At 40.7% G+C, this 60,948-nt stretch overlaps 1 long non-coding RNA gene and 1 other non-coding gene across 2 annotated transcripts; one reads left to right on the top strand and one right to left on the bottom strand.

The window, feature by feature from the left end:
- Positions 1-502: 502 nt before the first annotated feature.
- LOC100344325 (uncharacterized) lies at positions 503-28,417 on the bottom strand. Its single transcript, XR_016220111.1, has 4 exons — positions 27,722-28,417; positions 17,964-18,102; positions 6,144-6,245; positions 503-672 (listed from the first exon to the last, which is right to left on the bottom strand). It is a non-coding gene; the product is annotated as an uncharacterized LOC100344325 (transcript).
- Positions 26,936-37,104, top strand: LOC149122316 (uncharacterized). Its single transcript, XR_016220112.1, has 3 exons — positions 26,936-27,545; positions 36,193-36,373; positions 36,766-37,104. It is a non-coding gene; the product is annotated as an uncharacterized LOC149122316 (long non-coding RNA).
- Positions 37,105-60,948: the final 23,844 nt, after the last annotated feature.

The raw sequence follows: 60,948 nt of genomic DNA, 5'->3' as shown, positions 1-60,948 counted from the left end.
ACTCTGTGGTGTCACTGCAAGTCATGTGGATGTGTAGTGAGTTACTCCTACTCTTCCCAGCCAGGGAGATATCAATGGAGATCTACTGGGTAGCTAGAACTCTACCAAAACTCAGTAGCAACTAAAAGCCCAACACCCAACATAAAAGATGTGGAATTACCTAAGCATTTTAAAGCAATCTTCTCAAATATGCTTCAGTGAGCAATTTACAAGCACATTTAAAAGAAATGAAAAAGTGAAAGTCTCAACACGCAGGTAATATATGTAAAAAAGAAGAAACAAGTGGGAATTTTAGAACAGAGAAATATAACCAGTACAAATCACAGTGGATGAGTTCAACAGCAGAACAAAGGGGCAGAGAAACTACCTGTGAACTCAAAGACAAAGCAATACAAGTCACGAAATCTGAAAAGAAAGAGAGAAAACTTATTAAAAAAATAATAAGCATCTCAGGTTAGGCATTTGACTTAGTGATAAAAATGCCTGCATCCTACCTCAGAGTGCCTGGGTTCAATTCCCAGCTCCAGCTCCCAATTCCAGCCTCCTGCTAAGGAGAACCATGAGAGGCAGCAGTGACAGCTTATGTAGCAGAGTTCTTCCAACCACATGTGGAACTGGGTTGTGTTCCCAGCTCCTGACTTCAGCCACCCCAGTAAAGATTTTTGCAGTTACCTGCAAGGATTTGGGGAGTGAATTTAGATAGGATCTCAACCTCCTCCTACCCTCTCCCTCTGCCTCTCAAATATATTTTTAAAAAAAGAGTTTTAAGACTATGAATCTGCGTAACAAAAGATTTAAAATTCATGATAACTGACTGGTCAAACAGTAAAATCTGAGATCCAAATGCAGTTTTCTGCTACTGCTTTTTTGTTTTCCCCCGTCCTTGGACTCAAAGAAAGATGAATTACATGCTTCTGGGTCTCCTAAATACATCAGTCTCAAAGCAAATAAAGAGAATTTTCTATTCATGGCTTTATTTGAAAGTTGAGGACATGTCTTTCCCAAAAGCTACAAATAAGCTTTCTTTCACATTTCACTAGGCCGAGTTTCTCTGAATGCCTAGAGAATGCCTTGTGAAGACTGACATCAGTCTGGGTTTTCTAAACCAATCTTTATTTCAAAGCGGGAGAATTATTTCAGTACCAGCCTGGCACTCTGGTGAAGCAAATCTCACCCAGTGTTATGGGACTCAGCGTGGCCTCTGCCAATCAAATGTCAGTGAAGTCCTGCCCTTACGGTAACAAATGAGGGCTAAGTTAATCGTTACTGTCTTGAGGTCATCCTCCTCTTTTCTGGGCAACATGTGCGAATGGGTTGTTTGTTCCCAGCCTCTGATTTCTGAGAATTTCAAGCCAGGTGGGAAGGAAGGGCAGCACTGAACACTTTGGTGACAAACTCAGCATTCCTTCTTTTGTCTTCTTCCTATACTTTAAGAGTATATATTTCAATAAAGTTCTCCAATTAAACAGACTTTGCCATGCACACTACCTGCAAGTTTAGTTTAGCCATAAAATGCTTGCAACATCTCATTACAGTCTGTGCAGAAGAAAGCTCCCATTAGACTGCAAGCTACTGAGAGGCTGAGTGGGCAGCTCAGGGGCCCTTGTCTCACATGTGCATGCCCTGGTCACAGTCACAGCTTCTGACTCCACAGCAAAGAGCATTCTGTATATTAAAAATCATGCTTGACTCCCCAAGGAAAAACTTCTAAGAAGTATGACTAACCTAATCACATATAATTGGTATGTTTTGGATTCATAAAATTAGACTAACTTTCAAATTAATAGTATGTTTACCATACATCCAAAATTTTTGATTAGCTGATAGCATCATTCATGAAGATGATTTTAATTCAAAATTGTTATAAACATGTTATTAAAATTATAGTTAAAATGTAGCTACTCTATTTTAATCCTTTAAACAGAAGTACTTTAATAGAGGTGCTTCCTGTAAGGATGCCATCGTCACTTTTTGATACATGGCAGAAGAAAAATTTTCCTGTTGTTATATAACATAGCAATTCATGAAATAACCATCAGAGGGTCCCGAAATATGAACTTCTGAGACAACGTAATTAACACTCATTAATAGGAAATTTTATGACTTCTCCCTGCAAATCCTTAGAGTACAAGGAGATTATTAGGAATTATTCTGTCTGAAACTCAGGCAACTTGTAACTTGCAGACTTCATAGAGCGTCAAGGTCCTCTATGAATAATAATAATAATAATCTCTGCCATAAGGAAACTCTTGGAAGTCATCAGGTAATGCTATGGTATCAGTAGTCTGACGCCAAATGCAGGATCAATTCTAGTAATCCTTCTGCCATTGAATCACTGTGTTGCTCTGACCATCTTTCTCTTTGTGGGCTTAACATATTAAGCAGCTAGTCATAGATACTTTCCACCACAGTGACACTGCAGGGGAACCAGCAGCCTGGGAATCCAGTACCCATCTAATCCAAAAGTCTCATGCCGGGAGCACTAGCAATGACAAGAGAAAATTTTCTGAAATGTTTGCTTATGGACAACTAATATGCCAATGAAAGCTGCATAAGGAAAATATTCAATTATTAATGAAATGCAATTCAAACCAGTGGATTAATTTTACACAGCATACAGAGAAATAACATCACACCACTGAGTGTTGTCATAAAAATGTATACACAGACACCAACAGTACATCTAAATTTCCCATCAGATCTAAAAAGATATCTGGATCTATCTTAAGCTGCACAGACACTGATGACATCCAAAGAGGAATTCAATAGAGCTTTGTGTTGAGCTGTGTAACCCTCTGGCAAAATACTTTACCTGGATTCAAAGTGACAAATTATCTGTCTCACAGCCGCCCATAATGTGTCTGAAAGAAAATATAGCTTCCAAAGCAGCCATGTTGTTATAATTGATAAGTGGATAGGTTCATACATTCAGCAAATATTACCTGTTATGGGAAATGTAGCTGGCTTTTGACCAATCTAAAAGTGGTTCTGGTGGTCATTACTCAACAATTATTTATTGAGCACTTGCTGTGTACAATGTTTCTGACACTGAAGATACAGAGATAGAACAGAGAGCACAGCTATCCAGAGGAAATTTATACCTTCATCACTATAATATACACACCAGGCTAATATACACAGAAACTAATTAAAGCAATTGATCACTTTAGACATTAGTAAGAGTTATGCATAAGGATAATTTATACAGAGACATGGCAAAAGAGAAGTCCTCCCTGAGGGGTGACACCTGTTTGCTAAAGCAGAGGGGATAGTTTTGATGGGGACCTAACTGGCCAACATCCCAAAGGAGAATAAGTTACAAAGCAGGTCCCAAAACTAGAATAAGCTTCTAAGTAAGCCTCATATAAAAACCTCATCTGTTATGTGAACTGCTTTCAACTATGGGACTTAACTGGTTCCCACGACTACCTGAGGCAAGCACATTATCATCACTATTCAATCTGGGAGAAAGTTGAAGCTAACAGGCAAGTTTCTCAAGACCACATATAAATATCTAACGTAGCCTAACTGTAAAATGGGCCTTCTCATCTCAAACCCTGCACCACATGTTAGTTTTCACAGATGCCCAGGCTGTAGTTGGTTAAGAAAAAACCCAAAACATGTGTATAGCTTTCTTGAGTCATTCTTGTTATTGTAAATTCTACAGGAACACAGGTATTTCCTTCAAATCTCCATCCAAGAAAGAAATAATAATCATTTGGGTTCTTCAAGACACCATCCAAATCCTTGAGGTGAGGGACGGCCGCTGGGCTATAAAGAGCCCCCTGGGGCCAACGCCATGGCTCACTTGGTTAATCCTCTGCCTGCGGAGCTGTCATCCCATATGGAAGCCAGGTTCTAGTCCCGGTTGCTCCTCTTCCAGTCCAGCCTTCTGCTGTGGCCCGGGAGGGCAACTGGCTCCTGGCTTTGGATCAGTGCAGTGCTGGCCGTAGCAGCCTTTGGGGGAGTGAACCAACAGAAGACCTTTCTCTCTGTCTCTCTCTCTCACTGTCTATAACTCTACCTGTCAAATAAAAAAAAGAGCCCCCTGAGAGAACTGGTATATCATTGAATTTATTGCCTATTAAAGGATAGCCATTATTCTGCCTGTGGAAAAAGGGGGATAATAATTGAGAAATGAGAGGAAGAAATTTTGAGGCTTAAATTCCCAGATGGCAAGACAGATATCACAGACCCAAAGAAAATGGCCACTACTGGAATCCTTCCAAGTTATTCTTAGGTGATAATTAGCCCTGGACGCAGCAGAATTGTTGAGCACAGATTTTTGGTTTACATTCACTTGTCTGGGAATCCATCTTGATGAAAATGTTCAGAAAAAAAAAAACATTAATAGAGAGAGAAAAGAAACAAAATAAATGCAAAATTGTCATTCTTATAATAAGGCACTTAACTGGTACTGGGAAGTAAATAGCATTCTTTGCTTTTTTGGTTCTATGAAAAAATTTGCTTTTCTAATTTGCATTTTGGACATGAATTGAGGTAAGTACAAAGAGATATACCCTCTCTTGTCAACCAGCTACTTCCGAAGGAAACCTACATGTAAGGCTGTGTCATCCTAAAACATCATGACTTTCATGTGGGAGTATATTTGAAGGTGAAATAGTAGTGCCAAAGAGGGATTATACCCTTTAGAATCTAAAAGGATTATTTAAGTTTAAATTCATGGAAAAGAAGTTTAAAATTCATATTCCCAGTCATTCAAGATGTGTTTCCAGGACTCAGTAGCCACAGGTGCCCCATGACTCCTGCATTGGAAGGCACAGAAAAAAAAACATTTCTATCATCTCAGAATGCCCCGTGGGACACTATGGGAGCACACGGCACTTGCCCAGTGCCAGAAACCCTACATCCTCTTTCCCCATGGACTCTCATATGCTTCATGTTTCTCACTTCCCAAATCTTCTTGTGCCAACCTTCATCCTGCTCTAATTTTGACTTCCTATCTTCAGTCTCTTCGCCATGCTGGTCATAGCTTAGAAATTTAGTTATAGAGTTGAATTTAGTTAACATTTGTTCCAACAGCAGTATGTTGCAAATGAGGAAATGCTGGCCTGTTGTGATAAAATACACTCATTCAGTCAACAAATATTTAGTTAGTGCCTGTGTATTCTAAGCAACAAAGACCACGTGACAACCTTTGTGAGGCTTAAAATCTAGTTCAGAGATAGACAATAAACAGTAAACAAGCAACTCATAAGGCCAGGAAGGAAAAACATTGCAGGTCAGAAGGACACAGGGAGGAGTCAGGCAAAAAAAGAGGAAGGTGGGAGTTGTAGGTCTAGCTCCTTCTTGGAGGGAGACCAGGAAAACTTCTATGGGGAAGTGAGAATTAAAACAAGGCCAGAAAATGAGAAACAGCCAAGTGAAGGTCGCAGGTAAGAACATTCCAAGCACATTCCAAATGGCAAGCATAATGTCCATAGAGCCAGAACATGATGGTGTATCCAAGAAAGAGAAGAGCAGAGTTTCTAGAGAAACACAGGAAGGGGAGGGAAGAAGTGAAGGGAGATGAGGTCTGAGAATTCTCCAAGGACCAGATCCTTTAGAGTCATGGATTGGTTATCCAGGTTCAGCTGGACTGTCTGTTTCAGAGACTCTCAGACAGTGAATCTACTGCCTGTGGTCTCCTCTTTCCTCCACCTACTGCCTCCCTCTGTCCCAGAAGTCAAGATGATGCCAGTGCTAGAATCATTTAAAGGCTCAACACAGCTATAGAAGATCCACTTCAAAGCTCCTTCTGTGGTTATTACCAAGATTCAAGTTCTTTGTGGTTGTGGAACTGAGGGCTTCAGTTCCTTACTGACTGTTAGTCAGAAGTCACCCTCAGTTCCTTGTCTTGTTGACCTCTCCAACATGACATCTTCCTTAAAGCACACAATTGTAAAGTAAAAAGTCCTTGAGCAAGACGGAAGTCATGGCCTCATGTAACCTAGTCACAGAAGTGAAATACCATATCTCTTCCTTATTCTGTACAGAACAGCAAATGTCAAAGTCTAGCTCACACACCAGTTGTGGGGGTTACACAGAAGCATGAATAAAAGAAGGTAGTGATCATTGGCAGTCATCATAGGCATCTACCTAACATAATTCACACCACTCATGATAAGGAATTGGAACTTTACCTTCAAGGTGGTTGGAAGACCTTGAGAATTGTCAGTCAGGGAAATTATATAAATTGATCTTCAATTCAGGATCTGACTTTTACGATGAGATACCATGGACCACTGTGGAAATAGTGAAATGATTAAAAAAAAAACTATTACAGTTGCTCCTGTGAAAAGTGATAGCACTTTGAAGCCATTGAAATGTCCGATGTGAGATTTATTTTAAAGATAGAACCTACAGGATTTGCTGATGAGTTGGATATGATGAATGAGAGAAAACAACCAAAACTCTAACCAAAAAAGTATAAAATTAGTAGATCAATCTCCTCCAAAAGATTTCTCTGGACAATCTGCCAAGCGTATGCTTCCACTTTTTCTTTCTTCTCAAATCTTTTTTGACACTTCTCTGATGATCTTCACAGTCAAAACATTCTATTGATGCCTAGAAAAATCTAGAATTTCCAGGAAGTCAGAGTGCTAAAAGCTATAGGGAAGATGAGGTGTAAAATATAGTTGTCATTATTTATTACCAAAATATATAATACTCTTTGGAGGTGAGCATTTAGCTTAGTGGTTAAGATGCCTACATCCCGTATCAGAGTAGTTGAGTTTGCTACCTGGCTCCAACACCTGACTGCAGCTTCCTGCTAAGGCAGATTCTGAGTGGTAGCAGATGATAATTCAAGCAGTAGGGTAACTGTCACCCTCTTGGGAGACCTATATCAAGTTCCCACTTCTGGCTTTGTTCTGGCTCAGTTCCAGAATGAGACAGCTGGTGGGAAAATGTCCTCTCTCTCTCTCCCGCCTCTCTGCCCACCCCCCCTCCATCTCTCCCTCCCTCCCTTTCCTCAGTAAACACTTTGTCTTTCAAATAAATAACGTCTTTTCAATGTAATGCTGTCTTTTAAAGATTATGTCCCAGTTTGCAATATCCCTCAGCAGATTTATCCTGTCCTCATCATTCCTATTTTTATGTGAAAATGAAAATATTTTTCATTTTTTAATTAAGCACAAAATGATAATAAAGATAAAGAAGAAATTTACTTCTGAAGACTGTTGGAGACTGGCTTTACATTTTTAATATTTGGACTTCAGTTATAAAATACTGTACAGTGAAATCAAAGAGCAGATATTAGCTGTGATTTAGGTAGTTGTGCCTGACTTACAACAGATACTGCCTCTGAAACTTCAGAGGATCAACAGGGCAGGGTACATATTTTTATGGGCCTTCTTGATTCATTTTAGATATTATCTTCAGCTTAATCTGTGGGCAGACAAATATCCAACAAAAAAACTCAAGTACACCATGGTTAATACTGAGCAATGGAGCAGTGTTTTATTTTTTTTGGGGGGGGGGGTTAATAATTAACCCAGATTGCTTGATGACTAAAGCAAGTGATGCCATCTTTGCCCTCAGCAAATTGATAAGATTTCACTTTGGAACTGGCTTACTTCTACTTCATGCCTCTCATGTATGCCTCTCACCCACTCCCTAACACAAGGGTCTTTCTTCCAAGTACATTTCTTATTGGTAATAGGATCTCCCAGAGAAACTCAGCTTTGAAACACAGAAATCATTCATTCTTGCTGTTAGCCGAAAAGGCATCCTATACCTTCCATTGCATAAGAATCACAGGTCTGGCCGGCGCCGCGGCTCACTAGACTACTCCTCCGCCTTGCGGTGCCTGCACACCGGGTTCTAGTCCCGGTCAGGGCGCCAGATTCTGTCCCGGTTGCCCCTCTTCCAGGCCAGCTCTCTGCTGTGGCCTGGGGAGTGCAGTGGAGGATGGCCCAAGTACTTGGGCCCTGCACCCCATGGGAGACCAGGATAAGTACCTGGCTCCTGCCTTCGGATCAGCGCGGTGCTCCGGCCGCAGCGCACTGGCCGTGGCGGCCATTGGAGGGTGAAACAATGGCAAAAAGAAGACCTTTCTTTCTGTCTCTCTCTCACTGTCCACTCTGCCTGTCAAAAAAAAAAAAAAAAAAAAAAGAATCACAGGTCATGGAAAGCCAAGACATTGTGGGGAAAAAAAAATGACCTAAATGAAAGATCTCTGTGAGTGAGATCCCAGAGGAAAGAACGGGCCATCAAAGAAGGAGGTACCTTTCTCTGAAGGGAGGAGAGAACTTCCACTTAGAATATGGCCTTGTCTAAATAAGATCAGAGTTGGTGAACTGAAGAGGCTACCACAGCCTTGGGAGCTCATGACAAGAACCTCAGGTGATTACTGATGTCATAAATAAGAGTGTCAATTATTAAATCAACAATGGGAGTCACTGTACACCTGCTCTCCATGTAGGATCTCTGTCCTTAATGTGTTGTACTAGGAGAATTAATGGTAAAACTACTATTCAAACAGTACTTTATATTTTGTGTGTCTTTGTGGGTGCAGTCTGTTGAAATACTAAGTTGATCTTCTGTATATAAAGATAATTGAAAATGAATCATGATGAAGAATGGGATGAAAGAGGGAGCGGGAGATGGGATGGTTGCAGGTGGGAGGGAGGTTAAGGGGGAAAAGCTGCTATAATTCAAAAGTTGTACTTTGGAAATTTATATCTACTAAATAAAATTTGAAAAGAAAAGAAAAAAAATCACATGTCAGGGCCAGTGTTGTGGCACAGTGGGTAAATCCACCTCCTGCAGTGCTGGCATCCCATATGGGCGCTGATTCAAGTCCCAGCTGTTCCACTTCTTATCCAGCTCTCTATTATGGCCTGGGAAAGCAGTGCAAGATGGCCCAAGTCCTTAGGCCCCTGCACCCGTGTGGAAGACCCGGAAGAGGCTCCTGGCTTCAGATCGGCGCAGCTCCAGCCATTGCAGCCGATTGGGGAGTGAAGCAGCAGATGGAAGACCTGTCTCTCTTTCTGCCTCTCCTTCTCTCTGTGTGTAACACTGACTTTCAAATAAATAAATAAATCTTTAAAAAAAACACACAGAATAATATGTCATATTTCAACCTCTGGGACCATGGCCATGTTTATTCTACAAAAAATCAAACTCAGCCCCATAACAAGACAGCGCATTTTTTTTAACTCTCATATCGCTCCAGAAAAAGATGTCAAACCCCTCCCATAATCCCTTCTGGAAGTCTCAAAAAGATGTCAGCATCTTTCCTAGGATAAAGAGAATAGGAAGAGCAAAGTGGGAGCCACGCAGTAAAGAGGGAAATGTGCAGTAAAGAGGGAAACAGTGATTTCAGATTTTGCCTTCAAGTGCCTATCTTGAGCTCTGTCCACTCAGCTGAAATGTTGCCAGTTCTGAACTGTCTTCCAGCCCAGGGTGCACTTATGGACAAGAAGTTCAAACACAGATTATGTGATGTCCCCAAAGCCACACAGGGGAAAATCTGAACAGTGACACAGACCTCCTGCCAGCCAGGCTTGGGTTTCTCGTGGAGACTGAGGACTACTGTATAGGGGCCCTCTGTATATGGACAGTCCCCCTGGAGCGAGTATTTGACATAGCAGTTAAGATGCCACTTGGGGCAGGCACAGTGGCTCACTTGGTTAATCCTCTGCCTGTGGCGCCAGCACCTAGGGTTCTAGTCCTGGTTTGGGTGCTAGTTACTAGTCCCGGTTGTTCCTCTTCCAGTCCAGCTCTCTGCTGTGGCCCAGGAGGGCAGCAGAGGATAGCCCAAGTGCTTGGGTCCCTGCACCCACATGGGGGACCAGGAGGAAGTACCCAGCTCCTGGCTTCAGATTGGCGCAACGCCAGCCATAGCGGCCATTTGGGGAGTGAATCAACAGAAGGAAGACCTTTCTTCTCTCTCTCACTGTTTATAACTCTCTCTCTGTCTCTCTCTCACTGTCTAACTCTGCCTGACAAAAAAATAAAAAAAAAAAAAAAAAGATGCCACTTGGAACGCTGACGTCCCACATGGGAGTGAGTGGGTTCCAGTCCTGGCTCTGCTTCCAATTCCAGCTTTCTGCTAATGTGCAACTTGGGAGGCAACAGTAATGGCTTGAGTAGTTCAGTTCCTGCCATCCACATGGCTGTTTCAGACATTTGGTGATCTCTCTCTCTCTCTCTCTCTCTCTTTCTCTCTGTGTGTGTGTGCATGTGTGTGTGTGTGTTTGTCTTTCAAATAAATAAGTCATTAACAAAAAGAACAAATACAATCACCTTCAAACGAACACCAGAAAAAGTGCCTAAATTACACACAAACTAATTTTATATTGGATTCCCTTAAAACAAATCAAATGTGTTTCTCCTGTGAGTCATATCATACTAAATACCTATCATAAAGTTTCATCCTGGACCTAGTGCTTGATATGGCCAAGGAGAAGATTCCAGTACTACTTATTGCATTGCTCAAAAACCATTGACAACATGCACAAGTGCTAAATTAGAATCAATGTCAAGAAAATACCTCAATCTATTTCCTGTCCACTGAGCAATCACTTTTCCCAGAACTGTCATAACTGTCAAAATACTTGCTGCATGCCAGTCTCCAGGTCAAGCTCACTGGGAACTGAAGCCCACCTGTCAAAAAGCAAAGTGAGCATAAAAGCATATATCAGCAGCATTGCAAACTATCCCCCCTTGTTTGGTTTAGTTTGGTTGGGGAAGGTGTGGCCACTGGTGGTATCTGTACAAGATTTTAAGATCTCTGAGCACAAGAGAAAGCCATAATATATTTTTTGTATACCATTCATTGTACTCATCTCAAGATTAGTGCTCACTGCATAATTTTTGAATGAATCTGTCCTACTCCTCAGTTTCTATAGCAGTGCTACCGTTAACATTGCGTGATTTCCAGCACTGTAGCCACTGCATCTGTCTCCCAATGTCTTAAATTCACAGACTCAGGAAGGCCCACCTGGCTGAAATCCTTGACATTGTGTTCTTGATATCAAGTCCTTGCCTGTCTTCTGGTGAACCCAAGTTACCACTGTGTTCAAGAATCTCTACATCAACTGCCTGGCTGCCTGTCAGCAATTACAAATTTAGTTCCTGATCTGATCAGATCAAACTGTAGTACATCTAGTTCTTCCTTATATTGCCCCAGTCTCCTTGATCACTCAACCTTGCTCTCTGTCTGTCATTTTTGTTCTTGTTCTACCAACTTGATTTAAAACCCATTCTCTCATGATGCTTAGTCTTCTTACTTGGCTTTTGTTATCACTCCAGGCATGACATTTTCATAATCACCTTCACAGCCAGGATCTCTTATCTCAGGCTGGGTCCTCCCCTCCTGACAGGGCTCTCTGAGATTAGCTCACCATCCATCAGTTCTGGGAGACAAAGGAACCCATATTCTTTCTGCAGCCTCTGCCCCTCAGGAGGGGTTGGTCTCCCACCTGCTACTTTCCTCCTCAATGTCATTTCTCTGTGCTTCACAACCCTCCATGAGTCTGACTTTCTTCCAAGGTCTTTTTAAACCAACTTCTGCTACTTCTTGTCTGAATTTTAACCAAGGAAAATTGTATCAAAAATTTTAACCAAAAAAATTTAAAAGTCAAATAGCCCCATTCACTGGATATTTAAGAAAACCAGTGGCTCAATTTGCACAATTAATAGTAAAAAAAAAAAATCTCATGGTCTTCTGCCAGTCACTGTTTACCTACAGGGAAAAGAAAAAAATGGCAGTCTATTTTTTATTCTATAAATGTTTTTCTGTAAAGAGTACATATACAATGCATTTAATGACTCATGATGTGTAGAATTTTTCACTGACTTACCTGTACACTAAGAAAGGTCTCTAAGAATTTCAAATTTTATATTCATTATAGAGCAGAAACATTAACCTGAATATAGTCTTTCAAGATACTAATGTATTTATTTATTTGCTTATTTATTTTTACATGTAGCACAGTCCACAACAGATAAGAATGAAATTATTCTCAGTTAATTTTCAGATCACGCCATAAAATGTCATGTATGGGTATTGTGTTTCTCTGTGCATTGTTCAAAAGCTGCTCTAGTGGTCTGGAAGAGGCAAAAGATATCTCCCAGTGAACAATCTCATTCCTCATGGGGAAAGCTCTACCCATCTAATAGCTACTTCAAGATGCTGAAGATACATTACCACAGACTGCAATTACTCTGCGACTCCCAATTTGAATTGAAGTATCATCTCTCAGGGGTGTAATCCTAGGGTTACATTTCCCTTTCCAGGAGCACTAACCATCTTTTTTGACTATTAAGGCTGCTTCAGGCAATCTCAGACAATCAAAGTTCCTCTTCATCTTTAAGTAAATAAAATTGTCTTTAAAAATGTGCTATTTGAAATCACAAACAGTAACCCACAGTGATAATAAGAGGAAATCAGCCACACAAAAAATAATAATTATGGTCAAATGTTGAATAAAGATCTCCTTAATTAACTTGTAGAAGCCCTTAAAATATCATACCTTTATGGCACTAAAATAAGTATTATAGGAATATATCTGTGATTCTTTAAAAACTTTGAATACACTTTTATAAACCAACAATGCTGTCTTCATGCAATATGTCTAACATACTGTCTGAAATTAATGTCCCAAATGTGTTCACGCCTTTTTAAATCCAGAGGACAAAAGTTCCAGGCCTCAATCGTCCTGCTGGATTTTCTGACTTGATCCATGCTCATCGTTCCCTGCAAAAAAGACCATGGAAGATTCTGACCCTACATGGGGTGTGTACAACACCATGATATTTGGAGTCTCAGAGCTGGACACGTACATTAAATGCAACTTGGCATCTTTCTTTTGCTCCTAAGTCAAATATCAAATTTACAGGGTAGAAGATAAATATCTCCTCTATTTTAAAGTCTCTCCTTTATTTCTTCTATCTCCCCACCTACAATAAAGTTTAATCAATTCTGTTAAAAGGAAAAAAATAACTAATAGCTCTCAAAACTGCATTACTGGAAATGATCACCTTTTCCAAGATAGACCATCTATCATAGGGGCAGGTGTTCTACTTGTGTTTGTTATGGTGAAGATTTGGATAATTTCATGTGTTCCCAGTCCCTTGTAACTAAGAGTTTACTTGAATAATGCTATTTTTCTCTGATCACACTGACAGTTCTTGAGGCTGGGTGACCATGCTCTTTCACCTGGCTTCCTACACCATCTTAACCACTTTCCTAGGCTCTAGTTTTGCCCCCAAGTCAAACCAAGACACTCATTCTCTATACTTCAGGAAAGATGAACACTTCAAAATCATTAGTAAACTTATTGGGCCTTTCAGATCCTAATCCCTACTCACACTAGCATCCTCATCACTCCACATTCCCTTAATTCAAGCCCTAGAAATGTTGCATTTATTTATTTATTTATTTTGACAGGCAGAGTGGACAGTGAGAAAGAGAGACAGAGAGAAAGGTCTTCTTTTACCGTTGGTTCACCCTCCAATGGCTGCTGCGGCTGTCGCATCGCGCTGATCCAAAGCCAGGAGCCAGGTACTTTTCCTGGTCTCCCATGAGGGTGCAGGGCTCAAGGACTTGGGCCATACTCCACTGCATTTCCAGGCCATAGCAGAGAGCTGGACTGGAAGAGGGCCAACTGGGACAGAATCCGGCGCCCCCACCAGGACTAGAACCCGGTGTGCTGGTGCCGCAGGCGGAGGATTAGCCTATTGAGCCGTGGCGCCGGCCAGAAATGTTGCATTTAAATATTGTATTTGAATTCAAAAATATTTCTGATTTGTCACATATTCCATCATATACTTTTGAGAAGACCACATTTTGAGAAGCACATCCATGTGAGAACAGCAAAATAAAAGTTGAGAGGGCAGATCTGATCCTGAAGCCTGGACAAATGACATGACGTGGATAAGAGATAAGAGCAGACCCTTGCCTCCATAAATGCTCTTAGGAGGGCTGAGCAAACATTGCACCATGCTGCATTCCCAGGGAGATGTGAACCCCATCATAATCAACATGGAAACTTGGATCTATGATGAATGGATGGTGCTTTGCAATGGTGAGAGGGAAGCTTGGTTTTCCAGACAAACACATCAAATGGTTCTGCCATGGGAAACACTAGAGAATCCATGCAGAGCGAAAAATGCAGATGTATGTGATAACTTATTCATTCAACAGTGACATGATCTGAATCAGATAATGACCTCCAAACCACTAGAAGCATCTCACAGGGAAAGCAGGCCATTTCAGTCTTGCACAAAATGAGGCTGTAGCAGAAGTGGGAACAACTAGGAGAAACAACACATTCGTGTATCTTCATTTTGTCCAATGATAACATGAGAGAGTTTGTGAATGTTATCTTCCTCTTGGTCTATGGAAGAACATAGTGTATAAGAAAGAAGAGGAATCAGAATTCTACTGGTATATGAAGGTAATTGAAAATGAAACGTGATGAAGGGCGGGATGGGAGAGGGAGTGGGAGAGGGGAGGGCCACGGGAGGGAGGGAGGTTGTGGGGGGAAGCCACAACAATACAAAAGTTGCATTTTATATTCTACTTAAAACTAGTGGTTGAACTCTGTAATTAATACACAATTACTCTTGGTGTTTAATTAATGCTATAACTAGTAGTCAAATAGTATTTTACACTTTGTGTTTCTGTGTGGGAGCAAAATGTGGAAATCTTTACTTAATATATGCTAAATTGATCTTCTGTATATAAAGATAATTGAAAATCTTGATGTGAAGGGAAGGAGAGAGGGAGTGGGAGAGGGGAGCGTTGTGGGTGGGAGGGAAGTTATGGGGGGGAAGGAAGCTATTGTAATCCATAAGCTGTACTTTGGAAATTTATGCTCATTAAATTAAAAAAAAAAAAAAGAATTCTACTGGTGAGCTCAGCTCAGCCTTCCCTTTACTATTCCTCCCTACCCCCTTTACTCTATCCTTTCTGATTTGTGAAGTGCCTCTCCACAAGTTCATACCATAAATGTGCAAACTTCTGTATTAGCTCTGCTTCATCTGGTGGCATGTTTTCTGGGAGAATACGCATCATGTATATATACACAAAATTTATAATGTTACAGATGCAAAAGGGATATATAGCACACAAATTACATAAATTATAAAACATGCAATATTCCTTTTACATCACATAACCAATTGATTCTCAGAGAATACTTACTTTGTTTTTTGCTGAACTCAACTATTCTTAGCTAGACTATGTCTGTAAGTCAATCATGATTTCATAAAATTAGCCTGAATCAACGTCGCGTTATTGTCTAATACAGAAGTTACTCATATCACTGACAAACTAATATAATCTGAAATAAGCATTAGTTAATATTCTCATTGACATTGGGTAAGAATGAAGATGTATGTGATAACTTCGTTCATTCAACAGTGACATGAGCTGAATCAGATGATGACTTCCAAATATTGGAAGAACATTTTGGGTTCTATTCAAATGTGATGGTTACAGAAATGGCACATGTTTAAGTTTGATCTGTTTTATTAACATTTTCTCCATCATGTTCTTAAGTCTACCTATTCAACTAACCAAAAAAATAAAACCTTGCCAAAGTGAGGGGAGGGAGGGAAAATTAATCAATTTCTGTGGTGTAATCACTCCCACCATGAACATTTTCAAGCCCCCACTGCAATATCACTGTGTACACAGGTTAAAAGGTAAGCACAGTACACACACCGTGGTACATTATTTCTATTAGAGAGACACAATAAAGAACCTAAGGAAGATAAATAATAGTAAAATGATTAGGAGATGATGAATTTTGAGTATGTATTAACCTTATTTTCAATATAGTTTATCATTGGTAAGTTTATATAATTTGATTTTTAATAAAACCCATGTTTAGTAATAAGGTGGCAAAATTTCTTAATTATTTATCATTCTTTGAAATACAAAGATGGGGGCAGCGCTGTGACATAGTGGGTAAAGCCACCACCTGCAGGGCCAGCATCCCGTATAGGTTCTGGTTCAAGTCCTGGCTGCTCCACTTCCAATCCAGCTCTCTGCTGTGCCCTGGGAAAGCAGTAGAAGATGGCCTAAGTCCTTGGGCCCCTGTACCTGCATGAAAGACCCGGAGGAAGCTCCTGATTACTGGCTTCAGATCAACACACCTCCAGCCATTGCGGCCAATTTGGGAGTGAACCAGCAAATGGAAGACCCCCCCCCTCTCTCTCTCACCCCCACCCCCACTCCTTCTCTCTCTTTATAACTCTTTCAAAAAATAACTCTGTAATTAACACACAATTATTCTTAGGTGTTTAAATTTTAACTGAAAAGTGATCCCTGTTAGGAATTTGGAAAACATTATGCTGAGTGAAATAAGCCAATCCCAAAGGGACAAATACCACTTGTTCTCCTTGATAGGCGACAACTGAGCACCAAAAAGGAAACCTCTTAAAGTGAAATGAACACTATGAGAAACGGTGACTTTATCAGCCCTCACCCTGACTGTTGATGAGCAGCTTAATATGTTATCCCTCTTAGTACTTTTTTTGTTTGTTCTACTTAATACTTGTGGTTGAATACTGTAATCAATACACAATTCTTCTTAAGTGCTGAAACTTAACTGAAAAGTGATCTCTGTTAAATATAAGAGTGGGAATAAGAGAGGGAGGAGATGTACAATTTGGGACATGCTCAATTGGACTTGCCCCAAATGGTAGAGTTAGAAACGTGCCAGGGGATTCCAATTCAATCCCATCAAGGTGGCATGTACCAATGCCATCTCACTAGTCCCAGTGATCAATTTCTGTTCACAATTGACCATAATGATAGGACTAAGAACCAAAGGGAGCACATAAACAAGACTAGTGTCTGCAAATACTAGCTGATAGAATAAAAAAGGGAGAGAATGATCCAACATGGGAAGTGAGATACACAGCAGACCCATAGAATGGCAGATGTCCTAAACAGCACTCTGGCCTCAGAATCAGCCCTTAAGGCATGTGGATCCGGCTGAAATGCCCATGAGACTATTTCAGGCATGGAAAGCCAAGACACTCTGGGGGGAAAAAAAAAAAACTAAATGAAAGCTCTCCGTGAGTGAGATCCCAGTGGAAAGAACAGGTCATCAAAGAAGGAGGTACCTTTCTCTGAAGGGAGGAGAGAACTTCCACTTTGACCATGGCCTTGTCTAAATATGATCAGAGTCAGTGAACTCAGGGGGCTTCCATAGCCTTGGCAGCTCATGACAAGAGCCTAGGGTGATTACTGATGCCGTAAACAAGAGTGTCAATTTGTTAAGTCAACAAAAGGAGTCACTGTGCACTTACTCCTCCTGTAGGATCTTTGTCCTTAGTGTGCTGTACATTGAGATTTATTGCTATAACTAGTACTCAAACGGTATTTTTCACTTTATGTTTCTGTGTGGGAGCAAACTGTTGAAATCTTTACTTAATGTATGCTAAACTGATCTTCTGTATATAAAGAGAATTGAAAATGAATCTTGATGTGAATGGAAGGGGAGAGGGAGTGGGAAAGGGGAGGGTTGCGGGTGGGAGGGACATTATGGGGGGGAAGCCTTTGTAATCCATAAGCTGTACTTTGGAAATTTATATTCATTAAATAAAAGTTTAAAATAAATAAATAAATAAATCTTAAAAAAATAATTTCAAAGAAACATAGAGAGACAGAGACATACAGATCCAGCCACGGATCCCTGTATAAATGCCCATAACAGCCAGGACAGGTTCAAGCCTAAGCTAGGATCCTGGAACTCAATCTGAGTCTCCCTTTTGGGCGGCAGGGACCCAATTACTTGAGCCATCACTGTTGCCTCCCAGGGTGTGCATTCTCAGGAATAAGGAAGCAGAAGCTGAGTCAGAACTCAAAGCCAGGAGCTCTGATATGGGATGCAGGTGTCTTACCTACTGCACCAAATGCTCACCCAGTTTCTAAAAATGTAGAACTCTTTGGTAAACCAGTATGAACCACATATAATACACTAGTACATTTTTCTTACCAGATCTTCTATTCCTGTTTTCCCCATGTCACAACAGCCATGCTATGTAATAACTATGTACTTGTCTGGTTTCTCCTGAAGAATTTCATAGGGTTGAGAACAGGATGGTTCTTCCCTGTGTCACAAGTCATTGCAGTGCCTGGAACGTTATAGAAGCTCAGTAAACATTTATGATGGATACAAGAAACAGTGTAAAATGGCCCTATTCCAGCCTGGAGCCTGGGAAAAATCCAATTAGAAGCATTTTGAGGGGCCAGGCTGTGGCGTAGTGGGGCAAGCCACCACCTGCAACGCCAGCATCCCATGTGAGCACCAGTTCAAGTCCTGGCTACTCTACTTCCAATCCAGCTCTCTGCTATGGCTAGGAAGAGCAGTAGAAAATGGCCCAAGTATTTGGACCCCTGAACCTACATGGGAGACCTAGAGGAAGCCACTGGCTCGTGGCTTCCGACCTGCACAGCTCTGGCCATTGCAGCCACCTAGGGAGTGAACCAATGGATGGAAGACCTCTCTTTCTTTCTCTCTCTCTCTACTTCTGCCTCTCTGTAACTCTGCCTTTCAAATAAATAAATAAATCTTTAAAAAAAAAAAAGAAAAAAGGGATGCTTTAAAAAAAAGCATTTTGAAGTCTTAGCTTCCTATTTTTACCCCACCACTAACTGAAGAAAGGCCTCTCTCCTGATGTTAACTCACATTAGACTGAACTCATGTAAATATTAGTTAAGTATTTTCTGTATACTTTTTACATTGGATGACTTCAGGGTCTCATGTTAAGATAGCAAGGACCCCTGCATAAAGTAAGCTGGTGGAGTTCACGTGTCTGTTGTTTTGGGCCTCGTCTTCCCTTGATAGGTCCTTACGGGAGCTGTCACAAGGGTCGCCCAGAACAACCCACTCCAGGATGGAAGTATTCATTACTCCAGCTGCTGAGTCAGGCATTGGTAGCTGAAGGTTCTTAGCTGAGTCTCTTTCCAGGAACTGTCCTGGCCTAAAGTGAACTCTCTGGCTCAAGATCACACCTTCTGTCCAGTGAGCACCTCTAAGAAGTGACTGCCCTCTTGCTTCCATCCATGACAACACTGCAGGGCCACCTCAGCTCCAGCACTCTGCAGGGTTCTGTGAGATTTCTGGTGCAACTGCCCTGCCCTTCTTCTTCTGCTTCTGCTTAGTTATGCTTCTTTAACACATCCTCCATCACATTATGCACATAAAACTCCATCCCAGGGTCTATTCCTTGAGGATCGAAACCCCATGCAGTCTTCAATATTGTGTAAGGCACACCTGCACACTAATTTTAACACAACCTCATGCCACAGTGTGCACATTGTGAGAAATATTGAAACTTAAAAGCAAAAGAATAACAGTAGCAAATAGAGCAAATAATCAATTGAAGTATTGACATTGATTTAGTAGGACCATTTCAACTCTAAAATTGCAATGTTTAAATGCATATTTACAAAAGTAAAATTATGTATTAGCTTAAGTAATATACTTTCTTCTTATGATAATTTTCTTATTTTTTTTTTTGACAGGCAGAGTGGACAGTGAGAGAGAGAAAGACAGAGAGAAAGGTCTTCCTTTTGCCGTTGGTTCACCCTCCAATGGCCGCCGCGGCTGGCGCGCTGCGGCCGGCGCACCCCGCTGATCCGATGGCAGGAGCCAGGAGCCAGGTGCTTTTCCTGGTCTCCCATGGGGTGCAGGGCCCAAGCACCTGGGCCATCCTCCACTGCACTCCCTGGCCACAGCAGAGGGCTGGCCTGGAAGAGGGGCAACCGGGACAGAATCCGGCGCCCCGACCGGGACTAGAACCCGGTGTGCCAGTGCCGCAAGGCGGAGGATTAGCCTAGTGAGCCGCGGCGCCGGCCCGATACTTTTCTTATTGATTGTGCTATTCAAAAAGTATCAAATGTGCTGTATGAGTTTATTTCAAGACTTGCATGATATAGAAAATTCTATCATAAATACCAATTTATGCTGAGAGCATCTGGTAATTTAGTAATCAATGTAGTATCTGCAATTTTGAGGTGAGTTAAAATTGGTAATACAAATAAGAAATAGCTTAGCTTACATGAACATTCATTATAGCGTGAAAACAATCTTAATTGCTAAAAATGGAGGGCACAGTTAATGACTTTCTGTTGGATAGCTTCTGTCTTACACAATTATACAGACACAGCTACAGACAAGGAAAATATCTAGTGCTGGTTGCACGATTATCACTCTCAGGTGAAAAGTAGTTGTTCAGTCACTCCAAACAAAATTTTAATTCTAAGAGATAAAAAGACAAACTTAAGGGCAATTTTCTTAAAAGTCCAACCCAGTTAGCCATATTAGAATGCTCAGTGGCATGTGTAATAAAGTGATTGTGTAGCTATATTTATGCAGCCACTTAACACATAGAAAGAAGAGAAGTGACCCACAATCAAGTAGCTGATGACAACTAAGCATTTAAGTATGGACTACTAATTCATGTTCACCCCAATACAAAAAGTGGCTAATGGATATGCATGGGTTTTTTGCAGATATGAGAAATTGTATGCATTTGAGGCCAAATGAGAAGTATTAACATCTCAAAGTAAATTTAAGAGTGATCTAAAACAATGTTTCTAATTATTATTTTTCATCATTGATACAACTTCTAAAAATATGCTTTTTAAAATTGTTTTTGACAGTTTTTACTTGTGGCTCTCACACACATCTGAACAACTTAATGGCTCCTGGTCAGGATGGGCCAAGTTAAAAAATTCCTAGCATATTAGTAATTTTGAAGAATGCACATGATTATCTGTGAATTTGAATCCCTTGTTACTCTATCTCCAAGTTTCTGAAACAGGAGATAATTTACAAACAAATCACATCAAGACCCAAGTAACCAAAGGTCGTGTATTCACAAATAAATGGTACATTATAATGCAAATAATCAAAGGTCATAAGAATTTATATAAGAATTTAGATTGTGGGGCTGGCATCATGCCTCAGCATCCCATATTACAGTGCATCCCATATTTGAGTCCCGGCTCTCCACTTCCAATCCAACTTCTTGTAGATGTGCCATGGGAAGCAATGGAAGATGACTCAAGCCATTGGGCCTCCACCAATCATGTGGAGGACCTGAATGGGTTTCTGGCTCCTGCCCTAGCATGGTCCAACTCAAGCTGTTGTACCCATTTAGGGAGTGAACTTGCAAATGGAAGATTCTCTCTCTCTCTCTTTCTGTTGATCTGCCTTTCAAATGGATAAATAAATATTATTGAAATAGTTTACCATAGTAATCATTTTTATCATAATGACTCAGTATGAACTTTAAACTATAATTTTCTATTTCCAACTAGAAATAAAATGTTATTTCCTCATGAAGGCCAGCTTAGGCTAGAAGAAATATACCAACCAGGTGTTTCTAGGCTATGACACAAGCCCAGAGGTTTTGTTACAGAGTGGGATCCATACCAAGGAAATAACATGGTACAAAATTTCAGGAAGCTGGTGTAGATTCTTTGTCTGGACCCACTTGTAGCATGAAAAAGTATCCATTGGTTCTTGGAGTCTATGTTTCCACAGACCTACCCTCTTTTTAAGTGTCACACCTGCAGATCAAACCTTGATGAGGAAAGGTAATTATAGAGCATTTAATTCAGGACGTGCCTCATTTGCCATGTCAGAAATGGAAAGGTTTTATTTGAAACACACATTGCCCCAAACTGTCCCTCTAAACTTGGGTGTCACATTACAGGACTTCCCTGGCATTGTCCTATATTGGTTCCATTTACCAAAATATTCTTCTGGACGGGTTCCATCCATGTTTTCCTGGATTTTCCAATTTGAGAGTGTAACGGGTTATTAAATGCCACTCTTCTTGCTTCAACATAATCCCTCTAAGGTAAAGCATAAAACACGCTCCAACAACACCTACTTTGTGAAGAGAGATGATAGTTTAAACCACTCCTTACTTAGTATAGGTTAATCTAGGGTTAATCTTATGAGTATAAAGTTAACTGAAAATAGATCTTTGTAAATATTAAGAATAGGAATAGGAAAGGGAGGAGGAAGAAGGGTTCCTGAAACTGTATAAACTGTATACATTCCTGAAACTGATCTAAGAAATACATAAAATTTGTTTACCTTCAATAAAATTTTTAAAAAAATACTCTTTCAGGATTTTCAAAGGAGTTGAAGGGGAAGAAGTCCCAAATTGGTCCCTACCAGCTTTAGCCAATCTCTGACCTCAGCCTGAAAAAGATTGAAGGGCTCAGGTTTCTTTAGAGTGAGTTGTCAGTTATATGAACTCCCACAAGCATCCAGGGGGAATGTAGCACTTCCCCTTAACCTCAAGACTAGGGAAAAAGGCTTAGGGAGACTCATGGAAACTGAAGTCCAAAGAAAAGAGGGGTTACACTACGTGAAGCTGCATTTCTTCCCCCAGAGTAGCTTCTCAAAATGCAAATGTGTGCCTTTAAAAAAGATTCTACAGAGAGAGCTGCATAAAAAGGCCAGGAGACATCAGTAGAGGTAGACATTGGCACACAGGCAGAGGTGTCAGTTACAGGTGGCCAGCTCAGGAAATACATTGTTGTCATCAGCTGAGCAGCAGCTAAGAAGTCTCCAGGAGAGGTCGCCAAGGAATTCTGTGAAGCATCACACAGGAACAAAGGAGTCGGTCTGAGATCCCATGCTGTGCCCAGCAGAAACCACTCCAGGGACCTGCACCAGCCCCTAAGACTGTTGCCCTAAAGCCCAGCCTTAGAGATGTCAAGAACAGAAGCCATCCAGAAAGACAAAGCAGAGCGAAGACTGGAGAAGGCAGCAGTGCCCATAGAGACCATCAAAACCCAATTAGGACCTGAACTGGGAGAGGACAGACTATGGAATGAGTTTGGGTTTTATATTATGCCAGACAACATTGTGATTATGCAAGTGTTGTACTAGACTAGATTATCATACTAGACTGGGTGCTCTCATGCTTAAAGTGGTCAGATGCAGAGATGGACTTAGAATTTTTTAGTCCTGGGTTTTATCAATGTGGAGACTCTCTTAAATAAAATGTATTTAAAAGATAAACTTAGTTAGGTGGAAAAATTTTTGAAATCCATGTATACAAGGGACCTTCAATAATAATAATAAGTATTATGAATAAACTAGTGTGGATTTTGAATTTTTATACCAAAATAAACCCATTTTTTAATTTCTTTTTTCCATGAGTTTCTGAATTACTTTTGTGTGTATGCATATGCATAGTTCTATTAAATTTTTATCTATATATTTTATGCACTTATGTCTTATACATAATGTGCATTTATTTACATGTATGTAAATTAGATACGGGCATATATATATGTATGTGTATCTGTATGTAATATTTTTAAATAGTTTTGAATTTTAAATCAAATCCAAATTCTCTAGCTATTTTGTTAAGCTCTCTGATTCAGTGATTGAATTCTAGATCAACTCTTCATCACTAATAACCACTAATGACCCCAATTCAGAATATTTAGCAAAGAGTGGCTATGAAAACTGTCTGCATCTGATTGCTTCCAATTCTTCCTAAGAGTTGACCCATTTTGAATGATCTCCTAATTCTATGACAGCTTCCTCCTTTGGCAGCTTCCTTACCCCATCTTTAGCTTTCCAAAGAGATCCAAAACTCTCCTCCCCCCTGTCCCTATTTAGTAATGACATGCTCAGAAAAATTCTAATTAAATATTTAATGTATAAAAATAGAGTCCCTGGCTATGGCCTCAGACTATCTGGAGTCCTGAATAAGCTTTCAACTCCATTCCGCCAGCATCCCATAGGGGCACCAACTGGAGTGGGCTGCTCCACTTCTGATCCAGCTTCCTGCTGATGGCCTGGGAAAGCAGTGAAAGATGGTCCAAGTGCTTGGGCCCCTGCACCCACATGTGACACCCAGAAGAAGCTCCTGGGTTTGGATTGTCTCAGCTCCAACAGTTGTGGCCATTTGGAGAATAAACCAGCGGATGAAAGAACTCTTCTCTCTCTCTTCCTCTCTGTAACTATGCCCTTCAAGTAAATAAATAAATCTTAAAAAAAAAGATATAATCTGATAATGTCACTTCTTTACTCAGAAATTCCCAAAGATCTCCAACTCATGTGGAGTAAAAGAGAACTTTTCTCGTACATGTAACATCACACGTGTTCTCTGACTCCTGCCTCAATGTATGCTATCCTTTTATCACACAGACTTGTTTTCGCTCTCTTCAACTTGCCAGAAGTACTCCACAGGCAGATTTTTCGCTCTTGCTACCCCCTTAGCAAGAAATGTCCTCCCCTATAATGATACACCTTCAAGGCTTGCTTCTTCCCTTCCTTAACGTTTTTATTCTCCATGAGAACTTTGCCAGCTGCCACCACCTTCAACAGGCATTGCTGTCTATTACTATTTTTGGTCTTATAATCTATAAGATCTTCTGTCATATTACACAGATAATGTATTTGAGACTGTTACTGTTTGCTTTCTTTTTTATATTTTTTTATTTGACAGGTAGATTTATAGACAGTGAGAGAGAGAGACAGAGAGAAAGATCTTCCATCCACTGGTTCACTCCCCAAATGGCCACAATGGCCAGAGCTGGGCCAATCCAAAGCCAGGTGCCAGGAGCTTCTGCAAGGTCTCCCACGTAGGTGCAGGAGTCCAACTGCTTGGGCTATCTTCTTCTTTCCCAGGCCGTAGCAGTTGGGCTATCTTCTACTACTTTCCCAGTCCATAATAGAGAGCTGGATAAGAAGAGGAGCAGCAGGGACTCAACTTGGCACCCATATGGAATGCTGGTACCAAAGGCAGGGGATTAACCCACTGCACCACAGCACTGGCCCCTGTCTGCTTTCTTTACTAGAACAAAGAACAGAGGATCATGAGAATTGGTACTGTTTCTCTATTTTATCCACACATAGATCCTCATCTTTCAAGCTGATGCTTAATAGATTGCAGATGTTTAAGAAATAGCTGTTGTTATTTACTGTGTAAAGAAGGTTCAGGTTGGGAACAGCGAGTGAGATGGGGATGGCAGTTATAGAGTAAGAAATAGAGAGACTGGTTTCTTAATAGTCACAAGATAGGGAAGACACTGGTAAACAAAGGAACAGAGAAGAGGATTTTGGATGTGTCATGATTAAAAGTTGGTCCCCACTACACACACACACACACACACACAGTCAACATTGTTTACAGTATCAATTTGATTTACTTTAATTAGTTTTTTTGACTGGATTATGTTTCTGTTCATGTTATCTGCAGACAGTGTACCACTTAGTTTCCAGTTGTATTTTTTAATTAGGTAAAGCCTGATTTTCACTGTTTATTTTCATGTACTAAAAAGTATAGTTTTAGGATTAAAAGAAATTTTAGATAATCCTGCTGCTAAGCATATCTCTCTTTTTTTAACCTCTGTATAACTTTAACTCAGAACATAGCCCTTTTACCAGCTTCTGGAAGTAATACAATAGCACTGAGGAAGCGGTGACTTGGGTAGGATTATTGAAGGTTCATGTCAAACAATCCCTAAGATTCCACATCAAAGAGGCTGGAGGTGTGGAGGGAGGCTGGACAAAGGTCACCAGAACACAGGTAAACAGAAGTAGCAGGCTCTGGTGTTTCCAGCACAGAGGAGCAACTACAGATTACAACAGTGTGTTAGATAAAGAGCTGGAGGAGAGGACCTAGTGGTCTCCAAAGGAGGAGGATGGGTGGTGGTGCTCAGGGTTGGGGGATGCCAATAGCCTGCTGGGTTCCATTTACAATGTATGTATGTGTTGAAATATTCCACTTCTTTCCCCATGAAAGTGTGCAAGAATTGCATGTTCATCTGAAATCCTTCTAAATAAAATAAAATAAAATAAAATAGGGGGAAAGGAAATCTTCATCCAACCCTCTCTTTTCCCAGAGGCATGCTTTCTGTTCCAGATAGCAACTGTCCTCTGAGTACAGTACTGCACCCCCTTCCCACTCCCACTCCCTCCTTTCTTACAAGAACCTTGTTCCCACATGAAGCTTGGATTTAGGAAGGATCATTTCAGCAAAGTTGATCTTGTGAATATCTTTAAGAACTGTTCAAGCTATATTTTTTGGTATCCTTGCATGAAGAACACAGCAAGAAAATTAGAAAAAGTATTACTTGGGGAAAAAGAAAAAACAAGAAACCTCAAATGGTCCTACAATCAATACTGGAATTCATTACCACTAAAGCTTAACAGTGCATTTTGTGTGTGGACCTCTCAATAAGGAAGCCTTGCATTGTGCTCCTTGTTATTTTGCCCCTTCTGCTTCACTTTACAGGCTTTAACCACAATGTCTAGGCTGTAGCACTGGTTCCATGGATTGGCTTGCATGTATTTCTAAACTATATAAAGTTCAGGAGTCATCATATAAAAACTGTAGAATAGCATTTTTACCCCTATTAAATTGTGTTCAAAAGTGTGGCACAGAAACCTAAAAAGACTGGAATTTATAGAAATGATTAGGCAGCTCAAGATCTCTTTGAACTAATGTAAAATTCATAAAAATGGCATTATTCACAGCTAGAAAGTGTATTAAAGGATTAAATTAAGGCACAGATTTATCTTTAGGAAAAACCTATCAAAGGGGAAAAATATTGCTCCCTCAGTAAAAAAAAAATGTAATTCAATGTGTGAAAACTAAATAAATATCATTTATCATCATGAGGAAACATCCCAGGGAATAAGCACTACTTTCCTCAAGTTAAAACCCAAGTTTCTTACATTGCTAAAAGTTTCAACTCTGAAATTCTAAAACAAAAGCAGAAGCAAAATCAGTCGAAGTTTTCTATCAATAACCAACCAACCAGATTGCAACAAAAGTATTTTCTAATAAAGAAATGGAGCTGAAAAGCATTGCAGATCTCCTCTTAATTAAAGGTATGGTATTACTGCCTGTTAGCCTTATTCCCAACTCAGCCCCACCCCCTCCCCCACACACATACTTTTAAAACAAAAACAAAAGGGGGCCCATGTCACAGTACAGTGAGTTGATTCCATATGAGCCTCTGCTCCACTTCTGATCCAGCTCTCTGCTGGTGCACCTGGGAAGGCAATGGAAGATGGCCCAACCCAAGAATGAGGAGTCACGCAGGTTAATAAGCTATTAGGTTGGTTCCCAGAAAATACGGAAAGTCCCTTTAAGAGGGTGCAAAATTCGGGAGCCAAGATGGCGGAATAGTGAGGGCGCGCACCGATAGTCCGGGAAAATTTAGTTTAATAAAAGGGGAGTTACGGTAGCCTCAGAAAAAAGAACCAGGAAAATATTGCAGACAAAACTCTTCTGGATCCAGTGGGCGTGAATCGGAGGACCTACTGGGAGAACAAGGTCGCCCACCGCGCGCGAAAGCCGAACCACAGGACCGAGCCGCGGGACTGAGCCGCGGAAGCCGAGCCGAGGGACGGAGCTGCGCGCAAGTGCTCGAAGGGGAGTGCAACAGCGGGGAGACTTGGGAAGTCCAGGGCTCCGAGTCCACACATCGGCGCTGGAAGGGGAGCAGACCTGCGTGGAGAGCGTGGGAGCCCACAGTTCGGGACGTCAGCGGCAGACTCAACACACCAGCGCTGGAACGCGAGGTGAGCCGAACCTCAATAACCCGAGACACCGGCAGGCAAGCGGAGAGAGGAGACTAGAGGGAACGACCCCCGGGGCGGGGGGGACTTCACCAAGCTAACTGGAAGAGAGAGAGAGGGAAAAAAAAAAAAAAAAAAAGGTGACTGGTATGGACACGGGTTTCTCTCTCTCCGCTCACCTCTCAAGGGCAAGCAAGACAAAGAGCAGGCGCCATCTTGGACATACGTCATAAGCAGAGCGACCTCAGGTCTGCACCGGCCCTGAGCCTAGCAGTAAAACCTGACTCTGGGTGGGGCGAATTAACAGGAGATTAGGACTTAGTAAATTTATGGTGCTACTGAACTGAGACTGTGAAAAAAGAGACGGTGGGGGAGAGAACTCACGGAATTCACGTGAGCACTCTCCAGAGACGCTACAATTCCGTAACTTTGGCAACCCAGTGGGAGACTGAAGGAGAATTTGAGCGCACTCTAAGGGCCGAACAGATTCCCTGTGTGGTCCTTGGGAAAGAGCTTCTGATCTCTGGCTCCTGTGGGTATATCATTTGCCTGCTAACTACCTCCAACTTTGTTCAGCTGTGCAGAATAACTTCCCTGTTGAATCAAAAAAAAAAGAGAGAGAGAGAGAGAGAGAGAGAGAGAGGTTTACCACGCCTAACCTGGGAGTGTCACCTTTGGCACACCAAACAGAGCTCTCAGGCCACACCCATCTCAAGCCCTAAGGCTCCATCAAAAACAGATAGTCCACTTAATCTAGAGTCATAGTATAACAAGAAAAAGCACCACAGTGAAGAAACCAAATATCTCCAATATGACAAATAACAAACGCAAAAACCAAGGTAATAAAAACAAGGAAGTCACCATGAAGCCCTCAAATGAAAAAGACACCCCAATTCAAGATTATGAGGATGATGACATAGAAGAAATGCAAGAAGCAGATCTCAAAAAATTGATAAGAACATTAAGAAGTTCTCAAAAACAAATTATTGAACTACAGAAAACCTTAATGGACAAGTTAGAAAATCTCTCTCGTGAAAATGAAATATTAAGGAGGAATCAAAATGAAACGAAACAACTAGTACAACAGGAAACTGGGATAGTGACTGAAGTGAAGAATTCAATAGATCAAATGAAAAACACAATAGAGAGCCTTACAAACAGAATGGGAGAAGCAGAAGAGAGAATATCGGACTTAGAAGACAGAGAACAGGAAAGGATACAGTCAGACCAAAGAAAGGAAGAGGAAATTAGGAATCTAAAACATATTGTCGGGAATCTTCAGGATACTATTAAAAAACCCAACATTCGGGTTCTAGGAGTTCCTGAAGGCATGGAGAGGGAGAAAGGATTAGAAGGCCTTTTTAGTGAGATATTAGCAGAAAATTTCCCAGGTTTGGAGAAGGACAGAGAAATCCTAGTACAGGAAGCTCACAGAACCCCTAATAAACACGACCAAAAGAGACCCTCACCACGGCACGTTGTAATTAAACTCTCCACAGTGAAACATAAAGAAAAGATCCTAAAATGTGCAAGAGAGAAACGTCAGATTACTCTCAGAGGATCTCCAATCAGACTCACAGCTGACTTCTCATCAGAAACTCTACAAGCTAGGAGGGAATGGCAAGATATAGCCCAGGTACTAAGAGAGAACAACTGCCAGCCCAGAATATTATATCCTGCAAAGCTATCATTTGTGAATGAAGGTGAAATAAAGACTTTTCATAACAAACAGAAATTGAAAGAATTTGTTGCCACTCGTCCAGCCCTGCAAAAGATGCTTAAAGATGTGTTACACACAGAAACAAAGAAACACGGTCATCAATATGAAAGAAGGTAAAGGAAGGAAACCAAGGAAGGAAAGCTCACAGCAAAAGATCACAGGGAATTCAAAGCATATATTAGAACTTATCTTTGGCAAATGGCAGGGCAAAGTTACCACTTATCATTAGTCACATTGAACGTGAATGGCCTGAACTGTCCAGTTAAAAGACACCGTTTGGCTGATTGGGTTAAAAAACAAAACCCATCTATTTGCTGCCTACAAGAAACACATCTTTCCAACAAAGATCCATACAGACTGAAAGTGAAAGGCTGGAAAAAGATATACCATGCCAACAGAAATGAAAAAAGAGCAGGCGTAGCCATCTTAATATCAGACTCCATAAACTTTACCACAAAAACCATTAAGAGAGACAAAGAGGGACACTACATAATGATTAAGGGATCAATTCAACAGGAAGATATAACAATTATCAATGTATATGCACCTAACTACAGGGCACCGGTTTATCTAAAAGATTTGTTAACGGACTTAAAGGGAGACTTAGACCCCAATACAATAGTACTGGGGGACTTCAATACTCCACTCTCAGAAATAGACAGATCAATAGGACAGAAGATCAACAAGGATACAGTAGATTTAAACGACACTATAGCCCAAATGGATCTAACAGATATATACAGAACTTTCAATCCTACAGCTAAAGATTATACATTCTTCTCAGCAGTACATGGAACCTTCTCTAGGATTGACCACATACTAGGCCATAAAGCAAGTCTCAGCAAATTCAAAAGAATTAGAATCATACCATGCAGCTTCTCAGACCATAAAGGAATGAAGTTGGAAATGAACAACTCAGGAATCCCTAGAGCATACGCAAACACATGGAGATTGAACAACATGCTCCTGAATGAACAATGGGTCATAGAAGAAATCAAAAGAGAAATCAAAAACTTTCTGGAAGTAAATGAGGATAACAGCACAACATACCAAAACTTATGGGACGCAGCAAAAGCAGTGTTAAGAGGAAAGTTTATATCAATAGGTGCCTACATCAAGAAATTGGAAAGGCACCAAATAGATGAGCTTTCTATTCACCTCAAGGATCTAGAAAACCTACAGCAAACCAGACCCAAATCTAGTAGGAGAAGAGAAATAATTAAAATCAGAGAAGAAATCAACAGGATTGAATCAAGAAAAACATTACAAAAAATCAGCCAAACGAGGAGCTGGTTTTTTGAAAAAATAAACAAAATTGACACCCCATTGGCCCAACTAACTAAAAAAAGAAGAGAAAAGACCCAAATCAATAAAATCAGAGATGAAAAAGGAAATGTAACAACAGACACCACAGAAATAAAAAGAATCATCAGAAATTACTACAAGGACTTGTATGCCAGCAAACAGGGAAACCTATCAGAAATGGATAGATTCCTGGACACATGCAACCTACCTAAATTGAACCAGGAAGACATCGAAAACCTAAACAGACCCATAACTGAGACAGAAATTGAAACAGTAATAAAGGCCCTCCCAACAAAGAAAAGCCCAGGACCAGATGGATTCACTGCTGAATTCTACCAGACATTTAAAGAAGAACTAACTCCAATTCTTCTCAAACTATTCAGAACAATTGAAGAAGAGGGAATCCTCCCAAATTCTTTCTATGAAGCCAGCATCACCTTAATTCCTAAGCCGGGAAAAGATGCAGCACTGAAAGAGAATTACAGACCAATATCCCTGATGAACATAGATGCAAAAATCCTCAATAAAATTCTCGCCAATAGAATGCAACAACACATCAGAAAGATCATCCACCCAGACCAAGTGGGATTTATCCCGGGTATGCAGGGATGGTTTAATGTGCGCAAGACAATCAATGTGATACACCACATTAACAGACTGCAGAAGAAAAACCATATGATTCTCTCAATAGATGCCGAGAAAGCATTTGATAAAATACAACACCCGTTCATGATGAAAACTCTAAGCAAACTGGGTTTGGAAGGAACATTCCTCAATACAATCAAAGCAATCTATGAAAAACCCACAGCCAACATCCTATTGAATGGGGAAAAGTTGGAAGCATTTCCACTGAGATCTGGAACCAGACAGGGATGTCCACTCTCACCACTGCTATTCAATATAGTTCTGGAGGTTCTAGCCAGAGCTATTAGGCAAGAAAAAGAAATTAAAGGGATACAAATTGGGAAGGAAGAACTCAAACTATCCCTCTTTGCAGATGACATGATTCTTTATTTAGGGGACCCAAAGAACTCTACCAAGAGACTATTGGAACTCATAGAAGAGTTTGGCAAAGTAGCAGGGTATAAAATCAATGCACAAAAATCAACAGCCTTTGTATACACAGACAATGCCATGGCTGAGGAAGAAATTCTAAGATCAATCCCATTCACAATAGCTACAAAAACAATCAAATACCTTGGAATAAACTTAACCAAGGACGTTAAAGATCTCTACGATGAAAATTACAAAATCTTAAAGAAAGAAATAGAAGAGGATACCAAGAAATGGAAAAATCTTCCATGCTCATGGATTGGAAGAATCAATATCATCAAAATGTCCATTCTCCCAAAAGCAATTTATAGATTCAATGCAATACCAATCAAGATACCGAAGACCTTCTTCTCAGATCTGGAAAAATTGGTGCTGAAATTTATATGGAGGCACAAGAGACCTCGAATAGCTAAAGCAATCTTGTACAACAAAAACAAAGCCGGAGGCATCACAATACCAGATTTCAGGACATACTACAGGGCAGTTGTAATCAAAACAGCATGGTACTGGTACAGAAACAGAAGGATAGACCAATGGAACAGAATTGAAATACCAGAAATCAACCCAAACATCTACAGCCAACTTATATTTGATCAAGGATCTAAAACTAATTCCTTGAGCAAGGACAGTCTATTCAATAAATGGTGCTGGGAAAATTGGATTTCCACGTGCAGAATCATGAAGCAAGACCCCTACCTTACACCTTACACAAAAATCCACTCAACATGGATTAAAGACCTAAATCTACGACCTGACACCATCAAGTTACTAGAGAACATTGGAGAAACCCTTCAAGATATTGGCACAGGCAAAGAGTTTCTGGAAAAGACCCGGGAGGCACAGGCAGTCAAAGCCAAAATTAACTATTGGGATTGCATCAAATTGAGAAGTTTCTGTACCGCAAAAGAAACAGTCAGGAGAGTGAAGAGACAACCGTCAGAATGGGAAAAAATATTTGCAAACTATGCAACAGATAAAGGGTTAATAACCAGAATCTACAAAGAGATCAAGAAACTCCACAAAAACAAAACCAACAACCCAATTAAGAGATGGGCCAAGGACCTCAATAGACATTTTTCAAAAGAGGAAATCCAAATGGCCAACAGACACATGAAAAAATGTTCAAGGTCATTAGCAATCAGGGAAATGCAAATCAAAACCACAATGAGGTTTCACCTCACCCCGGTTAGAATGGCTCACATTCAGAAATCTACCAACAACAGATGCTGGCGAGGATGTGGGGAAAAAGGGACACTAACCCACTGTTGGTGGGAATGCAAACTGGTCAAGCCACTATGGAAATCAGTCTGGAGATTCCTCAGAAACCTGAAGATAACCCTACCGTTCGACCCAGCCATCCCACTCCTTGGAATTTACCCAAAGGAATTTAAATTGGCAAACAAAAAAGCGGTCTGCAGCCTAATGTTTATTGCAGCACAATTCACAATAGCTAAGACCTGGAACCAACCTAAATGCCCATCAACGGTAGACTGGATAAAGAAATTATGGGATATGTACTCTTTAGAATACTATACCGCAGTAAGAAACAACGAAATCCAGTCATTTGCAACAAAATGGAGGAATCTGGAACACATCATGCTGAGTGAAATAAGCCAGTCCCAAAGGGACAAATACCATATGTTCTCCCTGATCGGTGACAACTGACTGAACACCAAAAAGGAAACTTGTTGAAGTGAAAGGGACACTATGGGAAACGGTGACTTGATCAGCATAGCCCTGACTGTTAATGAACAACTTAATACATTATCCCTCTTAGTAGTTTTTTTGTCTGTTCTACTTAATATGACTGATTTAATTCTGTAATTAATACACAGTTATTCTTAAGTGTTGAAATTTAACTGAATTGTGATCCCTGTTAAACATAAGAGTAGGAATAAGAGAGGGAAGAGATATATAATTTGGGACATGCTCAAGCTGACTTGCCCCAAATGGTAGAGTTAGAAACATACCAGGGGATTCCAATTTAATCCCATCAAGGTGGCATGTACCAATGCCATCTCACTAGTCCAAGTGATCAATTTCAGTTCGCAATTGATCATAATGAAAGGACTAAGAGTCAAAGGGAGCACATAAGCAAGTCTAGTACCTGCTAACACTAACCGATAGAATAAATAAAGGGGAGAGTGATCCAACATGGGAAGTGAGATACTCAGCAGACTCATAGAATGGCAGATGCCCTAAATAGCACTCTGGCCTCAGAATCAGCCCTAAAGGCACTCGGATCTGGCTGAAAAGCCCATGAGAGTATTTCAGGCATGGAAAGCCAAGACACTCTGGCAAAAGATCTCTGTGAGTGAGATCTCAGTGGAAAGAACAGGTCTTCAAAAAAGGAGGTACCTTTCTCTGAAGGGAGGAGAGAACCTCCACTTTGACTATGACCTTGTCTAAACAAGATAAGAGTCGGAGAACCCAAGGGGCTTCCATAGCCTTGGAAACTCATGACTGGAGCATAGGGAGATTACTGATGCCATAGACAGGAGTGTCAATTGGTAAAGTCAACAACAGGAGTCACTGTGCACTTACTCCTCATGTAGGATCTCTGTCCTTAATGTGCTGTGCATTGAGATTTAATGCTATAATGAGTACTCAAATAATATATTTCACTTTGTGTTTCTATGGGGGTGCAAACCGTTGAAATCTTTACTTAATGCATACTAAACTGATCCTCTGTAAAAAAAAAAAAAAAAAAAAAAAAAAAAAAAAGAAAAGAAAAGAAACTATCAACTCCCAACTTGACTCTCACTGGGATTAAACATGACAATAGGTCTGATCTGATTTCATCATCATTAAAAAAAATCATCTATTATTTTTCACTTTATGTTTCTGTGTGGGAGCAAACTGTTGAAAGCCTTACTTAATGTATACTAAGCTGATCTTCTGTATATTAAGATAATCGAAAATGAATCTTGATGTGAATGGAAGGGGAGAGGGAGTGGGAAAGGGGAGGGTTGTGGGTGGGAGGGACGGTATGGGGGGGAAGCCATTGTAATCCATAAATCGTACTTTGGAAATTTATATTCATTATATAAAAGTTAAAAAAAAATAAAAAATAAATAAAAAATTAAAAAAAAAAAAAAAAAAACAAAGAGGGTGCAAAATTCTTGCTTCCCCCAAAAGCTATCTTTAGCAAGATCAAAGTGCCTATCCCACTCCTTAGAAGCTTCTAGTCTTATCATGAGAATAATGAAAGAGTGGTAATTCCACTCTTCTGACAGTTCTTTCTGTTACCATGAGCAAGCTAGACAAGACAGGCAAGATTACAAACCTGGACTGTTGATGGGTTTGTCCTCACCTTCTAACTGATTGTTAGCTGCTATTCTGTTTTTCCCCCCAAAAGTGGGCTTAAAAGACTCAGATCCTCACAATTCAGGGGGGTCTGCCTCTCTTGGAACCCACCTCCTGGCCACTGTGGCAGGGGTTTCTGTCTTAAATTAACCTTGCTTTTCCCTCTGCCTTGTCCCTGTGGAAATTCTTCTTTCACCTGAGACAAAGATCTCTGAGGTGGTACTTCTCTGCCATTGTTTCACCTATAACACAAGTGCTTGGGCCCCTGCCACCCATGTGAGAGACCTGGATGAAACTCCTGGCTCCTGGCTGCAGCCTGACCCAGCCTTGGTCATTGTAACTATTTGGGGAGTTACAATAGCAGAGATTTCTCTCTCTCTCTCTCTCTCTCTCTCTCTCTCTCTCTCTCTCTCTCTTTCTCCAGCCATGCCTTTCAAATAAAATACTGAATCAAAAAAAATTAAAATTAAATAAATTCTTATCTATCTTTGCCTCAGGAGGTGTTAGAATAAACCTCCATACTCTTTTGGTTTGCCCTGTGGGATTTTACAGTGTATTTTCTGTATGTCTAAAATGGAAGTAGTCTATTGCCTGTAACTTAGAGACAATGTGGATTGTACCAGCCTAGATTTTAAATCTTAGAGTAACAAAAAATGAATAAATATTAAAAATCCATTATTCCTTTCAGAGGTCAAAAAGCTCTATGCAGGAATGAGCTACTATTCAGTGCCCTTGGGCTAAACGTGTGCCCAAGCTCCCTCCACCTGAGTGCTCACGTTGCTACATCCCAAGTCAGGAATGGAAGATTTAAATGATAAGCGTGTAGCTTTTAATTTGAGTTTGGGAACCTAAACCCAATAAAATGGGCAATAAATACAAGCAGAAATCATTTTCAGGAAGTAACAAGATGACCCTGAAGGAATGATATTCTTACTACTGTGGTGGCTACAGGATGCAGCCTGCTTGTCCAAGTCATCCCTTAGTCCAGTTGAAGATGCAAAACATTTCCAGACCCCAGAAAAGCTGCATTGGTGAATCTAATGAACATGATAAAATTAACATGATCAAGCTTAGCTTTCCCTCCTTGAGCATGACACAAAATTCCTGTTGACTCAAAACATCAGTTATTTGTAAAACCAGGAAGCCTGGCTCTCTCTCTTGGTATAGTCACTTACGGGTTGCTCGGTTGCTCAAAGATGTGATGTTAAACCCTGTGGCTTCACTCTGCTGGCGTCCAGTTTGAAATTTCATTCCTTCTCTTTTCAGACAGAGCAATTTAGCTTCCTCTTGCTTCATCTTTGCCTGAGCAGACGAGCCTGGACACACCTTCCGTTTTATTAACTAACAATCCCCAGTGATGAGTAATCTCAAAGGAAGCTGCCATTTCCCGGAATTGGAGTTTGCCTCCCCCTGGACTCAGGAGCAGCTATACAGAGGATCTGTTTCTGTAAGCAAGACATCGTCATTTCTGCTACTCAAGGTGGCAGTTCTCTCTACAGTGGAGTGATTCCATCTTATCTGGAGAGCCAACCAGGAGAAGCATCCAGAGAATAGGTCAGAAGTGCTCTGAAAGAGCATGTTAGAGCTCGGAGAGCAGCAACAGAGTAGCAAAGCCACCAAAATCCCAGTGTGGGGTAAAGAGATAAGCATTGGCAGTGATATGGTTATTGCTAACAGAAATCCAAGCAGCTTGAGTAAAAAACTGAGATATATTGATTCATGGAACTGATGGAACATATAAAATAAACCAGGAGTAGAAATGGTTAGGAGTTCTTGAACAGCATGGAATTCGTGAAATCCTCCCTGTTCCTGATTTTGTGTATATTAACTCCACTGCAGGCTAGCTGTCTTCACCCACCAAGAACTGTACCCTGGGAGTCAGCACTGTGATGTAGTGGTTAATGCTGCCGCCTGCAGTGCTGGCATCCAGTTCAACTCAGTTCAAGTCCCAGATGCTCCTCTTCGGATTCAGCTCTCTGCTATGGCCTGGGAAGGCAGTAGAAGATGGCCCAAGACTTTGTGACCCTACACCCACTTCCAGATGGAAGATCTGGAAAAAGATCCAGGCTCCTGGCTTCAGATTGGCCCAGCTCTGGCCACTGCAGCCATCTGGGTGAGTGAACCAGAGGATGGAAGACCTCTCTCTCTGCCTCTGTAACTCTACCTTTCAAATAAATAAACAAGTCTTTAATAAGAAAAAAAAAAAAAAGAACTATACCCTGGACAACTCACTATTCCATTCCCTATCACCTGACTTTTCAGAACAAATATAAGTAATAGACCCCAAAAGTCAACCCTGAACAGGAGAAATTACTACTACTACTTCTTTGGTTAGGAAGTCTCACAGAGCATTTCCCTGGCATCTGGTGTCAGATTTCTAATAAACGCATGCAAACATTTTATGTCTTTGCCCTTATTTAACTGTTAATGCTAGTTAACACAAAAACAGCATCTATTTTTATACATTGAATGTTATTCATGGTTTGCATCCTTCTGAGTAAAGGAGTTTAAAATTAAATGATATCCAATGTTTGATTATAACTTGAATCCTTTTGCTTTTTCTAACTTTATATTAAAATAAATAATAGCATATAATTAATCTTTCTATAATATTTTATTTTACATGTTCATATAATATGTATTTGCTTTTTAACTGAAGGGTTTTTTTTTAGAAAATGTGACATTCCAGCCTTGTGTAACATTTGTTTTTTCTAGTTTCATTACCAATGAGTAAATTATTAAGGATAAATTTAACTGCAACTAAATGATGCATCAAATCAGTTTTTCAGTTTATAGTTTCAATATTAAAATAGACTTACATGGCCGGTGCCGCGGCTCACTGGGCTAATCCTCCACCTGTGGCGCCAGCACACCAGGTTCTACTCCCGGTCGGGGCACCGGATTCTGTCCCGGTCGCTCCTCTTCCTGCCCAGCTCTCTGCTATGGCCCGGGAGTACAGTGGAGGATGGCCCGAGTGCTTGGGCCCTGCACCCGCATGGGAGACCAGGAGAAGCACCTGGCTCCTGGCTGCTGGCCGCAGCGCGCCGGCCGCAGAGGCCATTGGGGGATGAACCATCAGTAAAGGAAGACCTTTCTCTCTGTCTCTCTCTCTCTCTCTCTCTCTCTCTGTCTACTCTGCCTGTCAACAACAACAACAACAACAAAAATAGACTTACAATACTCATGATGTGGTTTCCTTTTTACTGATGAATCTCAGATTAAATGCAGGCCAAAGTAATCTTTCAAAATTGATGTTAAACTAATTTAGTTGTATTCTTGAACTTCCACACTACAAATAAGAGGTACCAACCATCATGGCCACAAAAAAAGTTGTATTCATGTGATTTAAGTCAACAAGCACATGCCTCAAGTTCACCCCTCCTTCTCTCCACCAACCTCACACTCCTACTAAGTCATTCCTCTCTGGTGTAACATTGCAGAGAACAATTAAGAAGTCTACAAGTAATTATAATCCCACCCACGATTTTGAGAGGAAAATCATGCATACTTGTTACTATCAAAGGAATTATTCTGTATTCGTTACCTATTATTTTTCTTAATAAATTAGAGGAAGGAGGAAAGGAAATACAGGCCCCTCCTGTGTCAAGCTTCTGAGATATTCATGTTGTATATGTTTAGAATGAAATCAATGAGTTTTATAGCTATTTCAATAAATTGAGGCTTGGAAGTGGAGCCTCTCAAATAAGGTGTTTTGTTTTGTTTTGTTTTGTTTTTTGACAGGCAGAGTTGGACAGTGAGAGAGAGAGACAGAGAGAAAGCTCTTCCTTCCGTTGGTTCACCCTCACCCCCAATGGCCACTATGGCTGGCGCACTGCGCTGATCCGAAGCCAGGAGCTAGGAACCAGGTGCCTCCTCCTGGTCTCCCATGCGGGTGCAGGGCCCAAGCACCTGGGCCATCCTCCACTGCCTTCCCGGGCCACAACAGAGAGCTGGACTGGAAGAGGAGCAACAGATGGAACAGATGGAACACAGAACCAGCGCCCCAACCAGTACTAGAACCCAGAGTACGGGCGCTGCAGGCAGAGGATTAGCCTAGTGAGCCACAGTGCCGGACTCAAATAAGTTTTTAAAACTAAGAATCTTCTGGACTCTTGAAAGTGTCAGAAACCATAGACCTCTTAGTACTTCTCACCCTAGAGCTCAGAATGGATGATTTTACTGCTGCAGGAAAGAAAAAAGAAAAAAGAAGAGGAGGGGAGAGGAGAGGAGAGGAGAGGAGAGGAGAGGAGAGGAGAGGAGAGGAGAGGAGAGGAGAGGAGAGGAGAGGAGAGGAGAGAGAAGCCTGCTGGCAAAATTATTGAGATAGTGTCAAGCATATGCATCTCTTTCATAATGCAAAGAATGTACTTTCCCTTTGATTTCTATCTACCACTGTCATCCATTGATTTTTCTACAAGATTCTTGTAGAAACATACATATGCTTCACTGAAAATAATTAAAATAAATCATGACTGATTTCAAAAAGGACTTCAAAAAGGGTAACTCTCAGTTGTTTCTGTGTCAAACTTGCTTACTCTCCATTTCTCTGAGCCAATTTGACATAGCAATTGCGAAACCTCTTGAAAAGTGGTTGCAAATGGGAGTATCTGGGTTTGAGAAGCACAATTAGGAGAACCAGATTGTGTTTCTGGCTTCTGACTTGAGCATGCCCCAGCCCTGGCTATTGCAGGTGATGGAACAAGGACATAAGTCTCAGCCGTTCTAATTCCTTGCTTGAAAGTAGATAAAATTGGGGCCGGCGCCGTGGCTCACTAGGCTAATCCTCCACCTAGCGGCGCCGGCACACCGGGTTCTAGTCCCGTTCGGGGCGCCGGATTCTGTCCCGGTTGCCCCTCTTCCAGGCCAGCCCTCTGCTGTGGCCAGGGAGTGCAGTGGAGGATGGCCCAGGTGCTTGGGCCCTGCACCCCATGGGGAGACCAGGAAAAGCACCTGGCTCCTGGCTCCTGCCATCGGATCAGCGCGGTGCGCCGGCCGCAGCGCGCCGGCCGCGGCGGCCATTGGAGGGTGAACCAACGGCAAAAGGAAGACCTTTCTCTCTGTCTCTCTCTCTCTCTCACTATCCACTCTGCCTGTCAAAAAAAAAAAAAAAAAAAAAAGAAAGTAGATAAAATTGGAATTTACCCCTTACCCTTACATCCCTTGAAATCCAGAATTTTCCCCTTATGCCTGCATCCTTCTAGAGACCAATTCAGTCTCACACCCTGTGTTGTTCCCACCCCTCCCCTGGCATTCTTCTCCAGTTCTGAAAGCAGGCACCAAAGTTGAAAGGCACCTATAGAGAAACTCACCTGCATCTTTTACCCCCACCTCCACTATGAACCCCCAGCCCACCCTAAGATATAAAAAGGCCCAATCTGCTGAGGACTGTTCCATCTGTGTGCACACTGGTAGTTGGTCACCCACTTCTGCAAATTTATTTATTTTCCCTGAATAAATCTGTTTAAGCTGTGAGTTCACATCCTGTCTACTCTCTGCTCTGTGCCCCTTTTCCCTATAGCAGTTGTTTGGAGCATGAATCAGTAGATGGAAGATTTATTTTGTTTGTGTGTATGTGTGTGTGTGGGGAGCAATCCGGACTAGACTGAGTTACTGGAATTAAGACTTATTCTATGCATCTGCTCTCCCACAATATGGCGCTGGGAGAGGAGAAAACAGCTTCTACGCAGCTGCCTCCAGTTCAACCAATAAACTGTAGGACCTACTCCTGATTGGAGGAGAGCAGCGTACTCGGCGTGTGGGCAGCCGAGTTGGGATTGGCGGAGGAGGACTATAAAGGAGGAGAGAGACGGCATGCACAGGGAACATCTAAGGGGAACATCTAAGGGGAACACCTGTGCAGCCCCCAGAAAGCCGGCCGGCGGTGTGCCGCTCCCCTGCGGAAGTGGGGAATGTGGCCAGGGGGAACTGCCCTTCCACGGAGGTGGAAGGGATAGTAGCCAACCCGGGAAGAACCAGCAGCAAACCCGGGGAGGGCCGAGCAGACGAAAGAACAGCACAGGGTCCTGTGTTGTTCCTCCATGAAGAGGGGGAGCGACATAATGGTGCCGTGACTCAGATATGAAGCCTAGGCAGGGTTTAGTGTCGTTCCTCCATGAAGAGGGGGAGCGACAGTGTGTGTGTGTGTCTATCTTTCAAATAAATAACTAAATACAATTTTTTTAAAATATTTATTTATTTGACAGGTAGAATTACAGACAGTGAGAGAGACAGAGAGAAAGGTCTTCCTTCCATTGGTTCACTCCCAAAATGGCTGCTATGGCCGGAGCTGTGTTGATCTGAAGCCAGGAGCCAGGTGCTTCTTCCTGGTCTCCCACGCGAGTGCATGGGCCCAAGCACCTGGGCCATCCTCCACTGCAGTCCCGGGCCACAGCAGAGAGCTGGACTGGAAGAGGAGCAACCAGGACTAGAACCAAAGCCCATATGGGATGCCAGTGCAGCAGGCAGAGGATTAACCTAGTACACCGGCGCTGACACTCAGTAAATACAATTTTTAAAACAAAAATACTAGCTAAGCCTTTAAAAGAAAAATAATTTCCATCCTCCAATATGTTTTTTTTATCAAAAAGTGAGGTAGACAAGACATCAAGAACTAGAGTGTAAATTTCATGTTCTGTACTTGCTTCATCAGCTAGACCAAAGCTAGATTTTTTTCACAGAATTTCCAAGCCCATATCCTGCATCTGCCTGTTCTGAGTCTCAGTTATATCCATGAGTTTAGTCTGCAGTAGGTCTGCCCTGTACCATCTTGTCATCACCAGAGGAGATCCATCACTATAGCGAATTGGTTTTGTCGTCGTAGTGGTGGTGGCAGTTTTGGCTTTGTTTCTAATGTTTTTATTTCTATATTTGGAAAGCAGAGAAAGAATCCCCTGCAAATATGGCTGGGCCAAGCCAAAACCAGGAGCCCAGAACTCAGTCTAGGTCTCCAAGTGAGTTTCAGGGACTCGGGTCTTGAGCTTTAACCTGCTGCCTCATCAGCAGGAAGCTGGATGAGGAGTGGAGCTGGGACTCAAATCCAAGCACTGAAATATGACATGCAAGTATCCCAATGTTGGCCTAACCCCTGCACACTTTGCCCACCACTACACACTATGCTGCTAGTCCACTGCCGTCAGTTTAAGTACTGATGTGTTCTATGTAAACTCTTCACACAAGTGGATCAGTAGCTATTGCTGTCCAGGCTGGACTGTTATGAGTGATCTTGCCTCTAAATCCTCCCACCTCAAACAGAAGCTGGCTTTCCTCCTACTAGAAATCTCCTGCAGCCCCCAATATCATTTTTGTCACTCTCATCCATCATCTTCAATAAAATCATCATTTTCTTACCACCAAAGATAGGATTTCTTCCTAATTTTCCAGAAGATAAAATTAATCACTAATAAAAACAAATATATATATATATATATATATGATTAATTCTAAAAAGTTATCACAGTCTTCAAGGTCCCAGTAAGGACCTATGCCTACAGGATTGGATGGAGTTTTTAAAATAACTAAAGAAAGAATATTTTGACCCAAGTGTGTCTGGTGAGTTACCAAAGACTTAAAAAGACAAACAGGTACATGGGAGCTGTTAATCAAAGAAGCTTTAAGAAGTGACAGGGCTGGTAGTGGATACATAAAACTGTGGTCCCTTGTCAAGATCTTTCTTTTGTGGCAGTGAAAACAATAAGCTAGTTTAGCCTGTTGCCAAAAGCACTGAAGTTCATCAAACACACACTGTGTTCTCATGCCACACTAGCTGGTCTCCTGATTAGAATTTGGCTTCCCTTACAGGGAACCTACAGGGAGAGGATGTGCTGAGCACTTGACTGTTTTGGCTCCTGTGACATCTTCCACTGTAGATGGATAAATTTGAATTTGCATTCTGTGTCTATATGTCAGCTTCACGTTTGGCGAACAGGAATCTGAACACTAGAGATAGTTAATTCTCAGTTGCCTGACAAATCAGTTTTCTAAAGTCCCAAGTACCTTGATAATTCTCCAGGGTAACATCTCACTGTGGCAAGCATCTCAAGGAAAATGCTGCCAACAAAAAGGTAACTTAAGAGGAGGGGGGGGGGGGAACACTGTGTGTCATCTTAGTGAGTGCATGGTTAGTTATTGAAATTTCTAAATTTCTAACCAATTCATTTGTTGGTTCCGTATTGCTGCCGACTACTTGACTTGATTTAGGAAAGGCCATTTGAATTTTCTGTTGTGAGAACACCTGTTTGCTACCACTACCACCTATGACCTCTCAGGTGCCCACATATTTTCAAAATCAAATATAAACTTATCATACTCATTGGTATGACAAAAACTTAATGCTACATGAGATTTGCTTCTCCAACATGATCAGTTCTTTCTTCCTGACCTGATCCCAATCCCTTTTGTTTCCATCAAAACTCTATATAGGATTACACACAGACACAAACATTTTTAAGATAAAATTCTCCAAGATGTGTTACCTTCCTGCCTTAGCCCATTCTAGACATCACTATATTGAGTTTACCATTCATAATGTGTACCCCATCAGTATCTGTATAAACAATACCAACAGAACATTATAAGAACGATAAGTGACTTAGAGGGAGATCAGAACTATGCGTCATCATGAATACACAGCAGAGTGTAATTTGCATAATAGCTATTGTATGGGGTATACTCTGAGTGCCTATAGCAGACTAAATTTCCTTCCAAGGAACTGGTGATTACTGTCAGTCTGCATGGGTGACAGAAACATCTGTGACGGCCTGGACATTGCTAGTGTCTTCCCTTTGAACTTATCCCATGATCCCTATATCAGAATACCAGCCACTTGCATCAGGAAGTATACTGAAATATCTTAGGGAAGCAGATCTTTAGCCTAGCAGTCAAGACTCCCTGTCCCACCTCAGTGCTTGAATTGGACCCCAGCTCCAGCTCCTGACTTCAGCTTCCCACTGAAGTGAACTCTAGGAGATTGCAAGTGATGGCTCAGTAGTTGCTTCCCAGAACCCATAGGGAAAATCTAGAATATGTTCCTAGATTCCAGCTTTGCCCCATCCCCTTCCACAAGGGCCATTGTAAGCATTTAGGGAGTGAACCAGCAGATGGTACCTCCATTTATCTTTGTCTCTCTGACTCACAAGTGAAAAAAAGAAGAGAAGTCGTAGGCTATTGATGTACATGTTTAGAAGGGAATATTTATCAAGAGGTTTTATGTAAGGTTTTTTGCTTCCCTCTGGCGTGCTCTCCTCATCCTAGCCATGGCTTTGCCAAATGATGGGAACCTTCTCTGAAACAAATATTCCCTGCTCATTTTCTCATAATCTTTTGCAAGGTTTCTCTAGCTTAATCAACTCCCTCTTTAGAATCAACACTCTTTCTGCTGTGTAGACACACTGCTGACCTGTGATGATAGCATAATGAGTTGAAAAAGTAAGCCTGGCCCTCAGTGAGTGTCCAGAACGTGGGGACATCAGACAAAATTGTGCAACCAATTCTATGGAGAAACAGGAAGGAAACCAGTCCACATGACTAATAATAAACAATAACAAGAGAGATCATTTTGAGAGTGAAGCTCCTTAAGATGGCTTAAAGAAAGAAATGTTTCATTCTAACCTCTAAGGACATACAGACTTAAGCAAAGGACAAAAGGATGCATATCTGTGGAAAGCATAGGTTGGGCGTGGTTAAAGGAGATTGTATTTGTCATTCACATTTCAGGAAATAGTGAAATAATCAGCAGAATCCACTCACTTATGAAGTCATTGATGCTAACCCAGTTCAGAATTGCCATGCCAAATGCACCACTGAGCAATGTTGGGTTACCAAGAGATTTTGTAGAAAAGATGGAGGAAACTTTTCTGTGCTATGATCACTCTCACAAACATGGACCTTCACAAAACTGACTTCTTTTCAAGGAAATCAAGAGATTTATCTGCAACATCAAGCCTCCCTTCTTAAGATTGTGCACACTAAGGCCCTGGCCCATCTGGTCTCTTCCCTCTCACCTTCCTTTGTTATATAGAGGAGCTTCCCTCTTCTGCCTGCTATCTGATTATTTTCCTGAGAACCACATTTTCCCTTGGGCAACACCTGAAGAGCTCTTCTTCATCTGCCTGTCTTTCTGCCACCAGCTGCCTAGAACAATACCATATAACAACTCTCGCATAGCATTTACATTGCATTAGGTATTATAAGTAGTCTAGAGATGTTTAAAGTATACAGAAGTGTGTGTGTGAGTTATATGCAAATATGCTGCTATTTTATATAGGAGACTTGAGCAGTCAAAGATTTTGGTAGCTTCAGAATTTCTTGGAAGAAATCCCCTTTAGATGGCAAGGGACAACTATGTATTACTTCTCAACTTGGAACTTTATCCTTTTTTTTTTCTGATGATTTATTTATTTGCTGGAAAGGCAGAGTTGCATTTAGAGAGAAGGAGAGACAGAAATATCTTCCATCTGCTGGTTCACTTCCCAAATGGCCACAACATCCAGGGTTGGGCCAGGGTGAAGTCAGGAACCAGGAGCTTCTTCTGGATCTTCCAAGCAGGTGCAGGGGTCCAAGGACTTGGGCTATCTTACACTACTTTCCCAGGCACATTAGTAAGGACCTGGATCAGCAGTGGAGCAGCAGGTACACAAATCGTTGACAATATGGGATGCTGGTGTCGCAGGCAGCAGAGTAACCACCTGGGCCACAATGCTGGCCCTGAAACTTAATCTTTTTTGTCATGATCTTTGCTATGCATCCTATACATGTTCTAACATGACTGTCTTACGAAATAAACTTTTCATCTATTATCCTCCAAAAAAGAAAGAAAATGGAAATATTTTTCTCTATATTATTTCATTAGTCAGGCATGGAGTGAACTTGCTTAGGAGAAATAGGAGAAGTAAAAATAGGATGACAGGTTTCAATGAAAAGATGGGGGTGGGGGTTATTGGAGTTTAAATACTACTTGGGGGTCATTCAGAGATTTATAAGCAGGGACAGGTGCTGTGGCCGACATCTTGTTAAGCCACACGGTAGGACACCTGTATCCCACAGCAGAGTGCTGGTTCAAGTTCTGGCTACTCTGCCTCTGATCTAGCTGATTGCTAATGTGCCTGGGAAGCAGCTGATAATCACTAAAATACTTGAGTTCCTGATACACACTTGAGAAATCAGGATGGAGTTCCCAGCTCTTGGCTCTCTCACTTGCTAGGTTTTTTACCCCTCTTTTGCTGCCTGCTTTTCAAGTACAAAAATAAATATTTTATTTAAAAAAGAAATTTATAGGCAGACTAGTGACATGTTGATAAGAGCGTTAAATGAAAATTAATCCAGAAATCAAGATCAGCTTCAAGGATTTGTGCATTCAGACACAAAAGCTCAGAAGAGCCCTGTACTTGGTGTACTGCTGTGCTTTCACCGTCTTGAAGTTCTTAGTAATGTTTGAGCAAAGGCGAAACAGGTTAAACCACTGTCTGCTGTTCTGGCATCCCTTAAGGGCACCAGTTCGAGTCTTGGCTGCCCTACTTCCAACCCAGCTCCCTGCTAAAGCACCTGGGAAAGCAGCAGAAGATGGCTCAAGTCCTTGGACCTCTCCTATCCACATGGGAAATCTTGTTGAAGCTCCTGGCTCCTGGCTTCAGATAGGCCCAGCTCTGACCATTGAGGTCATTTGGGTAGTGAACCAGCAGATGGAAGACCTTTCTGTATGGCTCTGTTTCTCTGTAACTTTACCTTCCAAATAAATAAATAAATCTTTAAAACAAAATAAGAGAGAGAAAAGGAGAATTACTGACCCAATACAATACAACGATCCCGTGGAACAGAATTGAATACAAAAGTGCTGGCCAGCGCTGCGGCTCACTAGGCTAATCCTCCGCCTTGCGGCGCTGGCACGCCGGTTCTAGTCCCGGTCGGAGCGCTGAATTCTGTCCCGGTTGCCCCTCTTCCAGGCCAGCTCTCTGCTGTGGCCAGGGAGTGCAGTGGAGGATGGCCCAAGTACTTGGGCCCTGCACCCCATGGGAGACCAGGAGAAGCACCTGGCTCCTGCCATCGGATCAGTGCGCCAGCAGTGGCAGCCATTGGAGGGTGAACCAACGGCAAAGGAAGACCTTTCTCTCTGTCTCTTTCGACAGGCAGAGTTAGACAGTGAGAGAGAGAGAGAGAGAGAGAGAGAGAGAGACATAGAGAAAGGTCTTTCTTCTGTTGGTTCACCCCCCAAATGGCTGCTATGGCCAGCGTGCTGCACTGATCCAAAGCCAGGAGCCAGGTGCCTCCTCCTGGTCTCCCATGGGGTGCAGGGCCCAAGCACTTGGGCCATCCTCCACTGCCTTCCTGGGCCACAGCAGAGAGCTGGACTGGAAGAGGAGCTACCGGGACAGAACCGGTGTCCCAACCGGGACTAGAACACAAAACATACAGTTATAGTTTCGGGTCACATTTTACCACCTACTTTTCCACGTGTAAGTCCAAAGGAATCTAATATTCGTGGTTTTGGCTTCTTTGCATTCATCTCACAGAAAATATTACTTGTGAAAAGATATTTGATGCTAAAGATGATGCATGGGCCTTTTTATGGACCATTTGTCATTAGAATGCAAGAAACACTGTGATATCAAATCTATAAACGCTGCAGACCCACAATTTAAACTTGGCACCACATTTTTCCATTTCAAAATGGCCTTGAAGTTGACAAAGAATCTGTTTCCCTATTGAATCTTTGTTCATGTCCCAAATGCCTTGAAGGGAATAAAAAATGTCAATGTACATTTGGCAATTTACAGTAGATTAGATACTGAGTTGGGTTTGTGACAGTGGAGCCTTATGCCCTTTTAAAACACACTAAATGTTGACTGGCTGTGTGGCTGCTGCCCTGCCTTTGCTGCTCACTCCAGATCATCTGGGCATGTTAAATTCATTGTGGATAGCAGAAACTCAAATATAAATATAGAGTTTATATTTATATAAATATAAATATAGAGTTCTAATCTAACAGTTTAATCCAGTATCCTAATATCCCCACATTTTACCAGCCTCAAAACTTCTATTTACAACTTCCAATATATTTTTTTAAAGATTTTTTTTTATTTTACTTGAAAGTCAGAGTTACACAGAGAAAGAAGGAGAGGCAGAGAGAGACACACACACACACACACACACACACACACACACACACACAGAAGTCTTCCATCTGCTGCCTCACTCCCCTGAACCAATCCGAAGCTGGGAGCCAGAGCTTCTTCCATGTCTCCCACATGGGTGCAGGGGCCCAAGGACTTGGGCCATCTTCTACTGCTTCTCCAGGCCATAACAGAGAGCTGGATTGGAAGTGGAGCAGCCAGGACTTGAACCAGCGCCCATAGGGGATACCAGCACTGCAGGCGGCAGATTTACCCCCTACACCACAGCGCCGGCCCCATCCAATATATTTTTGATACTGTTGATCTTGTTAATATTCCTCATAGCTGTTTTAGAAATCACCACAAAGTTTTTGTTAAACTATTTTAATCTATCACTAGCAAAATTCATTTTCCTTATTTTGTTTACTCATTATTCAGTTATTTGTTTTGTATAATTTAATTCAAACCTCAGAAATGCATAGACATAGTCTATTAATCCATCAATTAGGAAATGCCCCAGTAGCCAATTAACACCTTTTTGGCATGTCAATGAAATGCCATTTCCAATTAAAAAGGAAATGTACGTTCATTCTAGGCCTTCAGTCTGGTATTAATTTCAAGGTATTTGTGTGTCAATTATTGTTTGTAAGTTTCTAATGAATTTACTGCTTTACACACTATTTATGCCATATCTGTTCACTCTATTTCATTTTAGAATATTCTTTATTTTGCCGCCCTTCCAAATGTTTCAATTCTGATTACTTCTGTATCTTCATCATTAATGAATGTTAGTATGAGGTTCACAATCAGGATTAGAGAATGCACTGTGGTGGGCTGATTCCCCCAATTTACAACCTCCTTTGCTCATCCCAGTCTGTACTTGCCATATTGCCTTAGAATTTCCAAGCATTCCTTTACTTGGGTTTCCTGTAACAATGACATGAAGCCAAATTTGCGAATCTATCCTGTCTTTCAAATAAATGAGAAAGTTGTTTAGAGGTTGAGAATAGATAAATTTCTTAACAAATAGGATGACCTCAGAGCACCCAGGAGAGTTTCTCACCTCCACACTTATCACTGCCTATGCTGTTTGCAATTTCCATAATAAAGAGAAAAACCTTTTGTTCAACATTTAGATAAAAGTTTATATTCAACTCTCCCAGAAAGAGATATCCATTCACTCTGGAGAGATTATGAAATAAACTGATGACTTGCATATTGCGTGGTCCTATTAGAGTATAACTCAACAGTGATTATAGGGCACAATAAGAAAAAGCTGAAATTCCCTCAAAGCTGGCCAGTTTTGCTTAAATTAAGCCTTCATGAGAAATACAGATTTCTATTTGTACCAAAATAGACAAGATGACATGCCATTTTTTTCCTCTGGAATACCTAACTTTGACACTCTTACACAGAAGCTGCCTCTGCCCAACCATGACCCAAGAACAACGTACTTCATCATAGAAATAGCCACGTTCATCAAGCTCATCACAGGCCACAAACTGAAAGGAATATTCTTAGTTCTGTGTCCTCGTGTCCAAAGTGACAACATGATTCAGCGTTCCGTGCACAGCATGAAGTGTGAAGTCATCATGGATGAGAAAACAGTAGCCAGCATCTCCAGAGGGGAAGCACTGCAAGGACCGGGTACCCCAGGGTACACAAACCATCTAAGGGGCAAGGAGAAAATACTAGAATGTCTATTGTTACTTTGATCTTGAACTTTTAAAATTCTGTTAGCTGTGTATTTTTAATGCATACAGTAATGCATATTTATAATTCACAAGTATGTATGTAACTTTAAATATGGAGATGTCTCAAAAAGTTCATGGAAAATGCATATTATGAAAATATCTGTTATGAAAAACTCCATGGACTCAATTTTTTCATCAAAATCAACTTTACTTTAATATATTTTCCCACAGATTATCTGAAGTACCCCCATATATTTATAAATGGACATATTTACCTACCTATATATGTATGTATAGGACTATAAATATTTACATTGATAATGTCTAAGACCATGCCAAATAGGATGAGACTTTTTATTTAGGGATAGAAGTCTTCCAAGCAAATTTCGACCCAAACTTCTCTATGAACCCCTTCCCACCACAATGTCTGAGGACATATACACCTTGTGGGACACATTCTGCAGAACAGTTCTCAGGGGAAAACATTTCACATTATGATGGAACAGCACTCCTAACTCTCCAAGGAATTTTGAATTGGGAAATAAAAACAAAAATTGAACAGTAAAAAAAAAAAAATCAGTGAACCACTGTGTGGAGGGGAAAAAATAAGCCTTTGTGTCATTTGCATAGGAAGAAAGAATATGTTGCCATCAACATGAATAATACTGCTTAGAAGCTATCAGGCTACTGTAGACACACACACAGCCTAAGCATGTCAGCAGATGACTCATAAGCAAAGCAAAAGAAAAGGTGTTCAGAGGTCAAAATCATACCAAAAAAAATTCAATCCTTACCATTCTTTTCTGAGACACTTCCTGCTTCCCTAAGAACAGTGTTAGTGAGATCTAACCCATGCCAGCATTCCTCCTCTAAAATTCCTTCCAGGAGTGCTGTTAGGCCCAGAAACTGCCTCTTGTTTACTAGTGAATATCAGCTCGTATCCAAAAACAAACAAGAAAAAAGTAGACTGATTTAGAAGAAATTTCAAATGTAACTTAAAAGATGCTTCAACCAGGTTAGTCCAAGTAATATTTGAAGTTGAATATTTACATAGACAGGATTAGTGGCACTTTGGGTGAATAATTTCTGAAACTGGTACACTGATATGTGATTCGTCTTTGGAGAAGAGCTACATGATTTGATGACATATAAATTTAAAAATGTGCCTTGCTCTACTATGTCACTCTGCACTCTTAAAAGCTAGGCTAGTGTAGATATTATTTATTTTTGTTGCATTTAGACCATATGAAAACATAGCTCATCCCAGTTCTTCACAGTTTTTTTATTTTTTTTATTTTTTTGACAGGCAGAGTGGACAGTGAGAGAGAGAGACAGAGAGAAAGGTCTTCCTTTTTGCCGTTGGTTCACCCTCCAATGGCCGCCTCGGCCGGCGCACTGCAGCCGGAGCACCGCACTGATCCGATGGCAGGAGCCAGGTACTTATCCTGGTCTCCCATGGGATGCAGGGCCCAAGTACTTGGGCCATCCTCCACTGCACTCCCTAGCCACAGCAGAGAGCTGGTCTGGAAGAGGGGCAACTGGGACAGAATCCGGTGCCCCGACCGGGACTAGAACCCGGTGTGCCGGCGCCGGTTTAAACCAGAGTTTGCAAACTATGGCTCATGGGACAAATATGACTTGCTGTGGGTATCTTTACAGCCCATGAACTAAGAATGGTTTTTTTTGTTTTTGAATGGTTGAAAAATTCAAATGAAGAAAAATACATCATGATGTGAGAAAAGCACGTGAAATTCAAATTCCAATGTCCATAAATAAAGTTTTTCTGGCATTCTGGCCTAGCAGTTAAGACACGGGTGAAGACATCCTCATATCACATCTGAGTAGCCCTGTTAGATATGCTGCTTTGGCTGCTGACTCCAATTTCATGCTGATGTTGATCCTAGGGAGCAACAATGATGGTTACAGCACTTGAGTCCCTGCTAACCACGTGAAAGACTTGAACTGAGTTCCCAACTGCCAGCTTTGATCCTAGTCCACTTCCAACCATTCTGCTCATCTGGGGAGTGAACCAGAGTATGGAAGCTATTTATTTGTTTTTCTCTAATTAATTTATTTATTAAAATATGTACTGGCTTTTTACAGAAAATCTGCCGATCTCCAAATTGAACCAAAATTTGAGCTTGCCACTTTTCATCATTTATTCAAAATCTGACTACATTTGTCTTTTAAATGCTATTTGATTCTTTCAATAATTTTTCAAAGGAGATAAATTCTGAAAGGTTTTATATGATTAGGAAGAAAAGAAGGGCAGATTTATCATATGTATCTAGAGCTATTCTAATTGTCTGTACGGATCATTTGTTCTAATGTGTCCTTTACCTCAATTAATTTTAGTAGGTAATTAAGGTTGCTAATTCATTACACAATTGTACCACCCTCTGGGGCACTTTATCTGAACAGATACAACCATAGTTGCATTTGAGCCAGGCCTGCTGATTTAAGTCTTATCAAAATAAGCTTGCAGACATGTTAAAATGGAATTAGACTGGCTGTGGAGATGCTGTGCCCCCTCTTTAAACACTGACATCTCTCCCCTCCCATCCCTCCTCTCATCCATCTAACAGCTTTCTCCATGGAAGTTATAGATGGAGGGCACTTTCAGAAATCCAACTAGTATGAAATTGTTCCAGAAACGTAGCTCTTCTCATTAAACAAGATCTAGTGGGACAACTGCCTATTATACAGCAATTTCATTTTTTTTTTTTTTTTGACAGGCAGAGTGGACAGTGAGAGAGACAGAAAGAAAGGTCTTCCTTTGCTGTTGGTTCACCCTCCAATGGCCGCCGCGGCCAGCGCGCGGCAGCCGGCGCACCGTGCTGATCTGATGGCAGGAGCCAGGTACTTCTCCTGCTCTCCCATGGGGTGCAGGGCCCAAGCACTTGGGCCATCCTCCACTGCACTCCCGGGCCACAGCAGAGAGCTGGCCTGGAAGAGGGGCAACCAGGACAGAATCAGGCGCCCCGACCGGGACTAGAACCCAGTGTGCCAGCGCCACAAGGCAGAGGATTAGCCTAGTGAGCCGCGGCGCCGGCTTCAATTGCATCTTTTTTAAAAGATCACTAAGGACCTAAAATAACAACAAAATGAATAAGAGAAGTTAGAACAGGTATGGGGTTTAGACCTTTTCTCATTCTTACCATTTTGGTTTCACCTTTGATTTTTCTCTTCCTGGAAGATTAGATTTCCTTTCTTTTCCTGGCCAATTCCTACTTTCAATATGAACTCACGTCACTGCCATAATTATGTCATTTCTATGTTATTCCAAAGCACTTTGTGTAGTGTCTCTATTAAAAACACTTGTCACCTCTTATTACAGTTATTTTTTGTTTTGCTTTAACATACCTGTGTGTTTTCTTGGACGATGAGCCTCTTACAGAAAGAACCCATACTGTTAGCACTTTCGGTCCTCAGCAGCGGTGCACGATCAGGTGTATAGCACATGTGCAATACAAACGAGTTGAAGTCAACTGACTCCTCAGTTTTTAAAACATATGTTTAAACAGTCATTTGTCATTATCATACCCACTTGAAATATATTAATTACAGCTTTGCATGAAGCAAATATTCAGGCATAGAGTAGAAAAAGTTGTCTATCTCAAAGAAATATTTTCTCATTTAACATTGAGTACTATGGTGATTAATAGTAAGAGGGCAAACCAGTCCCTACCCCCAAGGACCCATGTAATGGGACCAAAATATGAAATTGGCATTCTGGATCAACAGATTCTCCAACCCCAATTTGGTCTCTCAGAACAGGGCTTTGTCATTGCAAGAGATTCAAGCCCTACATTATAATTTGCATGAATAAACCACATGACCCTGATGGTGAATTAAGAATGGCAACAATGTAAATAAACATCTAACATAACTTACAAAGACTTTAGAAGTGAAAATTAGATGCAACCTTAAAGTGCTTTGAAAAGCACTATTGATCTGGAAAGCTATTATTAGATTTTTAACCTGTACTTTTAGAAATCTGAAAGGCTTTGCCATGCTGTTTGTTTTTGTAGACTTGGGGTACATAGAAGAAACCCATTCATGGATGAAGCTCATTTATAAGGTATCCCTGAGTGCCTTTTAGAGAGCCAGAACACAAATTACCTTTTCCCCACCATGTCCATAGCATGTTTCAAAAGAGTGTTTCAAAAATGCAAAAACTGAAGAGTGACATGAGGTATACAGTGTTTATTTTAGATCAGGAATTCTCAAGAGGAGTGATTTTGCCTCAAGAAAGACATTTGGCAATGTCTTGGATATTTTGGTTGCCACAACTGGGATAATGAGTAACATTTAGTTATAACAGGCCAGGGAAGCTGATAAACCCTATAGACCACATACACACAGAGGATTATCCAGCCAATAAGTGATAATGTTTCTGGAACAGAGAATCACTCTGTTAGTCCTTGCATCAGTGTTATTGAAAAAATTGTTCCAAAGGAAGCTTTTGACTGAGAGAAATATATGTCTTTGATATTTTGTGATTTTTCCCTAAAATAGCATCTGGAGATTTTTAAGTACATGGATCTGCTTGGGCCACAGGTGGATAACAGAATTATCTAATATAAGTGCATTTATGCAGGGCATCTGGCCAAGAGGACTAGATATAAATGCTACATATTAATGACTCCGTATATGGCATCAAATTCCAGTTAGACAAAATTGAATCAAATGTCAAATGGGAAAATTTTCATTTCCTTCTCAAACATCAAGACAAATACCAATGATTCCAACATGAAGGGAGCAAGTGAGATGAAAGGAGAGGAAAGTGTATTTACCATTTTTATCCCTGAAAAGCAAGTTGCAGGAGAGTGAATCTCAGTCAAAACAAAGTGGATGCAACTGGAGACCATTATGCTTAGCGAAATAAGCCAGGCCCAAAGAAACAAATGTTTTCTCTGTTTTGTGGTAGCTAAAAAATAGAGTAGAAGAAAAAGTCCTGAATATATAAGAGTGAAATTGACATCTAATGATATGATTCTCATTTGTAACTCTTGGCTATATTCCATTGAAAGAGTGGTCCTTCTGCTTCTTACTTGTTGGACACTATATGATTAAGCCTGCAATTATAAAGTAAGTTAAAAGTATGTTATTATAAAAAAAAGAAAAATGAACTAAGAAGGAGAGAGAGAGGGAAATATGCTTATGTTCAAAGAATTTTATCTTTGAATAAATGAAATCTGCTCTCTTTATATTAATTGAAATTTTTTCTTTTTTGACAGGCAGAGCGGACAGTGAGAGAGAGAGACAGAGAAAGGTCTTCCTTTTGCCGTTGGTTCACCCTCCAATGGCTGCCGCGGCCGGTGCACTGCGGCCAGCGCGTTGCAGCTAGCGCACTGCGCTGATCCAATGGCAGGAGCCAGGTGCTTATCCTGGTCTCCCATGGGGTGCAGGGCCCAAGCACTTGGGCCATCCTCCACTGCACTCCCTGGCCACAGCAGAGAGCTGGCCTGGAAGAGGGGCAACCGGGACAGAATCCGGCGCCCCGACTGGGACTAGAACCCGGTGTGCTGGCGCCGCAAGGTGGAGGATTAGCCTAGTGAGCCGCGGCGCCGGCTTGAAAAATTTTTAATTATTTTCAAAAAGCAACTTTCCCAGCCCAAATGCAATCTTCTTTACATTAATGCCCAATTCTTCCTCCAAAATCTATGTTCCAAATGACCAATATTGTTACTGAAGCTAAAATATACTGGCCTCAAATTTATTCCCTATTTTCTGCCCTCATATCCATTCTGGAAGAATGTTGGGAGTAGCTGATGTCGCCACTGTCCTTGGTCCTGACCCTCAGTTCGCCTATCTTGGTCCACAATGACAAGATTGATCAAGACCACTTTCAGCCCTAACATAATCTTATGCTATATTAGTGCCTGAAACTATTTAGATAATCATCTGTTACTTCTTAAGGCTGAGTTCCCAGAAAAAAAAAAAAAACTCTGAATTCAAAGAGAACAAGTTCACAGTTCATGTGTACATGCACAGATCACCACTGAAAGCATACTGGAAGATGTATTTCTTTTTCAGTAACTTATAGCTGTATCAGGAAAGTCTCAAGATAACAATCAACATATTTTGAAGCTATATCACAGAAGAAAGTTATAAAATTAACTTTATCCTTCCACATGTAGCAGATTTTATAACTATAAGATAGATTAATATATTCATAAAACTTCCTTGAAAAGAAAACATAATATTTTAAAAAATATTAATAGTAACAAAAAATTATAGTAAGAATACCACAGTATGATACTAATCAAATATTACAAACCCTGCTAGCTTTCAGACCTAGCCCTGCTATTATTTTGCTATGGGATCTTAGTTCTATTATCTTCAAAATTTGAATAATAATAGTGACTTGTAGGGTGTTATAAAAATCTAATGATATCATTTGTGAAACCTGCTTAAAACCATGCCAGGCATGTGGCCCTTAATAATTACAATTCAATCATCATCATTTTTATCATTACCATTACTGATATTCACAATGGCATCACTGTTTCATAATGTCATACTCTTTGGATACCAATACCTATATGCAGTAATTGCCATAGAAATCTCTCTCTCTCTCTCTCTCTCTCTCTCTCTCTCCTTCTTTCATCTGGAATGGGATATTTTCCATGTTGATTTCAGCCCAAATGTGAGGACAGATTCCTCTTCTTAATTTCCTATGGGCAAGCAAAATCATATAACAACTAGTAATAGTAATAGGCTGTATCTATTCCTGCCAGAGGCTGTGGATAGGTTACAGAGTACAAGAAATAACTTGCCCAACCCAGACCTCATCTCTTACTGACATGTCTTCCTTCCTTCCTTCCTTCCTTCCTTCCTTCCTTCCTTCCTTCCTTCCTCCCCCACTTCTCTTTCTCTCTCTTTCTCTTTCTCTCTCTCTTTCTCTCTCTCTCTCTTTCCTCAGTCTTCTGGGTGTCATGTCCACTTGAGTAAACTCTCTATTCCCACAACATTCCCAACATCTTCTTCACCAGGTCTACTCTAGACATCTTCATATTTTAAAGTCTAGTAGTAAACTCACCCCTATCTCCCAAGTGAGAAGGTACTTTTTATCATGTTACTGTCAATACCCATCTCATAAATCTGGCTTTCAAAATGATCAGCCATAAAAACTCTAATGGAAAGCTCAGGACTGGGGTGGTCTAAACTTGCAGCCTCAAAACTACAAGTAATATTTCATACTAAAATATTTCTCTTCAATTTAGCAATAGAGTAGATTCAATAAAGTTGATGAGACAGATCTATGGGAAAGGCATAGCTTAGTTTCCAAACTCTAGTTACTTGGTGTCTAAAATTCAGGACCTAGATAGATTCACATATATCAAAACATTCCTTGCTATCTGAACTTATTATTGGAACTCTCACTATTCCAATTTGTAAATTCAATATTCTTGATAACTAATGATAGATCCATAAAACACCATTCAAAGTTGACACATTTAATTCCTGTTACCATGGTTTCATTAAAGTTTATAAAGTAGGGATATACAAGCTTATTTCACAAAGCTGTCAGAATATAATATCAAAATTTTAAAACAGTACATAAAATAATAAATAAATATAAGGGGAGAAATTTTGAAAAATAGATATTTAATTCTCCTTGTCTCTAGTTAAGCAGAATTTTGGACTGCTATTTGCCTGTATATAAAACCTAAAGAAATCAAATATGATTTGTCATAATATATGCTTCTGTTCTCCAAAAGCCTTATTTCTTTCATTTCCTAAGAAGATAAAGATTAAAAACTCATCACAACATCTTAGGCCAAAAATTTTTTAATTAAATATCTCTCTAATTTTATTTTTCAGATTATATCTTTGATTAGGCTCTTTCAAAGCTAAGATTTGGATTTATGTCTTGTTTTGTTACTGTCTGGTTATCAAAATGCATTGATAGAAAATGAATGTAGACAGGCTCCAATTTTTCGAGACTACCAAAATACCTGCCACTCTGATAATTTTTTAGATCACATTTTTCAGTGGCTAAACAACAGATCTAACATTCATTTGTGTTGCATGAGCCACAGGGCATGCATAATTAGTACTATCAGCAGACGTCATGGCCACTGCAAGCCTTCTGCTCTCCCCTGAGCCAAATGACTCTTTCAACTAAGTCCCATGAGCAAGTGGGTGGATTGGCCACTTTAGAGATGGAGAGTCAGATGGAAAATAAGGATTCAGAACCCTGGGAGCAGCTGCCCACACAGATGGAAAAATAGGGGAAGGCCCGGGACCAAGGAATTGAAAGAGCTTTTAGGTTTCTTGGACACAAGAAGCTAACTGAACACCATGAAGGGGAAAGGAACAACAGAGTAAAAGAACAAGAGAGTCATGTAATCTGCACAACCTTTACTTTCTCAAACTTCAATTAGAGTAGATGAAATACAAATCTTTTAGTTGTAAATTGTAATCATTTTACATAAATCATCTCCTTTTACTCAAACTCAAAAACTGCCAAACCATATGGGTTAGTAAAGGAAAGTAGTAATCTACAAAGATGAAAATCTATAATGAGCTTTGACTATCATGTTGCAGTGTATTTAAAGCAGTAACTTCATTTTATATTTTAATTGTGCTGTTTTTAAATTAACGGTCATAATTCAGCATTCAATTTAAGAAGATATAAGCTCACTCAGAGAGCAAAAAGTAAACGAAACTAAAAAGAGTAAACAAACTGGTGTTTGTGTCACAATCTTCCCATAGGGTATTTCAAAAATCCATAAATTATAAGATGCTTTATCTCTTAAATCACTGATGTTGTTCACTCTGTGTTGATTTTACAAAAACTATCCAATTGTGAGCCACTATTTCTTAAAGCCATTACCCCTTCCTTAGTAGAAAATAGAAAGAACATAAATAATAAAGGGCTTTGCAGGAGAAGCAATGCATAATATGTTTTACCTCCCAGAATTTCAGTCTAAAGATACAGTTTCAAGATCGTAAAGTAAAGGTAAAAATGACATCAACTTAGTTAGAAGAAAATTACGGAATCAGATCCATTTATTTGAACTTCATTTATTATTATTATTATTATTATTATTTTGACAGGCAGAGTGGACAGTGAGAGAGAGAGACAGAGAGAAAGGTCTTCCTTTGCCGTTGGTTCACCCTCCAATGGCCGCCACGGCACCGCGCTGATCCGATGGCAGGAGCCAGGTGCTTCTCCTGGTCTCCCATGGGGTGCAGGGCCCAAGCACTTGGGCTATCCTCCACTGCACTCCCTGGCCACAGCAGAGAGCTGGTCTGGAAGAGGGGCAACTGGGACAGAATCCGGCGCCCCCAGCGGGACTAGAACCCGGTGTGCCGGCGCCGCAAGGCGGAGGATTAGCCTAGTGAGCCGTGGCACCGGCCAAACTTCATTTATTATTTAACCAACATTTTATTCATCTAGCTATGTTATATCCTGAGATTCAAGAAATTATTTAAATTTGCACAATTTAAAGAACACAGGATAGCTTTTCTACTGTCATAATGGTTCCTATAGAATTATTCTCTAAGTTTCAACTTGATACAAATTATTCAGAGCAATTTAGATTGTATCAACTGTTGTCTTTTATTGGCCATATCTAAGCTAGTCACGTAGAATCTGGGATCTTAAAGTATATTACAGTAAAAAGAATTGCCTTTTTCTATACATTTTCAGTGGAAATTTGCATATTTCTATGTGAACTACTTTGATGTTGCACTTTATGCTATTTAAACTCGTATTGTTTGGCATGTGGCCTTCTCCTAAACTGGCTGACTGATCCCACTACTTCATTTTTATGGGTGTCAAAATACCATTTGTTAAAGGAAATCTCATTTTTATTACCTGGTTCCAACAAATGAAATGGTTGCAAATGTGTTATGTGCAAGCTATAGTTGCTGATAAAATTCATTTTCTGGAAGGATGGAAAGCTTGCATAATAAGTCATTTCTTCTTTACTTGTATCAGAACATGAGCAGTATATCAAGGAAAGGAAGAGAATATTGCAAGGCAAATTGTTTCCTGGAAACTCACAATTTCCCCATCAAAAGGTAAGCAAAAGAGCCAGGGGGTTCTGAAAAGACTAATAAAATTCAACTAAGCAATTTTCTTCAGTTCTCTTTTCAGTGGCTTTATCACTTGACTAGTAACTTTGCTTTTCTTAATCTATCCCTTAGTGTCCTCACAGCACTACTGTTAGAGAAGCCACAAGCAAAATATTCAGATTTTCATATAAGTTTGTCAAATGTCATTTTATTCCCTCAGCAAATAAATGTCTGCAATGTGTGTTCAGATTCCAGAGGTATTTATGAGTAAGTTTTTGTTTTGTTTTGGCTGTCCTTTACACAGGTTTTAGGGAAATCGATCCCGGCCCTTTGCTTGACCTCCCTTTCAGCACTAGGCTTCTTCCACAGATAACTACTTTCATAAATGGTGCATGTTTCTTTTAATCCCTGCAACAGAATTTTCTTTTAAAATACCCTTCTCTGACATTGCTCCCAGAGAAAAAGGTGTCATGGCAGAGAAAGTTTAAAAAGGGAAAATTCCTTTGAAATCTTCAAACACTAAATACTTTTAGAAGTCCCATCTAAAGGTAAAGTAAAAATAATCAGAGAGATACCACACCATATTCTCCAGATGCCTTTCTCCTAATTAGCAAAATCCTTCCCCTGGGGTGTCACTGAAGGAGAAAATTCCAGTACTATTTGTTGACCCAGTAAACACACCTGTGGGGGCTGACCAGACACTATGCATCATTATCACATTATTTTCTGGGTGGATAACATGAGTCCCTAACGGGAAAAGGTGGACAAGAACTACAGGGGTTCTCTCCCACAATGTTACAATCATATCACAGCTTTGATAGAAGCATGAATTCAGCCAACTGAATTCAGCCAAACAGACACAAAAGTCTCTTTTTGTAAACTTACATACACAATCATATACCTGTTCTGAAAACCAAATCAAGTCTTTACTTTGACTTTAGAAGCATGCCGACCCCACTTTACCTAATAGGTTCATCTGAAACAGATTGGACAATACCTTAGCCATGGGATTCAACAAACAAGCTAGTCAGAATCAACTAACAATATCCTCCCCATGCAGCTCCCCACGGGACTAATCTGAATCGTAGTCTACAGCACTATCTGGATGGCTACTAGGCTCACACCAGGAGAGGGAGGAGTGGTGCCTGTACAACATTTCTGGTTAGTCCAACTGTCTTGAACATGAATTATTT

Source organism: Oryctolagus cuniculus, chromosome 14 (assembly GCF_051225735.1).
Source record: "Oryctolagus cuniculus isolate XC-2025 breed Fujian yellow rabbit chromosome 14, ASM5122573v1, whole genome shotgun sequence".
NCBI classification, from domain to species: Eukaryota; Metazoa; Chordata; class Mammalia; order Lagomorpha; family Leporidae; genus Oryctolagus; species Oryctolagus cuniculus.
Note: the sequence above shows the minus strand (reverse complement) of the source record. Positions and strands in the feature narration are given on the sequence as shown.